Source organism: Loxodonta africana, unplaced genomic scaffold (genome assembly GCF_030014295.1).
Source record: "Loxodonta africana isolate mLoxAfr1 unplaced genomic scaffold, mLoxAfr1.hap2 scaffold_77, whole genome shotgun sequence".
Lineage (NCBI taxonomy): Eukaryota > Metazoa > Chordata > Mammalia > Proboscidea > Elephantidae > Loxodonta > Loxodonta africana.
The window spans coordinates 795,188-867,276 of NW_026975506.1; the positions used below are offsets into that span (position 1 = coordinate 795,188).

Sequence of the window (72,089 nt, forward strand, 5' to 3'; positions counted from 1 at the left end):
TACAGTATGGCCATATATTTTTCCTGTTTGTTTTCCATGCCTTTGGAAAATGACCTGGAAGCTGCTTTCATCAAAAGCAGAAGTCTGTTAACCTCTTGAATTGCGACTGAACTTATGACAGCTTTGGCCATTGGCCAATACCAAACCTGATAGAAGTAGAGAACTGAAAGGACTTGGGCTTTGGGGCTTGCCCTATAGCTGCTCTTCAAACCCTGGAAACTCATGGGTTTGAGCCAAGGCCAGTGTGCTGCATGATTTATGTCTTTCATCAAATTTGGATAGTGTCCGGCTGTTATTTTTGCTTCTGCACCTTTCTCTCTATCCTCTACTTTTGGGATGACCATGATGTGTTGCCGGGAGAAAAATATGGCAGTCTGCTCCCATAAAGATTTACAGCCTTGGAAACCCTATGAGGCTGGTTCTGCTTTGTCCTACAAGGTTGCTATGAGTTGGGATCGACTCAACAGCAATGGGTTTGGTTTTGGTGTGATATGTTTACTGGCGTGTTTGATGTCCCACGGGAAACGCAGGTTCTGTTCGTTTTTCTTATTCTTTTTTCCCCCTTCAGACTGGATAATTCCAAATATCTTGTCTTCAAATTTGCTGACTCTGTGTTCTGCCTGTTCAAATCTGTCATTGAGCCACTCTAGTGAATTTTTATTTCAGCTGTTGTGTTTTCAGCTTCATAATTTCCATTTGGTTCATTTTTATAGTTTCAATTCCTTTATTATAGAAACTCTGTCATCATGAGTGAGACTATATCATAGAAACTATAAAAATGAACCAAATGGAAATCATGAAGATGAAAAGCACAACAGCTGAAAAAAAAAAAGTTTCTGTATCTTTATTAGAGCTCTGCTGGTGCAGTGGTTAAGAGTTTGGCAGCTAGAATCCACCAGCTTCTCCTTGGACACCATATGGGGCAGTTCTCCTCTGTCCTATAGGGTCACAATGAGTCAGGTTCAACTGAATAGCAACCGGTTTGATTTATACCACTGTGGACATTTTCTATTTGTTCATACATTGTTCTTGTGATTTACCTCTTTATTCATGGCTTTCTTTATTTCATTGAGCATATTTAAGATATTTGATTTAATGTCTTTGACTACTACTTCCAATGTCTAGGCTCCCTCAGAGATTGTTTCTGTCAGATATTTTTCTTTACTTTATATGAGCCATATTTTTCTGGTTTTTTGTATGCTCTGGAATTTTTTGTTGAGAAATGGAAATTTTGACTATTAAAATGTGGCAGTTCTGGAAATTATATTCTCTCCCTCATCATGGTTACTGCTGTTGTTTTTTGAGGGCTTCAGCCATCCATTTGCAAAGTGGATTTTTAAATTATGTATGTAATGTCTTTATTTCACCTGTGAGTGGTCAGTCAAGCATCTGTTCCATTATCTCTGTGGTCAGTTTGTGACCTTACAGATATTTCCTTAAATATGGAGATTTTTTTAAAGGTGTGTATATCTCTTTAGAAACCCTGTTAGCACCGTGGTTAAGAGCTCGGCTGCTAATCAAAAGGTTGGCAGTTCAAATCCAACAGCTGCTCCTTGGGAATCCTATGAGGCAGTTTTATTCTGTCCTATAGGGTTGCTGTTGGTTGGAAATGACTCTATGGCAACAAGTTTTTTTTTGTTTGTTTGTATCTCTTTCAGCCACTGGATCCTGAAGGGGCTAAAACAGGGCAAAAATATCCTCAGTGTTCCCTCAAGTAACCACCTGACCCACCAAAATGTACAACTCCAAATATTTGGAGGACAAGGTTCTTATAGTCCATGCTGGCATCAGTTAGCCACTCTAAGAATAAAAGCCACTGCCCGTATGTCTGTGGTCATGCTGAGGAATGGGTGCTGGTAGCTCGTTCCCCCATGTTGCTCTCTTACTAAAGCTCAGCAGCCACTCTCTTCATCAAGTAGTTCTCTGGTTGCCCTAAGTATCTGATTAGGTTGCAGAGCACTGCAATAGATGATTCTGACTTTTTTTTTTCAAGCTTAGTGCTGTTTTGCTGGAGAGACCAATACTTGGTGCTTTCTACTCTGCCATTTTCCATTACATTAAGTTTTTTCAACTATATTGTTTTTCGCATCACATTCACTGTCACTTCAAAAGTAGGATGAGGTGTCATTATTTGCTGAGCCTTTTCGGGTATTTACACTACAAATCAGGTCTCATGCCCTACTGACAGCTCAGGAATCAATGTTCTTGGTTGCCTCTCCCAGTCTGATACTTGCATATTAATTCCTTTAAAAATGATTTTTCTATGGCTATTTTTTATTTTAGTGGACTTTAAGGAATTAAAGGAGGTAAGTATGCGTATTCAATCTTCTGTCTTAAAGTGGAATCATTGACCTTGCCCATTTATTAATTGGGGATTTTATAGTAACCCCTATTGATGTATTGCTTCTGTTTATTTAAGTTTGCCTTTATGAGTGATACATTTTTATTTTGCTTTAGGTGAAAGTTTACAGCACAAATTATTTTCTCATTCAAAAATTTATACACAAATTGTTTTGTTGCCGTTGGTTGCAATCCCCACTATCTATTAGCATGCTCCCACTTTCCCTTTACACCTCAGGTTTCCTGTGTCCATTCCTCCAGTTGTCCTGAACAGATGATGCCCATTTGGTGTCATACACTTCATTGAATTAAGAAGCATGTTCTTCACGTGTGTTATTGTTTGTTTTATAAGCCTGTCTAATCTTTGGCTGAAAGGTAGACTTTGGGAGTGTCTTCAGTTCTGGGTTAGCAGGTGTCTGTGGGCCATAATCTCTAATCTCTGGCTGAAGGGCACACCTCAGGAGTGACTTCATTACTGAGCTAAAAGGATGCCTGGGGACCATACTCTTGCAGTTTCTCCAGTCTCTGTCAGGCCAGTAAGTCTGGTCTTTTTTTGTGAGTTAGAATTTTTTCCTACATTTTTCTCCAGCTCTGTCTGGGGCCCTCTATTGTGATCCTTGTCAGAGCAGTCAGTGGTGGTAGCCTGGCACCATCTAGTTGTGCTGGACTCAGTCTGGTGGAGGCCATGGTAGTTGTGATCCATTAGTCCCTTGGACCAATCTTCCCCTCGTGTTTTTGGTTTTCTTCATTCCCCCTTGCTCCTGAGGGGTGAGACCAGTGGAGTATCTTAGATGGCTGTTCACAGGCTTTTAAGACCCCAGACGATACTCGCCAAAGTAGAATGTAGAATATTTTCTTTATAAACTATGTTATGCCAGTTGAGCTGGATGTTCCCTGAGACCATGGTCCCCAGGTCCCTCAGCCCAGTAATTTGGTCCCTCAGCCCAGTAATTTGGTCCCTCAGGGAGTTTGGATGTGTTTATGGAGCTACCATGACCCTGAGTTATACAGTTCTGCTGGTTTCCCCAGTATTGTGTACTCTTTTATCCTTTGCCAAAGTTACTACTTCTCTATTTGGTTATATTTTCTTACACCTAACTTATCACCTTTCTATTTTATGCCTTTGAGTATTTTAGAATGCACTTCCTCCTTATCAGTTAAAAAATTAAGCAAAAATGCCATAGTTTCTTAAAAATTTTTTATTTTTTGTATTTTAAATTTAAATATGTGATCTAACTGGAAATAAGCAGGTGTAAGCAGCAAGTCAATGGATCAAAATATTTATTTTTAGAGGTTATTGTTTAGGTAGTTACCAAATTGCCCAGAAAACTACTTCTTGAATAAACCGTCTCGTTCCTCTGCTCCCCACCATCAAACAAATTGAAAAGCATTTTCAGAAAAAGGAAGCCCACCATTCTCACCATTTCATTTTAAATATATTGCTTTGGTGCAAAATATACCCTTTCTCTTTTTTTTTTTATTTATCCATCTGTGATCTTTTCTCTATTAAACTCACAAAAATTTTGAGGTGTGCGGGATTTTTGCAAAACTAACAAGCAAGGGTGATTTCATAACTGGGTCTATGTGTTCCAGCCTCAAAGCAGGAGAGGTGTAAATAGAAACCACAAGGATGTCTTAAGCCATGAGAACATGATTCTCTGGGATTTGCTATTTTGTTCTACAAAGGGCTCTAGATTTTTTCCATATGAAGATGAATCTGTATATCAACTTTACTATCCACAGGGAATAACACCCTAAGCCATAGGCATTTATAAGGAATATATTCATGCCTTGGAGGATATTTACAAGTATATGTATTCTGGTGAACATATATTTTCATTTTTGATGGGTATTTGTCTAGAAGTAAATTTGCTGAATTATAAATTATAGATAGGTTCAAATAATTGTTTAAAATGGTTATACCAGTTTACACTCTCCCTTGCAGTAGATTAGAGTTCCAGTTCCTCCATTCTACTCAAAATTTGGTATTTAGTATCTTTTTTATTTTACCCATCCTGGTTGGTATGGGGTAGTATAATATTGTTGCTTTATATTTGCATTTGCATGATGACCAAAGATGTCTAGCCCCTTTTCTTGTGTTTATTGCTCACTAGGCAGGCCAAAGTGGGAGGTGAGAGTGAGGGCTGGGGTAAAAAAAGGGGTCAGAAATAATGTGCCATTTTTCCTTGTAGATCATATACTTCTGTCTGCTTTCCTAACTGGTAGCAGCTAAGCCCTGTATTAGAAATACTCCCACCACCATTCTGCTTGACTCTTTTAATGATGTTCTATTTTCTTTTTCCATACATATCTCCTGAGCCCTGGTGGTGCAAAGGTTAAGAGCTCCCTGCTAACTGAAAGGTTGGCAGTTCAAACCTACAAGGCACCTCCATGGGAGAAAGACCTGGCAATCTGCTTCCATAAAGATTACAGCCTAGAAAAACCTATGGAGCAGTTCTGTTCGGTCATATCAGGTCACTATGAGTCAAAAATGACTGGATGGCACCTAACAACAACAACTTCCTCAGTTTCTGACTAAATAATAGAAGTCAATTGATGAGATTTCCCCTTTAAGTATACTTTTCTCTAGTTTCTCGTTTGTTTCAATAAACACTCATTACTGTTAAGTCAGAGAAAATAAAACTTTTGCAATGTTAAAAGTGATAATAATACCTATCTCACACACTGTATCAATCTAAGGGTTAAATGAGGAATGACATGTGAACATAGCAGAGGGCCAAGCCTCCTACGTCACTCAGGGAATGTGTTCTTCTCTCCTCTGGCTCTCTCTCTTTTCCTTATTGCTCTGCTAAGACCTTGAGGGCTACATATGGCTACAGGGTTCATGACTTCGCAATTCTGTTTTCCATACCAGTGCACCGTAATCTTGGGCTCATGGGCAGCCTCTCCACAGATGTAGTGCTTCCATTTCTATTCACTTATTTATTAAGTCAAGGTTCCACCTCCAGCCATTTCAACTCCTCCTGGGTCCAGACTTATACCCAAATGTCAGCATAAATCTCTGTATCGACCTCTTCATGTATAAAATGTGCATTATAATGATACATTCCTCATACAGCTATCATGCAGAACAAATATCGTAAGAAAGAAGAAGCCCTCACAAGGGTCCTGGCACCACCAGTGCATGTACTCAATACGTGTTAGCTGTTAGTATCATTACCTGACATCTCCAGGTGGACGTCTAACAGTTATCACATGTTATCAAGGCCATGAAATAATTCTTGGTCCCAAGCCCTATTCTACTTTTATTAATGCATTTCTCCAGACTTCCATAATGGTAGTATGTGTTTTCTTCCACACAATGGATATGTTTAGGAAAGTTTGGCCGGGTCTTACCTAATGAATTGCTCAGACATTTGAATGGGCAAACTTTGCTATGAGCTTTAGCCAACTAATGTAGCAAACAATTAGAATCATCCTCAGCTGCTCCTGCTAGGACTCTCAATCCAGAATATCTGGTAAGACTATTGTTATGGACTGAATTGTGTCCCACATAAATGTGTGTTGAAATTCTAACTCCCGCAATTGTAAATATGACCCAGCTTGAAAATAGGGGGCTCCCTTTGTTATGTTAATGAGGCCATAACAGTGTATGGTGGGTCCTAAACCTATTCACTTCTGAGCTATGAAAATGTGTGGAATAGACACAGAAATACACACGGGGCAGAGGAAGGCAGATGGTGGAGGGTGGAGACAAATGCCTCTACAGTGCAGGAACTCTAAGGATTGCTGGCAGTTTCTAGAAGCTGAAATAGAGGAGGAAGGACCCTCCCCTGGAGCTATGCTCTGAATTCAGACTTCTGGCCTCCTGAACTGTGAGAAAATGTATTTCTCTTTTAAAGCCACCCAATAGTCACTTTGTTTTTGTTGTTGTTATTGTAACTCCTACAGGTACCAAGATGATAAATTTAGCCCAAAGTAAAGTAATGTTCTTTCCTCCTTGGTATTCGTTGTTGGTGTTCGCTGCTCTTTACTCAGCCCCTGACTAATGGTGATGCTATGCAAAGCGAGATGGGACTGTTTTGATTCGTAGTGTGTTCACTGGCTGATTTTCAAAAATAGATTGCCACCTCTTTCTTCTTCATTCCTCTTAGTCTGGAAGCTCTGCTGAAACCTGTTCAGCCTCACAGCAACAAGCAAGCTTCCTCTGACAGATGGTGGTAACCGTGCGTGCGGTGCACGGGCCGGGAATTGATTGGGGTCCCCTGCATGGAAGGCAAGGATTCAACCACTGAACCACCCTGCCCCCTTCCTCCTCGGTGCGGCCCACCAGAATCCTGCTCTTTCCCTCTCAGTGTCCTCTGCTCTCACCCGAGAGCCTTGGCAGGGTCAGCTTCGTGCTGATGGATAGAAATTTGATTGATTGATTTTTAATTGTGGTGAAAATACATATTCTTATTTTATATTTATGATTACCTACTGCTTTCCAGTCAATTCCAACTCGTAGTCACCCTGTAGGACAGAGTAGAAGTGCTCCATATGGTTTCCAAGGCTGTACATTTTTACGGAAGCCGACTGCCACATCTTCCTCCTGAAGAGCGGCTGGTGGGTTGGAACCGCCCATCCTTCACTGAGCAGCCGAACACAGAACTACTGTGCCACGAGGGTTCCTCATATGTATGATTAATTTTTATTAATTACAATACTTTCTATAGTTTTGAATTTTTTTCTATGGAGACTGCTCTGTAATCTACATATGATAAAAGTTATGCCTTTTCTTTCTTTTTTGTTTTGTGTCTTATTGTATGAGTTTGATCTCCATTTTAAATGTTTAATAAAAATAATACAAAGCATTCTTATTTTACTGCTAATTTTAAAGGAAATGTCCAACATTTCCAGTTAATACCATATTAATTATAGTTTTCCAGGTCAGGCAACTCCTTTCCTGTTTCATGTTTGCTCAGAGTTCTTATCTCTCACAGTGACTGGATTTTATCAACTGCTTTATCCCATCTCTTCAGGTGACCCTGTCTTTTCTTCTTTCACCTATACATGTGGTGAATTAAATTATTAAATCTTTAATGTTCTCTCAAACCTGCGTGCCTACAATAAACCATCTTGATCATGGCATATTATATGTTTTATTCTGTGCCAGATTTCCTTTGCCAGCACTTCACATAGGTTTTTGCATCTCAGTTATTTAGTGTGCTTGTCCTGTAACTCTTCTTCTACCATCCTTCTGTAATTGGTTATCCTTATTAAACTAGCCTTAAGATCCAGTTGGAGGAGTGTCTCATGGTTTTCTATTCTTTGTTGCCTATGTACAAGTTTAAAATTATCTGTTTCTTGCATGTTTGATGGTAACCTGACTGAAAATTATCTAGGCCCATTATTTTCTTTGTACAGAGATCTTGAACTATTGATCCATGTTGTTTAGTGATTAAAGGCCTCTTCTGGTAGTAATTAGAAAAATTTCTGCTGCCTGTTCTAGGCTACTAGAATTCTATCTTAAATATTACCTTGATTTTCATGGTTTTCAGCCTCATTCAGACCAACTAATCAATGCCAAATTTTCCCCCTTTTCCCAAAGTCAGCCTCTGCAACTATTCCTGGCACCAATCCCCATATCTAAGTCTTATTTCCAAAGAAAGATATCACAGTATGCTATCCAAGCAGTTTTGTGTGCACAGGCTCCGTGAATCCATAATGTGAGCATATAATCTTCTAATACTTATTTTTCTAATTGTTCTTTTGCTAAAACTTTTTTTCTTTACTTTCTTTTTTCATCCCTTCCCTCCTCCTCCATCTGGTAGTATTAAAGTTGTGGGTTTTATGTTCAAGTCTTCAACTCAGGTGGGATTGACTCTGTGTGCAGTGCAGTGCCCAGTTGCATCTATGCAGCAAGAGAACACACTTCTAGAACCAGAAGGCGGGGAGGGCGCCGGTTGGGCAGTTGGGGGGGCGGGGCTGCGCGGAGAGGGGCGCGAGGGTGGCGCGAGGCCCGGGGCAGCCCCATCGCAAACCCGTGGGGCTGCTGGACAGAGCCCGGCCTCCTGTGCCTTCTGGGACAGGCCCAGCCAGTCCAGCACCTCAAGGCCCCAGACCCCCGCCAGGCTACAGGTCCCACCAAAACTCGGGGAAGCCTAAGGCCACGGAGGGCAAGGCCCAGGGTCTGGCCCTGAGGACTTTTTCTGCCCCGCTTGATCACAATGCTTATACTGGGAAGGAGGGAAGAAGGCCTATCAGGACATGGGTCCAGAGGAGGACAGGAGGCAGGGCAGTGAGTTGTGGTCACCCATGGAGCCAGGGTCCTGCCATGGGAAGCCCACAGGGTGCCCTTCCAGGAGGAGAAATCAAAGCCACAGAGGCCACACAGCCTGGCCGCAGCCCCAGGCTGGACTCACTGCCTGCCCTGCTGCCCTGGGAAAGGCTCCCCAGGGGCGTCACCTCTAGTACAGGAAACAGCAGAGCCTGCTCTGGCTAAGGAATTTGTTTCCTCCCCTCTCATCACTGGCTGTGAGCAGTCTCTTCTCTGTGCAGACAGAAGAGGAATTATCAAAATGAGCTACATACTCCAGATTTAAGTTAAGGATCATAAGTTAACACAGAGAAATATGATTTTAGCAACAAATGCCTGCTTGGAGTCTGAGATGCATTAAAAAAAAAAAGAAGAGGGAAGAAGCGGGGAGAAAGGGAGGGATGGAGGGAAGGAAGGGACAGAGGGAGGGAGGGAGGAAGGGAAGGGAGGAAAAGCAAGAGAAAGGAAGGAAGGGGGAGGGTGTGAGGAAGGAAGGGAGGAAGGAAGAAAGGACTACTCAAGACCGCAGAGGGAGTGATAGGAGTCTCCTTCTTTTGCCACCCTCCCATGGTCCCAAGCTTTCTCATCTCCCACCTCTTAAGACTATATCAGCTGCTTTGAGAACTTTAGAATAAAGATCCTCAGGAATATCACTGCTCTCCCCCCTTAGGGTTTGCCCAGTGCTGGGTGAAACTAGGACTGAGAATCTTCCACAGGCTTCCGCCACCTGTGTATTGGGCAGTCAACACACTGAAGTTTGGAGCCACTTAAAGGAAGCTGAGACTTCTGGACAATGACCCCCCGCCCAAAGTTCTGCCCATCTGGGTCTAAGGATCAGTCAGGCCATCGTGTACCCTCAGCAATGTTCCTACTGAAGGACACTTAAGGGCACTGTGGGTTTGCTCCCTCAGCGGAGAGCAAGGAGCTACTGAAAGGACACCATTGAAACCCGCAGAAGCCACAGCCCAGGGTGCTGGGGGAATTTGGGAGGGAGAGATGAGGATGAGTTCAAAAGGCAGGTTGTGAAGGTGGCCAGGGGCCAGTGACCTGAAGCCACAAAGCTGACTTAAAGAGAAAAGCCTCACACCTGCCCCTCCTGGGCCCTTTGCTCCTTCAAAGGAGAAAGTCTTTTTCCGCAGTTATGCAACTGGGCAGTAATAGTCCTTGAGTTATGACATGAACGAGTCTCTAAAACCTCTTGAGGAGAATGATGGTCAAGGAGGTTCTGACAACCCCACCCTGTCCTTCTCTCAGGTCAGAGGACCAGAGCTCCTCCACTGGTCTAGTGATTTGAAACAGGATTTCACTGGAAGGCAAACCTGTCACAGACTGGAAATACTCCTTGGGTTCATCTTCTTATAGCTCATTGTCTGGTGCTATTACACAACTTAGATACGGGACCAGGAGAGGAGTTTGGAGCTTGACCCCTGACATCTTAGCACCAGTTCCTGTTTCTTGAGGAGGGAAGAGGTGAAAGAAGACAGAGTTTACTCTGTTCTTTTTTCTGAGCCGCTGGAAATCCTTACAAAGACCCTCTCAGGTAAAGACTGATGGGAAGTGCCTTGGTTTACTATAACTTTGTCTTTGAGGCACTTGTTTATGTCATTTGTATAAAATGCTTTCCTCTCAAGGAGGCATTGTAATTCTTAGCTAGACTGTCTACAGAATGACTATATGTTAACCACTAAGCTTGGTACTTAAGCAAGTGGTTACCCTTCAGAGAAGGCCAGAGGAGAGGTATATAGCCTTCATTCCCTGATGCTGCCATTGCTCCAGATGTATTTGAAATGCCTCCCTGGGGAAGGCCTTCAGAGCCGGCTCATGGGCACATGGGAATTCAGACTCATTTTGTTTGTTTGTTTGCTACCATCTTTCATTTGGTGTCCAAAATGTTATTATCCAGTTTTTCACCAGATGTGGCTACAGACATCTCTCATATTTTCAAAGTAAATTTCATTCTCTAGTACTGATACGCCACCAAGAGTGTATTCCAAAGTGTTTGCACCAAGCTGTAAAGACTTTCCAAAGAGGGCAGTCCTGCGCCATGTTGTGTAGTCACAGCAAGGTTGGCATAGAGTGTTCACCCAGATACTTAGCACTGTGCTGCTTTCTATAATTCCTGAAATTCCGAGTCTGCCACCTGAAGAACTTCCTTTAGTGCTTAAACTAAGTCTGGTGGTTATGAATTCTCTTTAGAGTTCCTTCAGCTGAGAATGTCATTATTTTCCTTTATTCCTGATGGATATTTTCACTGGATATAGAATTCTGAGTTAACGATTCTTTTCTTTCAGCACTGAAAAAATGTTGTTGCAGTCTTTTGACCTCCATGGTTTTGGATGAGAACTGTAGAGTAATTGAAAATTTTCTTCCCCTTTGTGAAATGTGTTGTTTTCTCTCTAACTTCTTCCAAGGCATTTCATTGTCTTTGCTATTCTACAGTTGATTATAACTTATTTGGGCATAAAGTTCTTTGAATTTAATTTGTTGGCATGTCCTGAGCTTCTTAAATTCGTAAGTTTGTCTTTCACCAAAATTGGGAACTGTTCAGCCCAGATTTTTTCAAATACTTTAACACCTACACAGAATACCATCTACATTCTGCTATTGAGCCCATCAAGTGAATTTTTAATTTCTAAAAAAAAATTTTTTTATTAGTGTATTCATACCTAAATTTTTCTCACATCAAAAATTGTCATTTGTAAATACCTTCTTTTTCTTTAGTGATAATATTTACATTGCCATTTGTTAAAAAAAAAAAACAAAACTCTTCCTGTTACTTCTTAGAGCACGGTTACAATACCTTTTTACAGTTTTTCTGTTATGCCAGTGCTGTGAGTCCTGCTTTAACCTTATGGAAATTGTCATTTTTTTGTTTGCTTGTTTTAGCAAGAAATAGACCCAGTTATGTTCAGGCTGCAAGTTCTGTCTCATCTCCTGTATGCTGTGGCTCAAATGTCTTTTGAGTTTTCAAAGCTTAAGAGGACGAAAATATTTTGAGGACTTATCTATGTGAGTGCCACTCAGTCTGGGACCTAGATGGTGTTCTAACCCATAATACAGTGCTCAAAGGTTTACAATGCTTCTTAGGATCAGATCTATGCATGTGCAACTTACCCATTGCCATCGAGTCAACTTAGAGGTGACTTTATGTGCGACTTTATGAAATCCCTGTCTTGAGCTGCTTCCTCTCTATCTCTCTGAGGCTCTCTGCCTTCTGAGGGGCTACCTCCCCGGTCCACTGGCAAGAATGTTGGGGCTTTAATCTCTTCATTCTGCCACGCGGTTAAGTGACTGGGTCTGTCTATGGGGCCAAATAATGGTATGAAAGAGACAGAAAACGTAACAGAGGTTCCTCTACACTCTTTGGACTTAGAGTATTAGGTGTTTGCCCCTCTGCCTGCCTGCCCATCTCTCTCCTTTACAGACCGTCTTCCCCCCGCATGAGAGAAAGAAGGATTGTCTTGGGCCTATTTCTATCCACAACCTGAGTGTAGTTATGAGATTTGGGCTCATTTAATTTCAGCCTCTGGAATATTCATACTTTATGTTCTGGTTTCCTCCCCCAGCCACCTTCAACCACTTCCTTTGCAGAGTCCTGAGATAGCATCCCATGCATTTGTCCAGATACTTAGTTGTCAGATACCAGCATAGCCACCGGGGAAGTGTTGGTTGTGGTTGCGGGGAGGGACTGTACACTGAAGGAGCTGCAAGACCTGGCTGCCTTGTGTGAGCAGGACCGGGGTGTGCTGAGGGACGAGTGCTGAAGGTGCTGAGTCAAGGGGAGTTTAATGTAAAGTTGGGTCAAGAAGAGTTTGTTGATATGGGGGGAACTCTCTCCTAAAAAGGATTTATTGCCATTGTGGGGGTTCTGGAAATGGGTTTAATATGCTACAGGGATTGCGCTTGGAAGCTTGGAAAAGGCAATGGTCCACATTCTATGAAATCAAAATGCCGTTACTGCTGTGTCAGATGTTGAAAAATGGGGGGAAAGTCTCCAATACATGGACATCCAGAGTGAGTTTTCTTAAGACCATTTTTGAGAAGTCCTGAAGGACACTCCTCTCATCAGAACAATAAGGAATGCACGGTGGAGGGGAGCGGCAGCAAAGTGAAACTTAGCGATGTCTGTCCTCTGGAGGCTTAGGTTGTCGGTAGGAGACAGCTGCCTAGTAGCAATGGGAATAATGGGGTCCCAGAGCAGCAGAAGCCAGGTGGAAGCACTTAACTATCAGAAACAAGGTGTATGTCATTACTGTAACGGTCAGCAGGTCAATATATTATCTACTGGGGCATAAAAAATTATCATAAAACATACTAGATATTAGATAAATGGAAAAATACTCCATTCATGCTAATAAAATTTGGAAGTAGACAAATATACTGTTATTACTTTTATGACCCAACATACTTTTCTAGGTGAATTAATGAGCTAGAAAAGTTAAGGAATGAATTAAATATTAAAACAGATTTTCTTCTTTTTATGATGATAATATAATTGCATACCTAGAAAATGAGGATAAAAATTTTGGTAAACTGACAAGCCAAATATACCAAAATCAATGACTTCTCTCCAATCTAGACACAGTGCCCAAAATTGGAAGTTTCAGGGTGGGAGGAATAAAGACAATTTTCTTTACTACATGATTGCATCAAATTGTGTCCAAAACCATAAACTACTTAGGAAAACGTTGTTTTGACTGGAACAGAAAAGAGCCTATTTGAAGTAGAGGAGGAAATAAAATTAAACCTTAATAATGCAAAAAATATGTTTTATCAAATGGGAAGTCTTGTTTAATCAATGACAGTCCCCCAAAATCAACATACAAATGTATTGCAATTCCCATTAGAATATTTACCTAGTTATTTGTTGAATTGTATACAGTAATCTTAAAATGCAAATAGTATAACAGATACGAAAGAACAGACAACAAAAACATGAAAAAGAAGGAGGCTGCTTCATCAACTAACGGAACAAATATTACATAGCATAGGAACTGAAAGCTAGACCAAGGAAACGAAGTAGCGAATCCACAAAGATTATCATAATAACCGTTAATACAGAGGTGGTATTTCAACTCACGAAAATTATGGTTTATCTTATAAATGCTGCTGACTCAACTGATCATTCTGGGCAAAAAAAAAAAAAAAAAAAACTTCTAAGAATGTGATACATCAGCGATGGATTTGGGAAATTATGGGAAATGTCGGTGATAAGGATTAACAACTATTTCCATTTTATACAAGGAAGACAAAAATTGAGGACTTGCAAAATGAGCAATGAATTCAAAAGACCGTTCAGAGCAAATACGAATGGCCAATAAGCATAATCAAAGTTGTTCAAAAACACTGGTAGTGAAGAAAATATCAAAGTCCCAGTGAAACTGGCACAATTTAAAAATCTACACCACCTATGGCTGGGGCCGGGGGGTGCTGTGGGGAGAAGGGTGCCTCAGACATGGCTGGAAAGGGGCGTTATGACAGCCTTTAGGGGAAAGACACGGACATGGCTCTGTAATTTTGAAACATTCTTTGACCTAGAAATCTCACCCTTTGGAATCTATCCCATGGAAGCAAATCCTCTAGTATACAAAGGACGGTTATTGTTAATAACGGCAAAATCGACTGCCATGGATGGTGGAAAGATAGATCATTTATGGTAGAGCTAAATCAATAAAGTTTGAGTCATTAGAATGAAAAAGAACTCTGGTAGTTAAACAGGAGAAATCTCTGTGAAGTATTATTGAAGGAGAAAATGAAGGTGCAGAGAAGTCTGTATAAAATGAGCACATTAGGGTAAAGCAATAGCAATTGTTTGAGTATGCTTGAATACCTGTTTGTGTTTATGTGAGTGTGTAAAGGAGCAGACGAAGATACATTTGTGTCTGTGTGTGCTCGTATAAGCAAGGGCAAGAGAGAGTACTTACCACATTGTTAACCTGAATTACCTGGGATTCACTTCTGGAAAAGGACTGGTGGGGGCGGGGGAGTTAGAACATGCAGGAAGAGCGGACTTAGAAAGCACTGGTGATATGTGTTTCCACTGTAGTAGTGCTATGTATGAGTCTAGATAGTGTATACAGTAATTGTTCTCATCTATTTAAATGCTTTATGTGTAAATATGAGTTCAATCTTAGAAGACCCAAAAAGGCAGTGTTAGTGCCATACCTAATGACCTTCAGGGAATCAGCAATTTACAGAGCACCGTGGGTAGAGTATGACCCAATTTCCATTAGAGCAAACAAACCAGGGGATCTACTTGTGAACCTGTGACTGTGTGTATGGGTCCCAGCTGAGAAACATAGGGAAAGATACACGTGTCTATTAACATTGGACGCCTTGGGGGTGCAGGACCAAATTACATATGAGGGTGGGACCATGACTGTAACTTTTTCATTATACAAATCTGTACCCTTAGAGGTGTTATACAAAAGACTTTCAGAGCTTTGAAAGTTGATAAACATCATCATAGATACATTATTTTAAAAACATTTTGTTGGATTTTTTTTTTTGAACGGGGAAAATATCTTTAACAACAGATACAAAGATTTTAATCACTGGAAGAAGAGCACACCACAGACTGCTCAACAGTCAGACCCAGCAGATTTCATGCTTGTTCTTGGAGACAATGAGCTCTTCTGGTCTCTACACCTGGAAATGACCAGCGAGAATTTTGTAAGGGTCCATGAAGTTACTCCTCAAACATCTCCTGCAAGTACATGTCTACAGATAAAGGAGGAAGGCTGGACACCACATGCAGTTCACTAGGTAACTCATGTGCCTCTAGAAGATTCTCTTTCCCTGATATGCCACTACCACTTCCTTCCACTTGTTGCTCTGCTGGAAAACGTACCCTTTGCATGCTACACCTTTTCCTGGACTGAACATAGAGGAAGTTAACTGGAAAGATGCAGCTTTTAAGGAAAAATATTTTGACCAATAGCTCCAGGGACAGTAGGACCCCCTCAGCCAGCCTATGGCCACTGTGGGAATGCCAGCCCCCTCACTCTCTTGTACCTCTGATCATCCAGGGCTTTCTGTTTGATCATCAGGAGACTTCAGAATTCACCTCGCCTGAAAGCCCTCGCTTCCTCCGTCTCTGACCCTGTCCCTCGCAGGAGAGTCTGTCACTCTGAGAAGTACAAACAGGGCAGCCTGTGGTTGGAAATGCCTGTCCTGGAGGCTCTGCCCTTCCTTCCTTGCCCCTGAGGGCTTCCCTGTGCCACTTGGGGTCTCATCACCGAGGGAAGGACATACCCCTGGCACCTCCAGGGTTTCCCAGTTCCTAATACTTGCTGTTGTGGCTGAAACTTGGCCTTTTCTGCTCATTATCGAGTCTGGGCCTTGGGAAGACTGATCTCTGGGTCTTGGGAAGACTCATCTATGAGCCCAAGGATTTGGTCTTAGGGATCCCTGGGGCCTGTCCATCACCACCATCCTCTCATCAATTCTCCCTCTGTCCTGGGACCCCTCACTCCCCTTGGGGGCGCTGCTGTGGGAGACAGAATCCCCTGGGCACAATGACACTAATGATAGTAGTACCTTATAACAAAAATGTTTACTCTAAAAACACTATAACATGTCTTGGGATTTTATATTTGTAAATAGAAGATCATCCAATGTGCTCCCTCCCCCCTTTATTTGCTGAATGTTCAGTGAATTTGCTCCTTTGGAACATGAGAATGACCTCATTTTCTTGAACTTTTATAATATTTTGTGACTTCTCCAAAAGGAGTTTCCTATGAAAGTGATTTTCTTAGTAAATTTAAACACGCAAATGGGAGAAATTTTCACCTCTTTTTAAGGGAAGTCTTTCATAGAAGGAATTATACTTAAAAGTTAGAGAATAATTTGTATATTTAGTTAAGACCCTGACAGGTATACCTCTTCCTTGTACCCTTCTTAACCAAGCCACAGTAATAGGTTAAAATTGTTTCCTCTTGAAAACAATTGAACAGTAGCCCCTTAAATGTCCTTATTAGATGAGTGACTTCAGAGTGATGCAGAAAACATATGTTTGGCCGAAAGCCTTGACGCCACAAACCTGAGAGGCTAAGACACAACCACCTCACCTGTGTTTGTCTAGGAGGGTTGTACGTGTCAACATAAGGTCTATCTATGTACATTTCTGAACATGAGGGAAGGATTCGAGACCTCAGGATGAAGAGAGAAAACAGACGGAGCCAGGTTGGGTGTGTGAGTGTGGTGTGGGGTGGAAAGTAGTGAAAGCTCTCAGAAGCAAGTTAGCGGCCAGGCAGAGGACCAAGGAGGAAACAGGAAACAGGGCTGGGGCGGTCCAGGGCAGCATGGGCAAGCAGCTGAAAAGATGGAGGAGGGCAGACACTGGCTGATGAAAGGGTGTACAATTAGGAACCACAGAAGGTCAGGTTCAGTTTGTTGTTGTCAGTTGCCATGAAGTCGATTCTGACTTGTGGCGACCCCATGTGTTTCAGAGTAGAACTGCTCCATTGGGTTTTCTTGACTGTAATCTTAAGAGAAGCAGATCGCCAGGACTTTTCCTCCCAGTACTCCTACTTTTAGGTGAGCTGTCGAGCACAAACTGCATCACCTAGGCACCTTTACCTCCTTGACCTATACTTTAAATTAAGTAGAGTAGGAATTTAAAATGCTATCTTGAAGTGAGGCTTTGCTGTGACTGGGTGTTAAGCCTTGGAAGAGGAGAAGGGGATTCCCTGGATCTAGGGGGATGGGGTCTTCCGCCCAAGCCCAGGCTGGGACAGCATAGTTCACAGTGGTACAGACACAGTGCTTCCTCACGCCACCCACTTTCATAAGCTCCTGAGAAATTTTACTTCTTTCGTTATTCCTGACATGACATATTAATTCAATCTTATTTGAAAATATGATACAAATGAATAACTGATCTCCCTAAACACCCTTCACCCCCGTCCCAGTTGCCCAGTGGCTTCCTCAACATAGGAGGTTCCCAAGCCTGAACAATTGAGTAGCTAGTCTGTGCCTGCTCAGAAAGGCCCTTAGAGTTACAGTAGTGTTCTTTGGTTCACTCACTCATTCCTTTATTCATATCACTGTTTTGTTGTCTACTAAATGACAGCAAGTACTTTCTCTGGGAGAGCCACTTCATCTCCTCACTCAAAATCCATATCTTGTCTCCAAATCTTGTCTGGTGAAATCAGACTCTTTGCCACACACCTCCTGTCAATCAGGAAGAATTTTTCTCCCACCCCTACCTCGAGTCTTAGAGGTTTCTCCTTCCCATATTGCCATTTCATCCTGACTGGGTGAAGGTAAACCAAAAAAAAAAAAAAAAGGTCCCCCAAAGGATGTTCACCCCTCTGTTCCAAGCTCTCACGAGTTGGGAACTCCAACTGAGGAATCACTCTCTGTGAACTGGTAGCTTAAGTTGCTCTCCCACAGGAGACCTCAGATCGACAACCTCTCCAAAGAGCAGTTGGATCTGAGTGAGCACCAAGGCTTCCATAACACTTGTGTGACATCATTGCTGACATTGTTCAGTTTCGAGGGCCCAGTTTGAACCTAAACAAGACAAACATGGCAGCTTTTGGAGGTGTTGGGAGGATTGGGGGAAACTTAATAATAAGTATGTAATAAAAATGAATTGAAAGTTTTCCCTGCCTTCAAAGAGGTTACCATTCTATTGGAAAGAGAAATGTGAGTTCAGGGAATGATAACGGAGTGTGATGGGCTGTGGTTTCTCCCAAACCTCTTATCTCTGAATTTTAGATGGCTGTTTACTAGCTTGGATGCCATTCACCAAAACTGGATGCAGAACATTTTCTTAATAAACTTCCTTATGCCAATTACCTACACGTCCCCCGAATCCATGGTCCCCAGACCACCGCCCCTGCTCTCCTGTCCCTCAAAGTATTTGGTTGTGATCAGGAAACTTCTTAGCTTTTAGTTTAGTCCAGTTGTGCTGACTTCCTCTGTATTGTGCGTTGTCCTTCCCTTCACCTAAGATGATATTTGTCTACAGTTACTGTTAAAAAAACTGTCTTTGGAATTGAAATTGGGATTGCATTGTATCTGTAGATGGTTTTGGGTAGAACTGACATTTTCACAATGTTAGTGAATTTTCTTCTCCCTCACTCCCCACACTCTTAACCATCAAAGAATGTTTTCTTCTGCGTTTAAACTTTTTCATGAGTTCTTACAATAGTGGTCTCATACAGTATTTGTCGTTTTGCGACAGACTAATTTCACTCAGCATAATGCCTTCCAGATTCCACCCTCAGTCCCCTGTAGGCCCGAATGCTGCCGCCAGGTGGGCAGACGCTGCCTGATGGCCGCCAAGAAGAGGGAGGTGAGGGAGAGTGTGGTCTGCAGGCACCTGGAGGAGCAGCTGGAGAAGCAGAGAGAGGAGCTAAAGAGGCTGAGGGACCAGCTGGAGAGGCTGCAGAGGCAGAAGTTCAGGCTACAGAGGGTGCAGGTGCAGCACCAAGGCCAGAGCGGGAAGCACCAGAAGACCCTCTAGCACCCCCGGACTAGGAGGAGCAGGGCCTTTGGGCTGGAAGTGTGGGCCCTTCAGGAGAGACCTCCATTCAGTTTTGTTTAACCCAGCTCCCCTGGAAGATCCCCACCCTCCCACCCCGAGTACACAGAGAGCTCCAACCCTAGGAGGATCTGGATGGAGGAAGCCCCAGATGGCTGACCGCAGACACCAGGTCCCCTCAGAGGCTCCCCTGGCCCAGAAGAGGAGAGGACAGGCCTCACCTGGATGATGAGGTCTCAGAACTCTGAGGATGAGCATAGCATAATTAGGGAAAGGGAAATGGGATTTCAGTGGGACTTGGGAGGCTGAGGGGTCCCTGCAAGGACAGCTCTAAGGGAGGTGTGACGGTCATGGGGTGTCACTGAGTTCTTTGCAGGAGAAGGAATCAGAGAAGCCGCAGACTGTGCGGAACCTGCCCGCAGGTGAGCAGTGAACATAAAGCCCTAAACCAAGGCCTCTGGGTCCCTTCCCAGCAGCCTGCAGGCAGAGAAAGAAGCAGGGCTTGGGAGGAGGACAGGAGGGCGGGGTGGAGGAAAAGGAGCTCACCCCAGTCATGTCTTCTGTCCTCACAGGGTGAATTTGGGTTTACGATTAGGATTAGGGGAGTGGAAGGGGGAGCTGGTGTAGCAAAATCCTCCTGGGTGTTTTCCATTTCTGGATAAGAGTTGATCCAGTGCTTGCAGGATATTTTCTGTATTTAGCATGTCCTAAAGTAAGGAGTAGAGCTTTGGAACTTTTTCCTCTCCAATAAATCAAGCTATTCTTTCAGGTTTTCCACATGTTAATGAAACTTGCTAATATTTTTTCTTCTTTCTGTGGTCTAACCTGACATGTCCTGAGGTCAAAGAACTGAAGAAAAAGGTTGACTCAGATGAAAGAAGCAGAGGGCAGGCTTGTAAACCCAGAGAGAACAGCAAGAACACAGGTGATCAGAGGTGAGGGTGGGAAGGGGCAGATTCAGGCCCAGACTAAGTAGTGGACAGAAAAGCCCAAATCTCAGCTGTAGCATCAGGTCCCAGGTCTGAACATGACAGGGGCGTAGCCATCTCCCTGGAAGATGAGACCTCTACTGTCACAGGGAAGCCTTCGGGGACACAGGCAGGGAGGGCAGGACCTCCAGAATGAGCACCTCCGACCGCAGGCTGTCCTGTGTGGATTTCTCAGAGTGACAGAGACAGCTCCTGCTGGAACAGCGTCAGAGGTAGAGGGCAGTGAAGGCTTTCAGGACAGGTGAATTCAGCAGTCTCCTAAGGATCCAAAAGGAAAATCAGAGATTCTCAGAGGTATCAGAGTGGGAGAGGTTGGCATTCCCAGGGTGGGGAGAGGCTGGTTGGGGAGGTACTGTTTTCTGAAATCTTTTCATCAAACTCTCTTCTATTCATCAACTATCTTCTCAGTTGATGTCATCTAAGCTCAGTCCTGAAAAGGGCCTAGAATGCACAAGGGTGGGTTATTCGGTGTGGCAAGGTGGGGAGGAAGTAGTGGCAGCATATCCGGGAAAGAGAATCTTCTAGAGGCACATGAGTTACCTAGTGAATTGCACATGGTGTCCATTCTCCTTCATTTAGCTGTGGACGTGTGTTTGCAAGAGGTGATTGACTTCCCCAAATTATTTTTGGTCATTTCTAGTTACCGACACCAGAAGAGCACATTGGCTCCAAGAACATGCAAGAAATCCACTGATTGTGATTATTACTGTCTGTGGTATGCTCTCCTTTCAGTGATTAAAACCTTTGTCTGTCATAGAGAATTTTCACCTATTTAAAAATATATGTCTATGTCATTTACTAATTTCCAAAGCTATGAAATTCTTTTTTATTACATGTCTAAGAATACAAATTTGTATAATGAAAAAGTTAACATGCAGAGTCCCACCCTCATATTTTGCTCCTGCTCCCCCAAGGTATCCAAAGTTAATAGACACGTGTATCCTTCCCTAGGTTTCTCTGCTGTGACATGTATACACAGTCACAGGTACACAAGTAGATCTGATGGGGTGTTTGCTTTTATGGAAACTTGGTCACACTCTACCCACATTGCTCTTGCCCCTTCTTTCCCTTGACATTCTATCTTGACTCTCTGTAAGTCATTAGATATAGCATTAACTATATTTTTATGTCTTCTAAGTTACACACATAAATTAAATGGATAATAACAATTTTAGTACACTTTATCTAGACTTAGACATGTTGTTAGGTGCTATCGAGTTGGCTCTGACTCACAGCGACCCTATGCACAACACAACAAAACACTGCCTGGTCCTGGGCAACCCTCATAATGGTTGCTATATTTGAACCCACTGTTGTAGCCACTGTGTCAGTCAATCTCACTGAGGGTCTTCCTCTTATTCGCTGGACCTCTGCTTTACCAAGCATGGTGTCCTTCTCCAGGGACTGGTCCCTTCTGATAACATGTCTAAAGCCATCCTTGCTTCTAAGGAACATTCCAGCTTCTTTCAAGACAGATTTGTTTGTCTCATACATAACACTAGTGAAATGGAAACACATTATCACCCATGCTTTTTCAGTCCACTCTTCCTGCATGTTCTAGCTTTCCACCCCCTGTTCTTTCCCACAAGTGAATCCAAGGTAATTCACTTCGACCATATGGTAAGTAGTCTATCTTATCCTTGCTTAAACAAGCACACGCACACATACATGTACCATCATCTGTTCATTTATACACACACATACATGTAAACAGGTATTCAAATATGTTCAATTGTTATTGTTCTACCCAAATGTGCTCATTTTATATATACTTTTCTGCACCTTGATTTTTTCAGTAAACTTCCATAATACTTCACAGAGATTTCTCCTACTTAACTACTACAACTCTTTTTCATTCTAATGACTTCCTATGTTATTGATGATGTAGCTCTACCATATATTCTCTATCATTTCACCACCAATGGACAGTCAATGTTTTGTCAGCATCAATAATAAACATCCTTTGTATAGTACAGGATTCGCTTATGTGGAGTAGACTCCACAGAGTGAGATTTCCAGTTCAAAGAATGTTAAAAGTACAGAGCCATGGCCATGTCTTTCCCCTAGAGGCTGTCCTAATGCACCTCTCCAGCCATGTCTCAGGGTTTCCTTCTCCCCACAGCCCAGCCAGCTATAGATGGTGTTGATTTTTAAATTGTGCCAGTTTCACTGGGACTTTGATATTTTCTTATCTACCAGTGTTTTTGAGCAACTTGGACTATGTTTATTGGGCATGTGGATTTGCTGTGAACGATCTGTTTGAATTCACTGCTCATTTTTCAAGTGCTTAACTTTTATCCTTCTGTGTAAAATATAAACTGTTATTAATCCTGGTCATCTACATTTCACATAATTTTCCAAATCTATGACTTGTGTATCACATTTTTGCAAGCTTTGTCCTCCAGAACAATCAGTTGAGTCAGCACCATTTATTAAATAAATATGATTTTCACACCACCTTTTTTTTTTTTTTATGAATAGTTACTGTGATTTCCTAGTAGGTTTTCTATTTCAGTTGTCTACCTGTCAGTTTGTATGCTATGTAATATTGATTTGTTCTGTTACTTGATGAGGTAGACACCTGTTACTATCCTGTTATTTCAGGTTTTTCTTGTCTATTCTTTGGTAATGCAGCCCTGGTGTTGCAATGGTTAAGTGCTTGACTGCTAATTGAAAGAAAGGCTGCCAGGTCGCACCCACCCAGTGGCTCTGAGGGAGAAAGGCCTGGCGGTCCGCTCCCATAAAGATTACGGCCTATAAAGGCCTACTGGGCAGTCAGACGGGACGGCTGTGAGTCAAACATCTTGTCCAAGGCTCCAGCAACAACATTCTTTGTTATCTATTGTACTACTTGTAGCTTATGATTAATGTATACAATTAAAAAACAACTACCCGAATATTCTAATTGGAAATGCAATCCATTTATGTGTTAGTTTTGGGAACCTCCATTTGATTAACAAGGCTTCCCACTTGGAAATATGGCATATTTTTTTGCACATATTCAGGTTTTGTTTTATTTACGTTAATACATTAGTTTTCTTTATATATGTCCTTCGCTGCTCCGGTCAAAACAATGTTCCCCTAAATATTTTATAGTTTTGGACACAGTTTGCTACAGTCAAGTAATAGGCGAAAGAGAACGACCAGCCTTTCCCACCCTTGCTAATTTTAGTCTCTTATGTCCACATGGGACAGAAACCCTTAATTTTGATGTATTTGTCTTTTATTCGGGTATGCAATTATATCATTATTTTGAAAATCTGTTTTTATACTTATACCAGTTATTTAAATTTTCTAGTTTAACCCTTCACCTTAAAAGTATGTTGAGTCTTACCAAAATCTTTGTCTAGTTCCAAATTTATCAGCATGAATTGAATATTTTTCCATTTATCTCTCATCTGCTAAGTTTGGGGATAATCTATTATGCCCCAATAGGTAACTAATACTCTGACCTGCTGACCGTTGTTGTAATCACACACAACTTGTTTCTGACAGTTAAGTACTTCTACCTGGCCTCTGTTGGGCTGGGATCCCATTACTTATATTGGTATGAGGTAGCCCAGCTCCCATGAACAATCTCAGCCAATAGAGAATTGTTGTCGTTTGTTGTTGTCGTTTGTTGCTGTCAAGTCATTTCCAACTGATGACAACCCCATGTGTGCAGCGTACAACTGCTTAATAGGGTTTCCAAGGCTGTGACCCTTTAGAAGGAGATCACCAGGCCTGTCTTCTGAGGCACCCCTTGGTGGGTTCAAACTGCCAACCTTTCAGCTGGTAGTTGAGCACTGAACTGTTTGTGGCACCCAGGGACCCCCTGGAGAAGACAGATATCAGTAAGTTCAGTGTTGTTGCTGCTCCCCTCATCTCTGCATTCCTTATTATTTTGATGAAATGGGTGTCCTTCAGGACCGCCAAGAAATGGTCTTATAGAAACTAACTCTGCCACGGCCACATATTGGAGACTTTTGCCTCATCTTCCCACATCTGACACAGCAGGTCTGGCATTTCTATTTCGTAGATAGTGGGCCATTGCCTTTTCCAAGCATCGAAGAACAATGCCACAGCTTACGAGACCCATTTCTAGAGCCCTTGCTATGGCGATAAATCCTTGTTAGGAGAGAGTTCCCCCATATCAACAAACTGTCCTTGACCCAACTTTATATTAAACTCCCCTTGACTCAGCACCTTCAGCACCCATCCTCAGCACACCCCCGTCCTGCTCACACAAGGCAGCCAGATCTTGCAGCTCCTTCAGTGTACAGTCCCTCCCCCCCTTACCACAACCAACACTTCCCCCAGCGGCTATACTGGTATGTGACAACTAAGTATCTGGACAAATGCATGGGCCGCTATCTCAGGACTCTGCAAAGGAAGTGGTTGGCAGTGGTAGGAAACCAGAACATAAAGTATAAACATTCCAGAGGCTGAAATTAAATGAGTCCAAATCATGTAACTGCATACCAGCTGTGCACAGAAACAGCTCCAAGAGAAGCCCTCTCTCATATCAAATGGGATAGAGGGTCCATAAAGGAGAGAGGTGGGCAAGTCGGCAGGTGGGAAGAAACTTAAAACTCTGGAAGAACAGATTCCTTCTCTCTGACCAGAGTATGTAAGGGCCCAAGAGTGTGGAGGAAGCTCCATTACGTTTTCTCTCTCCCTGTCTGCTGTTGGCATTTAGTCAGTTCTGCCTCAAAGGGTGTGACTTTTCGAAAGCAGATCACCAGGCTAGTCTTCTGAGACGCTTCTTGACAGACTCATGCTGCCAGCCTTTGGGCCGGTTGTGGAGTATTTTGGCCCCATAGGCAGAATCAGTCGCTTATGTGCACGACAGAATGAGGAGATTAAAGCCACAGGATTCCTACCAGTGGGCCAAGAAAGCACTCCTTCAGAGCTCAGAGAGCATCAGAGAAATAGAGAGGAAGCGGCACAAGAAAGAGATTCTTCAAACTTGCTATGAACTCCTGGTTCACCACCCATCCCCCCAGATGCATATGCCTTGCCCTGACCCTAAGAAGCACTATCAAATCCTTTAAGAGCCTCACTAGGGGTTACAACGCCATCAAGATTCCAGTCTGGGTGGCACTCATGTAGATTAGACCCGAGTATCACCGCAAAGGCTTCAAAAATTGAACGAAGATGTGAGCCACAGAATACAAAAACAGGACAGAACTTGCAGCATGAACATATCTGGGTCAATTGAATGCTAAAAAAAACAAAATTAACATTTTGTTTTTCCATAACATTTAAGCAAGACTTACAGTTTTGAAATCTTAAGACACGTATTTTAAAATGCTATTCTAATCATGCTCCAAGAAATAACAGGGACATTTTTTAAATACGTGGAAAGATAGTGGCTATTTGCAAAGGAAAATTTTACATGCTAAAAATGCAATGCTAGAAATGAAAAATTCATTTGATAGTTTCAAAAGCAGAATGGTGATGACAGAGAAAAAAACTGAGTTGGAAGTAGATCAATAGAAAATATTTATTCTGAAAACAGAGAAAAAATACAGAAAAAGATGAGCAGAGCCTCAAAAACTAGACCAAAACCCTATTTCTTTATTGGAACTCCAGAAGACATGGAGAAAATGTGTGATGCAGAAAAAAGTATTAGGAGAAATACTAACACTTTCCAAATTTCGTGAAAGACATGAACTTACAGATTCAAGAAGCTCAGCAAACCCCAACGAGTTAAATTTAAGGAATTATATACCGCAATAACATATTATTATGAAAATATTTTAAGCACACTATATGAATTCTTTTACAGTGACATGTAAAAAAGAAAACGGCGTACTGTGCTTATGACAATACCTGGGAGGGGGAAATGCAGTTGACAAAAAAAGAAAAAATATACATAAAACATGCATTATTTGCATAAAAATACGATATATCATAATCAATGGCAGAATAACAAAGACCAAGAAAATACTCAGGAAGAAGTTAGACAGAAAACAACACATTTCAAATGGGAAAAATAATTCAAATAACTCTATAGTCATTATCAGAAGCCATGGAAGCCAAAAGATTGTGAAACAACATTTTTTCAACACAAAGAGGGAAATATTAATCTACATAGATATATAATTCTATACCCAGTCATACCTTCGGGAGTAAAGCAAAAGTAATGCCATTCTTAGGGGACGGAAAACTGAGAGAATTCATCACCACCAGACTTCTGCTAAATGAAACACTGAGAAAAGTGGTTCAGGTGGTAGACTTGGAATTTCATTCATATTTCAGGAAAGCAGAAAACGTGGGAACTATGTGGATAAATATACTATGTCAACACTGTAGTCACTGCACAACATGGCGCTGGACGTGCCTCTTTGGAAAGGTTTTCCAGTCTCTTGACTGGAATACACTCTTGGTGGCAAATCATTATTAGAGAAAGGAATTAATTTTGACAATATCTGAGAGCTGGCTGTATTCAAGTCTGGTGAATAAACTGGAAAATAAATTTTTGGACCCAAAATAAGTCGTGGAAACAAAAAAATGAGTCTCAATTCCCATGTGGCCATGAGCCAGCTCTGAAGGCCTTCCCCAGAGAGGCATTTCAAGCACATCGGGAGCAATGTCTTCCTGTTGTTTTTGCTAGGTGCCATCGAGGGGATTTCTGAGTCACCGTGGCCCGGTGTGAAAGGAGAATTGTCCCCATAGGGTTTACTGGTGTGTAATCTTAACGGGAGCAGGCTGCCAGATCTTTATTCCTTAGAGCCTCTGGGTAGGTTCAAACAATTAACATTTCGGTTAGCAGCCGAGCACTTAACTTTTGTACCACCAGGGCTCCTTGGAGCAATATCAGTACCACAGAAGTTGGTATGAACCTTCCCATGGACCTTCTCTGAGAGATAATCCCTTGCTTAAGAACCAACTTTAGTTTTCATATATACTCATTCTGCATCAAGTCTAGGTAAGAATTAGAGTGCATCCTTGAGAGGACAATATTTTATATGTGGTCATCAACAAAATATGCCTCAAGGGCAAAGTTTAAGAATAAACCAAGGGATTTCCCATCAGTCCTTGGGACCTGAGAGGGTCTTCAGGAGGATTTTCTGAGACTCATGGAAAAGGAAGTAGTAGATGCTGCCTTCTTTTTACCACTTCCCTCCCAAACAAACAGGAACCACTGCTAAGATGTCAGGTGTCAAACCCAAACTCCTCTTCGCATCCTCTATGAAACTTGTATAGTAAGACCAGGAACCAGGTGTTCAGCTGTGTGAAGAGAAAAAAAAAATTTTTTTTTTTTTTTAGTATTTCGCATCTTCCAAAGTTTCGAGTTCCAGTGGAATCCTGTTATAAGTCACTAGATCAGCCCAGGACCTGGAAGACTGAAATTCCTGGTGCTCTGACAAGTGGGAGGGGTGGGGGGGCGGGCACTGGGCAGAGCCTCCTTGACATCACTTGCCCCAAGAGGCTCTGGAGGCTGCTTCATGTTAAAAGTCAAAGGCCCTTCCGGCCCAGCAGAGTAAGAGCAGGGAAAGACTTTCTCCATTGAAAGAAGAGATGGGCTCAGGAGCTGCAGGTGTGAGACCATTCAGCTTTTTGGCTTCAGGGCATCCCGGCCCCAGTTCACCTTTACAACTGGGCCTTTATAGCCTCTCCACTTCTCTCTCCCTCCCAGCTTTCTCCCAGCACCATGGGCTGTGGCTTCTGCTAGTTTCAATGTTTCAGTAGCACCTCACCCCACTCAGAGGAGGCAGGTTTGCAGGGTGGGGGGCACAAACCCATAGTGCCGCTTAGGTGTCCTTCAACAGAAACTCTCTGGAGGGGACAAGTTGGCCTGACTGATCCTGAGACCCAGACAGAGGGAAACCCAGGGGGAGGGTCATTGGTTGAGGAAGTGTCAGCACCCTCAGGGTCATGTCCCTGGGGTCATGCCCAATTGCAGGAAAAAGGAATTAGCTCTGCAGCTTGGTGTGTTGACCGTCCAGTATGAAGGCCCCGGAAGCCTCTGGAGAATTCTCAGAATTTAGTCTAATCCAGCACTGGGGAAATCCTTACTGAATGAGAGCAGCCATATTCCTGGGGATCTTTATTCTAAAACTCTCAAAGCAGTTGATACAGTCTTAGGAGGTGGGAGATAAGAAAGCTTGGGGCCACAGAGGGACTGTGGCAAAAGAGGGAGGTTCCTATCACTCCCTCTGGGGTCTTGTTCAGGATTTTTTTTTTTTTTAATGCAACTTGGGCTCCAAACAGGCATTTATCGCTGAAGTTGTATTTATGATCCTTAACTCAAATCTGGAGTTTTGAGCTTATTTTGATGATTTCTTCTTTAGTCTATGGAGAAAGGAGTCTACTATAAGCCAGTGGTGAAAGTGCAGAAAATAAAGTCCCTAGTCCTGACCGGGGTCGGCTCTGCTGCACCCCAAACTAGGGGTGACCTCCCTGGGGAGCCCTTCTGAGGGAGAAAGGGGGTGCAGTGTGTGTACCTACAGTGTGGCCTCTGGGGCTTTGCCTTCTCCTCCCAGAAGTGCAACCTCGGGCCTCCACGTGCGGACCCAGAGTTAGAGGGTGACCTCAACTCTCCCACCTTCCCTGGGTCATCCTCTGGACCCAAGTCCCCATATGCCTCCTCTGCCCTCCTATCCCAGCATAAGCGCTGTGATCAGGCTCAGGTGCGTGCACTGGGTCTCGCTCTCTGTGGCCTCAGGCTTCCCCTATTCTGGTGCGACCTGTGAGCCTGGTGGGTCTGAGTTCAGGGCAGGGCTGGGTGGGCTGGGACTGTCGCAAAAGGCTCCTGAAGCGAGCTTCATCCTGCTGCCCGCGAGCTTGCGGTGGGGCAGCCCTGGGCATCGCGCATCCCCCAGGGCGCCCCTCTCTGTGCAGCCCTGCCCCGCCCCCACCCCCCAACCACCCACCCTCCGCCTCAGGCCTCCTAGTTCTAGAGGCGCCTTTTCTTGATGCCCAGATGCAACTGGGCACTGCACCGCCCCGCAGAGTCAATCCAGCTAATGACCTCAACCTGAAATGCACAACTTTAAAACTGCTAGATAGGTGGGAAATGAAAAAAAAAAAAGTAAATGTGAAACACTTAAAAAGAACAATTACAAAGATGTCACATTATGTGGGACTGACTGTATTCTCACATCATAGACTCAAAGGAGGCTTGGTTGTATGTTTCTTTGCAAATAAGTCTTAGATAAGGGAACTGGTACCAGGAGTAGATACGCAGCGTGACTTCCGGAAAATGGAAAATCTGGGATTGATTAATTGGCCTGGATGAGGCTGAAAACAGTGATAACCGCGTAATATTTAATGATGACATCCTAGCAGTCTACAACATGCAGTGAAAATTTTTCTAAGTAAATTGGCACCAGAAATGGCCTTTAATCACTATACAAAATGGGTCAGTAGTTCAAGATCTCCCTAAGAAGAAGGAATCAACTCGATGGCCAAATGGTTTCAGGTTTGGGAGACCACTTTCAGGCAGGTTCCAGCAAACATGCAAAAAACAGATCATCTTAATCTTGTACATAGTCACCAAAGAAGAGAAAAATATGAGATGCTCTCCAACTTGATCCTTAAGGCTACTTTAATATTGATACCGAATTAGAAAAGAAAGGTATAAGTAATTGAGATGCAAAACCCTACATAAAATGCTGGCAAGGAACTCCAGACAAGTGTAAACCATGTAATACGCCACGATCAAGGGGGTTTATTGTCAGCATGCAATCGAGTGAACATTAAACATTTAATAACTTAATTCACCACATGTGTAGGTTAAGGAAGAAAAGACAAGGCTCACGTAAAGAGATGGCGAAAAGTAGTGATAAAATCCAATCACACTGAGACATAAGAACTCTGAGCAAACTAGGAACAAAAAAAGGAGTTCCCAAACTTGGAAAACTACAACTAGCATGATAGTTCATGGCGAAATGTGGGACATTCTCTTTAAAATTAATTAGCAATAAAACAAGGATGCTTTCTCTTATTATTTCTATGAAATATTTAACAATGGAGGTCGAAGCTAGAACGAAATGACAAGAAAAAGTATAACTGTTATTATTCATAGATTATACGAATGTCTTCACAGGAAATTTTAAAAGCCATAGAAAACATTAGAATTAATACTAATCATAAATACAAAGTAAAAAATAGAGTGAATTTCTATGCATCAGCATCAAGCCGGCTCTTTTGTAGCTTAGTGAAAGCAGAGGACACTGATAGGGAAACAGCAGGATCCAGGTGGGCTAGACAAGGAGGGGAGAGCACTATTTTACCCTAGGCTGGATTTATAAGCACAGGTATGTGTGTTAGTTACCTAGTGCCGCCATAAGAAAAAAATAACACAACTGAGTGGCTTTAAAGAACAGAAATTTATTTTCTTACAGTTCAGGAGAGGCTCGAAGTCTGAATTCAGGGCATGGCTCATGTCTACTTCAGCTTCTGGCAGCTTCCAGCCACCCTTTGTCTTCCTGGCCTTGTAGATGCATCTGCTCCTGTCTGTGTCTATTCTGCTGTTTTTATAACTCAGAAGGGACTAGGTCTAGGACCCACCCTACACTGGTATGGCCTTATTAACATAATTTTAAAAATCCCCTATTTCTAAATTAGGTCACATTTACAGGTACAGTGGTTAGGATTTCAACATACCTTTTGGGGTTATACAATTCAGTCCATAATAGTGCCCTCACCAGATATTCTGGACTGAGAGTCCAAGCATGAGCTGCTGAGAGTGGTTCTGTTTTTTTTTCTATATTAGTTGACTGTAACTTGTATCAATGGTCACCCATATGAACTTTGGAGCAACTTATTATGAAGGACCTGGTCAACCTTTTTAACCATGTCCATTATGTGGAAAAACACACAGACTCCCATCACTGTAGCCTTGAGAAATTGATACGGGTGGAATGGGTTTGGGACCAAGACTTGCTTCATGGCCTTGATAACATGGCATAGCTGTCAGACGTCCACGTGGAGATGTCAGGTAATAATACTAACAGCTAACACTTACTGAGCACATGCACTGGTGTCAGGGGCTCTTGTAAAAGCTTCTCCTTAAGAGTTTTGCTCTGCATGATAGTCCTATGAGGAATGTGCCATTATAATGCCCATTTTACAAAAGAGGTCGATACAGAGAGTTAGGCTGACATTTGAATATACGAGTCTGCACCCAGGAGGAATTTGACTAGAGCTACAAAGCTGGCATCTGTAGCTACAGATAGACAGCAGTGGACTCACTGAGTCATCCTAGACAGAGGGTGTCAATAGAGAGAACTAAGCACCGAGCCCTAGGGCACCCTGACGCCTACAAGCTGGCCAGGTGAACCACAGCCAACAAAGCTCTCTGAAGGCCAGTGTGGTTCCTGGAAGGTGGCCTGTCCTTTCTCTAGGCCGAATTTCCCCACTGCCCCTCCCACCCGCACTGGCTTGTCCCCTTCCTAATGGCAGGGACAGTGTGTAACTTTCACCACTGCCCAAGATCCCAAGGTTACAATAACATTGGTATGGAAAGCAGAATGATGGAGTCAGGAAGCCTGGTGGTCACATGCAGCCAGCTGGAAAGAGAAAAGAGCAAATAAACAAGGGGAGAAGACCGTGAGCCAGAGGAGAGGGAGAAACGAAATATTTCCCGAGTGCCAAGTAAGGCTGGGCGACTGCTAGTGGCATGTAGTTCCTCATTTAAGCTTCAGAGGGACACAATGGGTGGGATAGACATTGTTACCACTTTCATCATGCAAACGCTTTATTATCTTTGATTTTAACAGTCACATGTTAACAAACCAGAAAACGGAGAAAAGTATAATAAAAGAATACATCTCCTCAACTGCAGACTATAGTGTTGCCTCAGAAGCTGCTCGTTTTTGTTGCTGCTGTAAATATTGCACAACCTTTGCCAAGTGAACAAGTGGTACAGGTGTACAAGCTATTGACAGCAATTACATTAATCAGCTGTGCAAACTTACCCTTATCAATGGGATTTTTCCATCACCATAAACTGAAACTCTGTGCTCTGTATGCAATAACTGCTTTATTTCCTCCCTCCTGCCCGTTAACCCCTAATAAACTTTCGTTACTATACATTTGCCTGTTCTTATAAAAGGCAGGTTTCTGAATCTGAAAGCTCTTGACAAGCCACAAGGGTGAATTCGTATGGTAGCAGAAGTTATTTGCAATACCTATGTCCTACTATGGACTTGGTTCTAGAATATATAAAGAACCGTTTATAAAGCAAAAACAAAAGTCCAATAGATGAGGAAATACTTGAAAAGATTTCTATATGGCCAACATACATTCATTAGTTATCAGAGAAACTCTTAACAAAATGTCACAATGTGATACTATCCCCCACACACCAGAATGGCTAAAATGAAAAAGATGGAAAATACCAACTACTAGGTAGAGCATGGAGCAAAGGGATCTCTAATTTACTGCTAGTGAAAGTGTAATTTGGTACAACCACTTTAAAAATGCTTTGGCCATATCTACTAAAGCTGTGAGCACACATGTATCCTACGACCCAGCAATTCTACTTCTAGATACATACCCAATAGAAATGGGTAGATATGTTCAGCAAAGCACATAATTCTAAGGAATGAACACTCTCATTCTGAAAGCCTAACTTTTTAAATTTTTCTTTAGATGAAGGTTTACAGAACAAACTAGCTTCTTACTAAACAGCTAGTACATATATTGTTTTATAACAACGGTTACCAACCCCATGACATGTCGACACTCTCTCTTCTTCAACTTAGGTTCCCTATTACCAGCTTTCCTGTCCTCTTCTACCTTCTAGTCCTTGTTCCTGGGCTAGTATGCTGCTGGAGCCTCATTTCGTTTTATGGGCCTGTCTAACCTTTGGCTGAAGGGTGAACCTCATGAGCGACTTCATTATTGACCTCAAAGGATATCTGGGGTCCATACACTCAGGGTTTCTCCAATCCCTGTCAAGTCAGTAAGTCTGGTGTTTTTTTTTGTGAGTTAGAAGATTGTTCTACATTTTTCTCCAGTTCTGTCCTGAATGCTTCACATTCAAAGCATTATTCTCTGTCTGTTCTAAGGTGATGGCCATATATAATATGTTTATATAGAAAAGTCTAGAGCTTTCTCTGAAATTCAAGAGCAAATCTCTAGAGGCTCATGTGCTTATAGCTTCTGTTCCCTCTGGAGCTACTGCTTCTGTCTGTCCTTCTGCTGGGCTGCACCACATGGAACCAGTTATAAAATTCAACCTCATCTTATAAATTCACAGGAGTCCTACTCACACAAAATTTTTATTGGCTATGAGAACAGGTGTATAGATAAGGTATAGAAGGGATTTCTATTGCAGCAAAGCAAAACCTTAAAATGAAATGGCTGGGAATGGCGGGCCTCCTTCTGTAAAAATGCTTTTCTATATGGAATATGGGAAAATGCAGTTAAGATATGGCTTATGCAAAAAGGCAAAAAGGAATGTTTGCAGCAATTTGGTAATCATTTAGATCACCTGTAAAAATATTTTCATCCTTTTTCTCATAGCTTGCAGGAAAAAAAATTCCAAAAGGATCATATATTTAAAAGTAAAATATGCCACCATAAAAATTTCAGAAGAAACTATGAGAGATTTTGTTTTGCTTTTTATTGGTAAAAGAGAAAGATTTTCTAAAAATCCCAAAGCTGTGAAGGCTAAAACTGGTAAGATATAGATACAGATCTTTGGCATAGCAAAAACTATATGAAGAAAGCAAAAATATAGGCAAAAAGCTGAAAAAAAAAATTGCAGGCTAAGGATTTGACTAGACATTTCTCCAAAGAAGATATAGAAATGGTCAATAATCACATGAAAAGAAGCTCAACCTCATTAGTCATTAGGGAAATGCGAATCAAAACCAAAACGCACTATTATTTCAAAACCACTAAGATGGCTCAAATCAATAGGATGGACAACATATGTGGTGAGGATGTGGAGAAACTGGAACCCTCATACATTGCTGGTGGACATGTGACACGATCCAATCAGTTTGGAAAACAGTTAAGTACTTGCTCAGAAAGTTAAACATAGAGTTACCATGCATAGCAATTCCACTCCTAGGTATGTACCCAGGAGAGCTGAAGCATGTTCACATAACAACTTACAAAAGAATTTTCATAGCAGCATTATTCATAAATACCCAAAATATGGAGAGAATCCAAATGTCATGAACTGATAGACAAGCTGTGGTATATTCGTAGACTGGAATATTAGTCATTAAAATACATGCAACAATATGGACAAACTTTGAGAACGTTACGCTAAGTGAAAGAAGCCAAACAGAAATGACCACATGGTGCGTGACTCCATTTATATGAGATGTCCAGAACAGACAAACCAACACAGACAGAAAGTAGATTAGTGGTTGCTACGTCTTGGACGAAAGGAATAATGAGGATGACTACTAATATGTAGGGCATTTATTTACAGGGCACTGAAAATATCCTGAAGCTAGACAGTGGTGATTGTTGCACAACTCTGTCCATATACTAACAACCACAGAATTGTGCACATTTCAAAGGGCAATGTTATGGCGGGTGAATTATCTCTCAATAGAAATATTTCTGACTCCTAAAAGACTAACTTTTCAATTCAATATATAGAACTTATAAATCAGTAGGGGAAAAACAACCCAACTTTACCATGTCTCTTTCCAACCAAAGTGAAGGGGGTACATTCAGTTAGTACACTTTATTTTTGTCTCTCTCTTCATTATAGAAGTTCTGTTCTCATTTTATATAACTTTAAGTTATACAAGTACTAGTCTCCATTTCCTTATCCCTGTTTTCACTATTGTAACTACATAAAGAGAGCAGTACCATGGTTTTTATAAAAACCCACCCACTCATTCGTTCACTCAAATCAGTTTTGAGTGCTTCTTAGGTGCTAGGAACCAGGATACTCTTGCAACACAGCAGAGAAGCTCCTGCCTGCACGGGCCTTCTATTTGTGTGGAGCAGTCAGATGATAAACCAGCCAAATAGCATGGAATGTTACCTAACATCAGGGAGGAGGCGTGTGATTTTGGAGGTGTCCCGAGCTGTGTCTCTCTCATGAAGAGTTCTCTCTTCCCTCTAAACCCAGTGAAAAGTACACACTTCGAAGGAACTGTGGGGTCGATAAGTGTGAAAAAGAGATTTCATTTCAGTTTCATTGTGTTGGTTTCACCTGCTACGCTGTCAGCATTTTTTTAAACATTATTCTGCAGCTAATATCAACCCCTCTCCAAAAAAAACACTCTTGCCATGCAGTTGATTCCGACTCACAGCGACCCTATAGGACAGGGTAGGGCTTCCAAGGAGTGGTTCATCTTAGGACACAAATAACTCCTGCTTATGAGAATCCGAAAGCTGTTCAGTGTGGATGTGTGAGGGACTCAGCAACACTTACGGTGATTTCCCAGTAGGTGGGGTGCAATAGTGTGAGCATCAAGAGTAACGAACCCCATGTGCACTTTGCATCCTTCCACAGATTATGACACAACAAACATTCCCTCCTCATCGTCCTGCATCTTGTAAGAGAACAGAGGGAATTGTCAGGCAGGACCCTTTGAAAACGCATGGCAAGAAATTTTATTGAAACATTAAATTCAACATAAAATCTTTCTGCATTTTCCTTCCTTCCCTACCTCATTTCAGAGAGGTAATTGGACTCACAGAGTTGAATCCCTGAAGCCTGGAGACTCTGAAGAGTCTGTGGTAAAAGCCTCAGCTCACTGGGTTAATCACACTGAGTGAACTGGAACCCAAGGGAAGAGTGGGAGTCAGACAGCAGAGTCCTAGACATTAGGAAGGGGTGAGGTCTGCTTCTTGATAAAGCCCTGGGGTAAGTGGCAGCACCTCAAAGGGTGATGCAGGCACGTAAGTAGACAGACTCCCTTATGGTGTTCTCAGCCCTGCCAACGTTCTCATGCTCCAGCTGGGAAAGGAAGCTGCAGAGGCAATGCTTCTAGAGAGATCACCCACATAGACTGGGGCAATGACTGTGTTAAAGCTCTTCTCCAAACCTTGGTCCTTCATTAGACTCCAGGAATTACTGCATATCTGGGTGAGGGGCACCTTAAAAATAAACCAACACGGAAAAAAAAACAAAGCCCTAAAAATAAGTAAGGTTAAAATTTCACCCCAATTTTGTAAGCCAAGAGCTCTGAGTTGGAATTCAGTTGATTGAAAGAAATATCATGTTTTCTTGCACACATGAATTTGTGCAGATTCACAGTTACGGTTCATATTATTCATTCATCCATGAAGCCACCAAAGATTTACTATACAATAGCTACATGTGAGACCCTATGGCAGTTGCTCTTGATGATGAAATGACTCAGAGAATTTCCCTCAATGCCTGGTGAGAGAAACAGCCAAGTTAACAGGTCTATCAGTCATGTATTGCTGTGTAACAAATGACCCCAAATTGTAGTGTCTTAAAACAACAACAATTTACCAGCTCACAATTTTTCAAGTTGTCAGTTTGGAGCTCTTCTGATCTGGGTCAGCCTCAGTGGCTCACAACACGGCTTCCTCATGTGTCTACAATTTGCTTCCAGGTAGCTGGGAGCCAGTTCATAACATCAAGTCAGTGAAACCGCTAGATCCTCCCTCCATTGGTCTTCCATCATCTAGCAGGCTGGCCTGAGGATGTTCCCATGAGTTCTCAGGGTTTAAGAGCAACAAAAGGGAAGTCTCAATGTAAAGTCTTCCAACTCTCTCATTTTATCAGGTTTTCTACCATCCCAATGTCCAAAACAATAATGTCAGCCCCAACTGAGGGATGGAGAAAGACTCCTACTGCTAATGAAAGGCGCTCCAGAGTCTCATAGAAGGCATGGGCACAGAGAGAGGATCAATGTGTAGACATTTCTTACATCAACCACAACAGGTAAATGCAATTGTGTTTTATGCTGTGGTAAAGGGTTTTGCAGGTACAATGGAGTAGGGAGCAAGAAGTGAACAAATCTACCAGGAGGATATTTAGGGAAGAGCACAACCAGGAACTGATGCCTCAACCAAGTTGGGAATATGATTGGATAGTTAAGGGGTGAAAAAAGGCCCGGGTCCAGGAAGCCCCATGTCTTCTCCAGAGAGAAGTCTGAGGAGACAGGCTGAAGCCACTGAGGTATTTGGTACATTTGTGACCAGATGCAGATCATCTTTTGTTCTACTGTTTTCCAACCACTCGTCCCTATTTATAGTTTGGAGTCATACAAGAGTAGACCCTAGCATTTCCCTGTTGAAACTTTTATTTTCCTCTGAGAAGTCATCACCACCCCAACGTTCTTAATTCCTTCCTCAAATGCTGTCTCCATTTACCAGCTCCTTTTCTATATGGGCTCCGGAGTGAAAGCAGAGCCTGGAAGATGCAGAGGTCATGGACTTTCCCCAAGTCAACTCCTAAACCTCCCATTCTGGCTGACCACAAATTCCTGAGTCTTAGCATTTTATGGTGAGCTCATAAGCCCAATCTGTTCCAATGGGGTCAGTTCTCTTAACCACCATGCTTCACCAGAGAGTAGGCCATCAGATGGGATGGGAGAGAAAATCTTCTAGTCACGGGGAAGAGCCTGTGTGAAGCCTCAGAGGCTAAGGAGATCTGAGAGGTGTTCAGAGTGGACATTGTATGACCAGAGCTGGAGAGACATGATTCCAAGAGAGTCAAATGAGAAGTTTTGGGCAAATCAACTCCTGATCACACTGTAACGATTCCCTGTACTCTCTCTCTCCCCACCAAGGGATAGTAACGACATGGAGTGCAGAGAAAAGTTGCAATTCCTTTTTTATATCTAAGCCCCCTTTTCCCAGTCTGGGACTGGCAGTATTCAAGCTCCTACTTGAACTGTTTCATATTTTTCTTTTTGCTGTGTTTCTATTTAAAGTGGGCCCATGGAACTGAGCAATGTCAGGAATGATGTCACACAGGGTTATGGAAGTTCACGCTGATCTCACCTACTCTTTTGGAGAGGGTGTCGAACTGAGATCCTGTGCGAGAGCACCTGGAACTACTCTATCACGGAAATTCCGGACTAAACCGGGGTCCCCAAGTCACCAAACGGTCATGCATCGTGAAGAACTGGGAAAAGGGATAAAGATCCTTCAGAACATCATTATGATTGAACTTCTTCACCCAGAGAGGAGGAAACAGTGATACACAAGGAAGAGGCCTTTCTCTAAGACTCTAGATAAGGGTGAGAGGAAAAATTGTCCCAGACTGATGTGTGTTACGGAACAAAGGGTCTGGTTTCCACCAGAAAAGAGAGCCATGATAGGACAAGATGAAGGAATTGGGAATGGATAAGGTCATAAGAAGGAGCGTCCTGAGAAAGCATTTCCTGTCATTTGGTGGGCAATTAACCAAATTCTTATATCAATAAGAAATGTAGGAATAAGTGAGGGATCAAGCTACAGAATTCATTGGGAGTTCGAGAGCTTTCCAGGCACTCTGTTGTTTAGGATCTGTACCTGGTGGAAAGGAAGGAAGCCAGTGCATAACTAGGGCAGAGAGTATAGGATGGGGGAAAGGGTGGTTAGAGAGAAGCGTACTTATTATATTTTCTAATGACATGATATTAATGTACTATGTGAAGAATTAAGAAAATATTTCAGGAGGTTCTGGGAGTGAGAAGTTGAAGGAGCCCAGAGCCCACATCACTGAGGGCAGAAGATGGCTTGCAGACTCCTCCCCTAGATTCAGGAACTCCCCTTCTCCTCCTATGTCTTCTCCCCACATCTCCCGAAGGGCCTAAAAAACTCTCACAGCAAAGAGAGCTATAGGATAGAATTTTTTTACATTCCTACTTTTCTTAACCTGAATTTTGTCTAGGATCTTTAATTTGCCACTCCTTTCAGGGCAGTTTTGTTGCCCTCTCCACTACCATTATTTTTGCTACCCCCCACCACTACTGTAGTGCTGCCCTCCACTGGCCCTATTTCCTTTTGCTTCCTAGGTTTCTAACCGGCCTCTAAAACCCTCTTGAGAGATCCCCTGCTGCAACTTCTGTCACGGAGTTTGCACTCCACTCCCAAGATGCTTCCATCTCTTTCTTCCTTAACTCGCCAATCCTACCTTCATACTCAGGAAAATACAGACCCTTATGTTGACATATACAACCCACCCACACACACAGTTGATGTGGTTGTGTCTTGGCTACTGAGATTTGTACCATCGGACTCTCAAATATGGACATCTCTTTCTGCCTCACACTGAAAGAGTATTTCTCATAATGACATGGTGAGAGCTTTCTGTTCAGGGAAAGGCAATCTTAAAGGAGAAGCTTTAAATTATACATAAATATACAAATTTTGCTCTAAGTATAATTCCTTGAATAACAGGTCTTCCCTTAATGGCCACATAAACCAGGGACTCCATCAGCCTGAAACCAGAAGAACTAGGTGGTGTGCAGCTACAGTCAATAACTGCCCTGACAGAGGATACTTGCAAGTTATAAAAATGATGGTACCCTCTAATACAGCCCTTATACTGAAAGAAAAGACCAATATGAATGTCAGAGATACTCTGAAACTTGCTCTTGAACGTAAAGTAGCTAAAGGAAATGAAAGAAATGAGGAAGTAGAAGAGCTGAAGAGAAGATTTCAAAGGGCGGCTTGAGAAGACAAAGTATGATAATGACATGTGCAAAGACTTGGCGTTAGAAAAACAAAAGGGAAGAACATGCTTGGCATCTCTCAAGCTAAAGGAACTGAAGAAAAAATCCAAGCCTCGAGATACAATAGTGAAGGATTATACAGGCAAAATATTGAACAACACAGGAAGCATCAAAATAAGATGGAAAGAATACACAGGGTCACTGCACAGACACAGACACAGACACACACACACACACAAAAGCATGGGTCGATGTTCAACCATTTCAGGAGGCAGCATGTCATCAAGAACTGATGGTATTGAAGGAAGAAGTCCACACTTCACTGAAGGCATTGGCAAAAAACAAGACTCCAAGAACTGACAGGTACCAATTGAGATGTTTCAACAAACAGATGCAGCACTGGCTGAATAATCTAGCCATCCGATTGGAAGAGATCCATGTTTGTGCACATTCCAAAGAAAGTGATTCAACAAAATTCAGAAACTATCAAACAATATCATTAATATCAAAACCCAGTACAATTTTGCTGAAGATCATTAAAAAGAAGTTGCAACAGAAATTCAAGTCAGATTCAGAAGAGGATATGGAATGAGGAATATCATTACTGATGTCTGATGGATCTGGGCTGAAAGCAGAGAATACCAGAATACCAGAAAGATGTTTCCATCCGTTTTATTGACTATGAAATGGCATTATACTGTGTGAATCATAACAAATTATGGATAACACTTCAAAGAACGGAAATTCTAGAACACTTAATATTGCTCATTTGAAACCTGTACATAGACCACGAGGCAGTTTTTCAGAGAGAACAAAGGGCACTATGTGGTTTAAAATCAGGAATAGTTTGTGTCAGGGTTCTATCCTTTCATCACATTTATTCAATCTGTATGCTGAGCAAATAATCCAAAAAGCTGCACTCTATGAAGAAGAATGTGGCATTAGGTTTAGAGGAAGATTCATTAACAACCTACGATATGCAGATAACACAAACTTGGTGAAAGTGAAGAGGACCTGAAGCACTTAGTGGTGAATATCAAAGACTACAACCTTCAGTATGCACCTCAACATAAAGAAAACAAAAATCTTCACAACTGGACCAATAAGCAACATCATGATAAACAGAGAAAAGATTGAAGTTATCAAGCATCTCATTTTATTCAGTTCCCCAGTCCACGCTCATGGAAGCAGCAATCAAGGAATCAAATGACGTATTGCAAATCTGCTGCAGAAGAACTCTTTAAGCTGGTGACAAGCACAGATGTCACTCTGAAGGCTAAGGTGTGCCTGACACAAGCCATGACATTTTCAAACGCCTCATACGCATGTGAAAGCTGGACAATGAATAAGGGAAACTGATGAAGAAAGGCTGCCTTTGAATTATGGTGTTGGTGAACAATATTGAATATACCACAGACTGCCAGAAGAACAAACAAATCTGTCTTGGAAGAAGTACAGCCAGAATATTCCTTACAAGCACAGATGGTGAGTGTTTGTCTCACATACTTTGGACATGTTATCAGGGGAGACCAGGCCCTGGAGAAGGACATTATGCTTGGTAAAGTAGAAAGTGAAAAAGAGGAAGACGCGCAGTGAGATGGATTGACACAGTGGCTGCAACAATGGGCTCTAGCATAATAACAAGTGTGAGGATGGCACAAGACTGGCCAGTGTTTTGTTCTGCTGTATATAGGGTCACGATAAATTAGAACTGACCTGATGACACCTAACAACAACAATACCCTGTTTGGCTCACTGCCTGTCTCTTAGTTTGCTGTACTGTGGTGGTTTGGATGTTGCTATGATGCTGGAAGCTAGGCCACCAGTATTTTAAATACCAACAGGGTTATCCATGGTGGACAGGTTTCAGTGGAGCTTCAAGACTAAGACACACTAGGAAGAAAGACCTGGAGATTTACTTCTGAAAATTAGACAATTAAACCCTTACAGATCACAAGAGAATACTGTCCAATTCACTTGCTTTGGACATGTCATCAGGAGAGATTAATCAGTCCTAGAGGAGAATATCATGGTTGGTGAAGAAGAAGGCCAACAAGGCTGTAGGAGACCCTTGGTGACATGGACTGGCACATTAGCCATAATGATGGAATCTAAATTGCTGGCACTTGTGAGGATGACACAGGACCTGGCAACCTTTAGTTCTGTGGTACCTAAGTTCACCATTAGTCGGAGTCACCTCAATGGCAGCTAGCAAAAAATTACTGTTTGAGAGGAGAACTGAGATATGAACTTGATACAATATACCAAATATTAAAATGTTCAAAGATCTCATGTTTGCCATGAATGAATAGGAATTGAAAAAAACGACTTTCAAATAGCTAGAAGGAAAAAGAAAGTAAGAGAAATTTCATCATTCCAATAAAAAAAGAAACAGGAAAGGCAGAATAAAAAAAAAAAAAAAAAGAACAGTGAATATGAAGTATAATATTGGAATTATGTCTAAATGTATGAGTAATAGCAAGAAAAAGGGATTAATACCTAAGGAAAAAACATGTACACTCAGCTTAGACTTGCAAATCCAGCCATATCTTATTTATAAAAGAAAGTTAAAACATAATGATAGAAACTTTTAAATTATGGAAATGAAGAAATTTCTACTGTCTAATGACTACATGAACAACCCTCTGCCAGATAGTTGATACAGAAATGATTAAGATTCCTTGCAGTCTGATGAGAGAAACAGCCCAGTTAATGAATCAGTTATCAATTGCTATATAACAAATGACCCAAAAATGAAGTGCCTTAAAAGAACAAGCAGTTACTTCGCTCACAGGTTTCCGGGTTGGCAGTTTGGGGTTCTTCTGGTCTGGGGCAGACTCAGCCGCTCTCGGCTGGGCTCCCTCATGTATCTGGAATCAGCCACCATGTCAGCTGGCGGGCAGAGGGCCTGAAATCTTCTCAGCTGGATTCTCTCTCTAATGGTCTCTTGTCATTTATTAGGGTGGCCTGGGCTGTTCCCATGGGTTCTCAGTGTTTGAAGAGCAGCAAGAAGGCAAGGAGGTGCCCTGGTGGTGCAGTGGTTAAGGGCTCAGTTGCTAAAGGAAAGGTAATCAGTTTGTACCCACCAGCTGCTCTGTGGAAGAAAGACATGGCACTCTCCTTCTGTAAAGATGACAGCCTTGGAAATCCTATGGGGCAGTTCTACTCTGTCCTTCAGGGTCACTATGAGTTAGAATATACTTGAGAGTGATGGGTTTCGTTTTTGGTAAGAGAGCAAGTCACGATGTGTCTAATTATATTCGGTCTCTGCTTCTATTGGTCTTTGTACTGTCCCAAAGGCCAAAGCAATCATAGATCAGTCCAAATTCAAGGAGTGGAGGAAGAATCTTGCTCTTGAGAAAGGGAGCTGTAAGTCATATAATATGTATGGATACATACATATTAGAACATGTGGCCATTTTTGCTATCCATCACAACATGTAAATACAACCAAGTTTGTCCCTAGTTGTGGCAGAAGCGTTTCTTAAATACAATAGAGTGTGGAGCAGGGTGGGAAATTCTACCAGGTGCAGGGTCGGAAAGGCTTCCACCAGGAAGTGATGCTTGACCTAAATTTTGAAATACAAGTGGATGGTTAGGAGATTTTCTTTTTTTATATATTTCCAACCACTTGCCCACATTCTACCATCTGTCGTCACACAAAGCGAGCCCTCTGCTCCCATGTTGACATCTTTATTTTTTTCCTTCAAATCCTCAGGCTCTCCTCTACCTACCAAGCACAACTTCCCAAACCCTGCCTTAAAATGTTTCAACAATTTGCTTGTTCCTTTTCTAATTGCCCCCTGGACAAACAAGGAGATCAAGCAGAGGACAGTGGACCTTTCCCCGAGGGCTCTCCTAAGCCTCCCAGGCAGGTTAACCATAGACGTCCGGAGTCTCAGTGCTTTTCTGTGTTGATGTAATCCTACCCTTTTTAGTGGCTCCATGGGAGAAGCGTGTGGACAGGCCAAGAGGCTTCACAGGGTTTAGAGTCAGGAGGTCAAGAGGGAGTGGCCTAGACACCACCACTGAGTGATGGTACCTCCAGGCAACAGACCAAAAACTCCATTCTGCACGGATAGCTACGAAGGGTGAGTCTTTTGGAAGAGTTTTCTTTTATTTAATCAATAGATATATATTGGGTATCTCCTATGGGTGGGGTTCTGTCTCACTTTCTGGGACTACCAAATATGAGGCAGACCTCGTCTTTGTCCCCAAGTTATTTACAACACATTTGGAAGACACAAATTGGAAATTGAGCATCTCCTATGACTCAGTGCTATGATGGAGGATTACTAAAAGATTACTAGGTCCTCTGAATACATAAAGCAGGAGCACAGACTGGGTACCTTGGAGGAGGAACCAGTCAACAGGAAGGGAGAGAATGTCTACTAGTCAGAGGGAACAGCCTGTGTGAAGCCTAAGTGGCAAAGGAGGCCTGAGAGGTGTTCAGAGTGGACATTGTGTTTCTAGGGCTGGAGAGATTTGATTCAGGGCCAGAGAAGAGGTTTGGGAGAAATAGCGACTCATTATACTCTTCTATTTCCTCAACTCACAGTTTCCTTCCTCTTAGATGTTGACTTCTTTAAGTGAACATTTCAATTCATTTTTAAGATATAATTTCCCTCCTCCCAGCCTCCTAGCCTCTCCCACAACAGTTGCCATATTTTTTCCTAGTGCGCTGTTTAGATTCAAACTGGGCCCTTGGAACTGAGCGATGTCAGCGATGATGTCACACAAGAGTTACTGGAAACCTTGGTGCTCACTCAGATCCCAACTGCTCTTTGGAGAGGTTGTGGCTCTGAGGTCTCCTGTGGGAGAGCGACTTTGGATACCAAATTACAAACGGTTCTGCCTAAATCAAGGTCCCCAACTTGTGAGAGTTTGGGACATCATCTCTACGTGGGAGGAGGAGAAACATCTTGCTGGTGACCATCCTTCGTGGTTCATCTTCACCCAGCCAGGATGGAGCGGCAATACGTGAGGAAGAGGCCTTTCTCTAAGGCCCGAGGTAAGGGTGGGAGGAAAATTCAGTCTGTGCGATGGGTGCTGGGCAGCAAGGGGTTTGATTCACCCTGGAAACAAGGAACACAAGGGATCACCGAGGCTTTCACCTGAAAAAACTTCCTGTCAATTAGTAAACAGTAAGAAATTATAGTGTGAATAAATAAACGAAGGAATAAATATGTAAGTGAAGTATAGAATTCTACTGTCATCTGAGGGGCTTTCCATAACAGTAGCAGACAAGTCAGATTGGTGAACTCTCCTGCTTTGTTAGTGGAAAGAACGCAGGTGGGCAACTGGGGCAGTGGGTATAGAACCAGGGAGAAGGGTGGTTACAGAGACTTGTACTTAATTTTTTCATGAGAATGAATTAATATATCATGCGAATTAAAAAAATATATCAAATTTATCAGGAGGTTTTGGGAGTGGGTGGTGTGATGGAGCACAGTACGACACATTCATTCAGAGTTCCCAGTCAATGTAAGCTGCCACAGTCCTCAGCCTGGACTCAAGCAGAAGAAGGTCCAGGAAGGCCCTGCCCCTCTAGCTCTAGGGATTTCCCTTCTCCTCCAAGGTCTCCTGACCATCTTTACCTAAGGGTTTAACATTTCTTCTAGGTAAAGACAGCTATAGTATAGATCGTTTTTTTTTCTTTTGTAATTGCAAAGTTTTATTTTTTTTAATTGTGTTCAAAATATACATAAAACATAACTGAATAATTGCTAATGTATGAGTCAGTGATACTCATTACATTCTTCAAGTCATATAACCATTCTCAATATCCTTCTCCAAACTTTTCTACAACCATTAACATAACCTCAATGCCCCAGTGGAAAAACTTCCCCTTCCCCCTGCCCACAACTGGCAACCACCAATAATCCTTGCTTTCTATATATTTGCTTATTTCATATAAGTCAGATCGTACAGTATTTGCCCTATACTTAGGGCAAATACTAACTTATTCCATTTAGCATGATGTTTTCAAAGTCTAGCAGGAAAGAATTTTAAAATTCCAACTATAGCTAACCTCAGCTTCTGCTATCATTCTTAGTTATCCATTCTTTTCCGACTAGTCTGCCCCCCCTTTGTCTTCTTTGTTGCTGTCCCATTCTGCCCTTCAGTGGCTGAGCCCTGCTTTCTGCTCCCTCCTTGATCTCTGTATCCTTCTAACCAACTGCTGGCATGTTCCATCTCTGAATCTTGTCTCTCTCTCAAGCTTTCCCTCCATCCAACGCACCTGACCTAGCTCCATCTCTTTCTGCATCCTGAACTCTGCAGTCGTTCCCAAAGATTCAGAAACATACAGAGGCCTTTAGGTTGACATAGACAACCCACTGAGACATACACAGGAGAGGAGGCTGTGTGTTCTCCATCTGAAGTTCTCGCATCAAGGTTCTCAGATACGGCCATCTCTTTCTGCCTCACTTCATCTACTAAGGACTGGGCTTCTATTCCAAGAAAAACAATTTTCATCTTCTACTGTGGCTGGGTTAAGAAGGGTGCAAGGAAGAGGTATACATGTAAGAATCATAACTAAATATACACATTCTTCTCTTTACGTATAACTCCTCTATAAAAAGCCTTTCAGTAAAAAGAGGATGAAAAGAGGTGACCATTGCTCTGGAGTGTTTACCCTCCAAATTTACTAAAAATATCACCCGCATACAAAACATCAAGTCACACATTTATTATGAAGCTTCATGGGAATGAGGTCATTTCTAAGTTCCAAAGGAACAAATTCATTGGAATTCAATAAATGTGGAATTAAAGAAAAATAACTTCTTAAAAAATGAACTACCATAAACAGTGCCACTTTACAATGGAGACTTTGTCTTCCACAGCAGTGCCCCCAAAGGGTGGTGGGTCTCTGGGGAAGAAGAAAGAAACCATGGGGTCTACAGAGGTGGAGGATGTGGTGATGGAGAGGCCTCCAGGGGTCCCTATGACCAAAGCTTTGGGGTCACAGGTGAGAATAAGGACCCTGAAAGCTCAACTAAATTAACTCTCTATTCTCAGAGGTCTCTATCCAAGAGGAAAATGTGCAACAGTCAACAACGTCCCATGAAAAAAGTCGAAGCTCCAGGCCCAGGAAGATTCCAAAACAATCCGAGAACCCTTCTCCTTCATCTTCCACCGAGCAGACCTCTCACTCCTCCAGTTACCGGGCTGCCCCAGGAAAGCAATGGGTCAGGTGCGCATATTTCACCAAGGTGCGCACTGTCAGGGGGGTGGCGGTCTCCTGGCAGACCAAAACCTCCTTTGCCCCCGTGGGCAAGATGCCACAGGTCTTTGAAGCCGAGCTCTCTGAGGAGAGCACCATCGGCTCTGCCCCCAGTCTGGCCAACACTGAGTCCCTGGTCAGCACCCTGGAGCCCTGGCAGGAGGGGCCCCAGACCTGTACCCAGGAGCCCACTGACCAATGGGAGGAGCATGCTGAGAGACCCCGCGCAACCACCCCGGAGTGGCTGGTGACCCGTGAGCGCGGCTTCCGCTGCGTGGCCTGCTGCCGCGTGTTCGAGTCCCGGGAGGCCCTCGTGGCCCATGCGGAGCATGGTGTGAGCCAGGGCTTCAGCTGCCGGCTCTTCTTTGAAGAGCTGCTGGAGAGGCGGCTGCCACGCTCAGTCCAGCGAAGGCCCAGACGCTGCCACCAGCTGGCCAGGCGTTGCCTGAATGCCGCCAAGAAGAGGGAGGTGAGGGAGAAGAGAGCGGTCTGCAGACGCCTGGAGCAGCAGCTGGAGAAGCAGAGAGAAGAACTGAAGAGGCTGAGGCACCAGCTGGACAGGCTGAAGAGGCAGGAGACCAGGCTGCAGAAGGAGCAGGCACACCACCGAGGCCAGAGGGGGAAGCGCCTGAAGACGTGCTAGAACCCCGGGACTAGGAGGAGCAGGGCCTTTGGGCTGGAAACGTGGGCCCTTCAGGAGAGACCTCCATTCAGGTTCGTTTCACCCAGCTCCCCTGGAAGATCCTACCCTCCTTCCCCTGTGACCCCAACCCTCCCAACCCAAGTGCACAGAGAACTCCAGCCCTAAGGGGATCTGGATGGAAGAAGCCCCAGATAGCTGACCGCAGACACCAGGTCCCCTCAGAGGCTCCCCTGGCCCAGGAGAGGACAGGACAGGCCTCATCTGGATGGTGAGATCTTGGGACCCTAAGGATGAGTGCAGCATAAATAGGGAAAGGGAAATGGGATTTCAGTGGGACTTGGGAGGATTGGGGGGGGGCCCTGCTGAGGTGTGATGGTGAAGGGGGTGTCACTGAGTTCTTTGGAGGAAAAGGAATCAGAGAGATGGCAGGCTGTTGGGAAACATGTCTGCAGGTGAGCAGTGGACATAAAGCCCTAAACAAACAACTCTGGGTCCCTTCCCAGCAGTATAGAGGCAGAGAAAGAGGCAGGGCTTGGTAGGAGGAGAGGAGGGCAGGTTGAAGGAAAATGAACTCACCCAAGCCATGTCTTCTGGGCTCCTAGGGTGAATTTGGGATGATTGGGATGCATCCTTTTTGCCACATTAGGGGAATGTAAGTGGGAGATGGTATAGAAAAATCCCCCTGGGTGTTAACCATTTGTGGATAAGAGTTGATCCAGGGCTTGCAGGATATTTCCTGTAGAGCATGTCCTAGGGTAAGGGGTAGAGCTTTGGAACTTTTTCTTCTCCTTAAAATCAAGCTGTACATTTCGGTTCTTGACATGTCAAACAAACTTGCTAATTTTTTTTTGTTTTCCTGTGGTCAAATCTGACCTGTTGCGAGGTCAAAGAACTGGAAGAAAAAGGCCCTCTGAGGTGAAAAAACCAAAAGAGAGGAAAGGCTTCAAACCCAGGGAGAACAGCGAGAACACAGGTGATCAGAGGTAATGGTGGGAAGGGGCAGATTCAGGCCCAGACTCAACAGTGGACAACAAAGCCCCAGTCTCAGTCGTGACATCAAATCCCAAGTCTGGGGAAGCCCTGGACATGACAGGGGTGTATCCATCTCTCTAGGAAATGAGACCACAAGTATCACAGGGAACCCCCCAGGGGCAGAGAAATGGAGGGCAGGGCCTCTAGGATGGGAACCTCCGTCCACAGTCTGTCCTGTGTGTATTCCTCAGAGTGACAGGGACGGCTCCTGCGAGGCAGAGGGTCACAGGCAGAAAAGAACCAAGGTGTTCAGACCAGGTAAATTCTGCAGTCTCCTAAGGATCCAAACCGAAAACTCAGAGATTCTCAGAGGTATCAGGGTGGGAGGGGTTGGCATTCCCAGGCTGGGGAGAGGCTGGCTGGGGAGGTGCTGGTTTCTGAAATCTTTTCATCAACATCTTTCTTCTTAAAAGCTACCTTCCCAGTTGATGTCCTCTATGATCTATGCTCAGACCTGAATGGGGCCTACAACGCACAAAGGTGGGTTATCCAGTGGGGCTAGGCAGGGAGGAGGTGGAAGCAGCATATTCAGGAAAGAGAATCTTCTAGAGGCGCATGAGTTACCTAGTGGATTGCACGTGGTGTCCAGCCTTCTACATTTAGCTGTAGACGTGTACTTGCAGGACGTATTTGAGGGGTAACTCTACTGACTTCCCAAAGTTATTTTTGGTCATTTCCAGTTATAGAGACCAGAAGAACTCACTGGCTCCAAGAACAAGAAGAAATCCACTGGATCTGATTATTACTTTCTGCGGTGTGCTCTCCTGCCAGTGATTCAAATCTTTTGTCTGTCATTCTGGAGAATTTTCACCTATTTTAAATATCTAACAAAACACGTTAAAATATACATATATCTATGATGTTTATGAATTTCCAAAGCTCTGAAATTGTTTTTTATCACATTTGCAAGGTCACAGATTTGTATGACAAAAAAATTTATGTCAGGGTCCCACCCTCATATGTAATTTGGTCCTGCTCCCCCAAGGTATCCAATGTTAATAGACACACGTGTATCCTTCCCTACACCTCTCTGCAGGGACACATATACACAGTCACAGGTACACAAGTACATCTGCTGGGGTGTTTACTTTTATGAAAGCCTGGTCACACTCCACCCACATTGCTCTCGCCCCTTATTTCACTTGATATTCTACCTTGAATCTCTGTAAGTCATTAGATATGGCACTGCCACTATATTTTTTGATCTTTTAACTTACATGAATAATTTAAATAGATGATATCAATTCAGTACACTTTATCTGGACTTCTACATGTTCTTGTCAGAAGCTATCAAGTCAGTTCTGACTCACAGTGGCCCTTTGCACCACAGAACAAAACACCACCCGGTCACGTGCAATCCTAATAATCTTTGCTCTATTTGAGCACACTGTTGCAGCCACTGTATCAATCTCATTGAGGGTCTTCCTCTTTTTCACTGGACCTCTGCTTTACCAAGCATGATGTCCTTTTCCAGGGACTGGTCCCTCCCTCTTGATAACATGGCCAAAGCCATCCTTGCTTCTAAGGAATATTCTGGCTTTCTCCCTTTAAGACAGATTTCTTCGTCCATACGTAACACTACTAAAATGGAAACATTATCATCCATGCTTTTTAAGTCCACTCTTCCTGCGTGTTCTAGCTCTCCTCTCCCTGTTCTTTCCTGCAAGTGAATCCAAGATAATTCAGGTTAACAATGTGGTAAGTAGTCTCTCTTATCCTTGCTTAAACAAGCACACAGACTTATACACACTCATAAACATAAACAGGTACCCAAGCATATTCAAACAATTGATATTGTTTAACCCAGATGTGCTCATTTTATATACACTTCTCTGCACCTAGATTTTTTCAGTAATACTTCAATAATACTTCACAGATATTTTTCCCACTTAACTACTACAACTCATTTATTGATGATGTAGCTTTACCGTAAGTTATCTATCATTCAACTATCAATGTACAGTCAATGTTTGGTCAACACTAATAATAACTATCCGTTGTGTACTACAGGATCTGTTTCTCTGGAATAGACTCCATAGAGTGAGATTTCCAGCTCAAAGTATGTTTTAAAAGTACAGAGCCATGGCCATGTCTTTCCCCTAGAGGCTGTCCTAAAGCACCTTTCCAGCCATGTCTCAAGGTATCCTTCTCCCCACAGCCCAGCCAGCCATAGATGGTGTTGATTTTTAAATTGTGCCAGTTTCACTGGGACTTTGATATTTTCTTAACTACCAGTGTTTTTGAGCAACTTGGACTATGTTTACTGGGCATGTGGATTTCCTGTGAACGATCTGTTTGAATTCACTGCTCATTTTTCAAGTGCTTAACTTTTATCCTTCTGTGTAAAATGGAAATTGTTATTAAGTCTTGTCATCTCCATTTCACATGATTTTCCAAATCTATCATTTGTGTATCACATTTTTGCAAGCTTTGTCCCCCAGAACGATCACTTGAGTCAGCACCGTTTATTAAATAAATATAATTTTCTCAAAATAGCGCCTTTGTATCAATGGTTATCGTGACTTCTTAGCAGATTTTTTTTCATTGGTCGACTTGTCAGTTTCTATGCTATGTAATATCAATTTGTTCGGTTACCTGAAGAGGTAGACACCTGTCAGTATCCTGCTTTTTCATGTTTTTCTTCTCTATACCTTTTAAAGCAGCCGTAGTGTTGCAGTGATTAAGTGCTCATCTGCTAATCCAAAGAAGGTTTGGCAGGTCGAACCCACCAGGGGGCACTGAGGGGAAAGACCTGTTGTTCTGCTCCCATAATGATCACAGCCTAGAAAACCCTATGGGGCAGTGAAATGGGATCGCTATGAGTCAGAAATGGACTCCAAGTCTCCTAACACCAGCAACATCCTGTGTTATCTACTGTACTATTTGTAGCATACGATTACTGTATACAATTCAAAAACAACTATCTTAATATTCCGACTGGAAATACATTCCACTTATATATTAGTTTTAGGGACCTCCATTTGATTGACAAGACTTCTCATTTGAAAATATGGCATATTTCTTGCATATATTCGGGTTTCATTTTATGTATTTCAGTACATTAGTTTTTGTCACAGAAGTCCTTTGCTGCTCTGGTCAGAACAATGTTTTCCTAAATATTTTACAGTTTTGAATACAGTTTGATCCAGTCAAGTCGTAGGGGAAAGAGAACGGTCTGCCCTTCTCACCCTTGCCAATTTGAGACCCTCATGTCTATACTGGAGACAAACCATTGATTTTGATGTATTTGTCTTTTATTCAGGTATGCAATTATATCATCATTATTTGAAAAATCTCTTATTATACTTATACTAGTTATTTAAATTTTCTAGTTTATTCTTTCACCTTAAAACTATGTTGAGTGATACCAAAATTTTTGTCTAGTTCCAAATTTATCAGAATGAGTTGAATATTAATTTTCCATTTGTCTCACACCTGCTAAGTTTGGGGAGAATCTATTATGCCCCAATAGATAACTACTACTCTGACCTGCTGACCATTATTGGAATCACACACAACTTGTTTCTGACAGTTAAGTACTTCCACCTGGCCTCTGTGGAGCTGGGATCCCATGATTTGCATTGCTACTAGGCAGCCCAGCTCCCACTAACAACCTGAGCCTATAGACAATTGTTGCTGTTAGTTGTCATCAAGTCATTTCTGACTCATGACCACCCCATGTGGGCATAGTAGAACTAACTGTTCAACAGTGTTTTTAAGGCTTTCATCCTTTAGTAGTTGATGGCCAGGACTGTCTTCCAAGGACCCTCTGAGTACGTTCAAACTGCCAAACTGCCAGACTTTCGGATAATAGTCAAGCACTTAACTGTTTGTGGCGCCCAGGGACTCCCTACAAAGTATACATATTGGTAAGCTCTGTGTTGCTGGTGCTCCCCTCATCTCTGCATTCCTTATTCTTCTGATGAAATGGGTATCCTTCAGGACCTCCAAGAAATGGTCTTATAGAAGACTAACTCAGACATGCCCACATATTGGAGGCTTTTAATCCCTCTTCCAACATCTGACCTAGCAGGTCTGGCATTTCCATTTCAGAGAATGTTGGCCATTGCCTTTTCTAAGCTTCCAAAAGCAATCCCACAGCATATTAAACCCATTTCCAGAATCCTTGCTACGGCAATAAATCCTTGTCAACAAACTATCCTTGACCCAACTTTATATTAAACTCCCCTTGACTCAGCACCTTCAGCACCCACTCCTCAGCACACCCCCGTCCTGCTCACACAAGGCAGCCAGGTCTTGCAGCTCCTTCAGTGTACAGTCCCTCCCCCCTCAACCACAACAGCACTTCCCGGTGGCTATGCTGGTATCTGACAACTAAGTATCTGGACAAATGCATGGGACACTATCTCAGGACTCTGCAAAGGAAAGTGTTGAAGGTGGGTGGGGGCAGGGCGGAGCCAGAACATAAAGTATGAACATTCTAGAGGCTGAAATTTAATGACCCCAAATCTCACAGCTGCACACCCGTTGTGGACAGAAACAGCCCAGAGAGAAGCCCTCTCTCATATAAATGGGATAGAAGGTCCACAAAGGAGAGAGACAGGCAGCTGGGCAGGTGGGCAGACACCTGAAACTCTGGCAGAGGAGAATCCTTCTCTCTGACCAGAGTATGGAAGAACCAAATATTGTAGAGAAAGCTCCATTACATTTTCTCTCTCTCTGCTGTTAACTGACACCTAGTCAATTCTACCTCAAAGGGTGAGACTTTTCAAAAGCTGATCGCCAGGCTTGTCTTCTGAGGCGCTTCTTGACAGGTTCAAACTGCCAGCCTTTTGGCTGGTTGTCCAGTGCTTTGGCCCCATAGGCAGAACCAGTCACTGATGTGCACAACAGAATGAGGAGATTAAAGCCCCAGCATTCCCACCAGTGGGCCAGGAAAGCACTCCTTCTGAACTCAGAGAGCAGAAGAGAAAGAGAAAGAGGAGGCTGTGCAAGAAAGAGATTCTGCAGACTTGCTATGAACTCCTGGTTCACCCCTCAGGTGCGTATCCATTGCCCTGACCCAAAGAAGCATTATCAAATCCTTTAAGACCCGCACTATGGGTTAGAATGCCATCAAGGTTCCATACTGAGTGGCGCTCACATAGATTAGACTTTAATACAGCTGCAAAGCCTTCAAAAATTGAACTCACATTTGAACCATAGAATACAGAAGATGGGACAGAACTTGGAGCCTGAACATAACTGGGTCAATCAACTGCTAAAAACAAAAAAATTCTCCATAAAATTTAAGCAGGACTTGTACTCTCAAAATCATAAGAAACAGATTTTAAAATGCTATTCTAATCCAAGAAATAACAGGGACACTTTTTAAATAAATGGAAAGATAATAGGTGCTATTTGCAAATGAAAATTTTACATGTTAAAAGTACAATCGTAGAAATCAAAAATTCAGTTGATAATTTCACAACAGCAGAATGGTGATGACAGAGAAAAAAACTAAATACTTGAAATAGATCAGTAGAAAATATCCATTCTGCAAACTGAGAGGAAAATATGGAAAAAAATGGACAGTGCCTCAAGAACTAGACAAAAAGCTTATTTATTGGAACTCCAGAAGAAGTGGACAAAATGTGTGGTGAAGAAAATAGTATTTGAAAAAATACTGGCTGAACACTTTCCAAATGTGGTGAAAGACATAAACTTACAGATTCAAGAAGTTCAGCAAACCACAGCAAGTTAAAGAATTCCATGCCCCAATACCGAATTTGCACAAAAATATTCTGCGGGTTATGGGTTTTTTGCCAACCCAGTGGGCCTTACGCCACATCCCAAGTATATTTGTAAGTACATTACTAATATATATATATATATTTTTTAACAGCAGCATGTAAAAAGAAAAAAACAGTGTACTGAACTTACAGACATACCCGGGAGGGGAAAAACAGTTGACACACACATATATATATAAATCAACTGCAGAATAACAAAGGTCAAGAAAATACTCAGGAAGGAGGTAGAGAGAAAACAACACATTTCACCTGAGAAAAATAATTTGAATGACTCTGTATTCACTATCAGAAGCCATGGAAGCCAAAAAAAAAAAAGATTGTGAAACAACAGTTTTTCAACCCTGAAAGATGGAAATATTAACCCAGAATTCTATGTATCATGTATCTATGTATCATTACCTTCAGGAGTAAAGCTCAAATAATGCCATTCTTAGGGGAAGGAAAACTGAGAGAATTCATCACCACCAGACTTCTAAGTGAAACACTACGGGAAGTACTTCAGGTGGTAGACTTGGAATTTCAGTTGTTATTTAAGGAAAGCAGAAAACGTGGAAACTATGTGGTTAATATACTACGTCAACACTGTAGTTACTGCACAACATGGCGCTGGACAAGCCTCTTTGGAAAGTTTTTCCAGTCTCTTGGAAATGCTTGGAAATACATCCTGGCAAATCATTAGTAGAGAATGGAATTAATTTTGACAATACCTGAGAGATGTCTGTAGTCAAGTCTCGTCAATAAACTGGAAAATAAATTTACTGACTGAAACTAAGGTGTGGTAACAAAACATGAGCCTCAGTTCCCGTGTGGCCATGAGCTGGCTCTGAAGGCCAGCCTTCCCCAGAGAGGCACTTCAAGCACATTGGGGGCAACGGCTTCCTGTTGTTATTGCTAGGTGCCATCGAGTGGGTTTCTGAGTCATTGTGGCCCAGTGTAAAAGGAGAACTGCCCCGATAGGGTTTCCTGGTTTGTAATCTTAATGGAAGCAGTTCGCCAGGTCTTTACTCCTTAGAGCCTTTTGGTGGGTTCAAAAAACTAACCTTCAGTTAACAGCCGAGTGCTCAAACTTGGCACCACCTGGGCTCCTTGGAGCAATGGCAGCACCACAGAATTTGGCAGAAACCTTCCCATAGGCCTTCTCTGAGAGGTAACCCCTTGCTTAAGGACCAAGTTTAGGTTTTATATATACTCATTCTACATAAAGTCTAGATAAGAATTACAGTGCTTCCTTGAGCGGACAATATTGTATATGCCCTCCATAAACAAAATGTGTCAAGGGCAAAGTTTAATATTAAATCAAGGCATTTCCCGTCAGTCCTTACCTGAGAGGGTCTTCGTGAGAATTTCCTGAGACTCTTGGAAAAGGACTTAGTAGACACTGCTTTCTTTTTACCTCTTCGCTCCTGAACAGAAACCGCTGCTAAGAGGTCATGCGTAAAGCTCCAAACGCCTCTTCTTATCCTGAATGTAAGCCGTGTAATAAGACCAGGAACTAGGCATTCAGCTGGGTGAAGAAACCCAGGAGTACTTCCTGTCTTCAACACCTTCCAGTTCCAGTGAAATCCTGTTACGAGTCACTAGATCAGTCCAGGAGCTGGAAGACTGAAATTCCTGGTCCTCTGACAAGTGGGAAGGGCAGGGTGGGGTTAGGCAGAGCCTCCTTGACCATCACTTGCCCCAAGAGGCTCTGGAGGCTGCTTCATGTTCTAAGTCAAAGGCCCTTCCAGCCCAGGCACATAAGAGCAGGGGAAGACTTTGTCCATTGAAAGAAAAGATGGGCACAAGAGTGGCAGCTTTTAGGGCACTCAGCATTGGTCAGCTTTGCGACTTCAGGACATCCTGGCCCATGGTCGCCTTCACACCTGGGCCTTTATAGCCTCTTCACCTCTCCGTCCTTCCCAGTTTTCTCCCAGCACCATGGGCTGTGGCTTCTGCTAGTTTTAATGATTTCAATGTTTCAGTATTCCAGTAGCTCCTCACCCTACTCAGGGGAGGCAGTTTTGCAGACTGCAGAACACAAATCCACAGTGCTGTTTACGTGTCCTTCAGCAGAAACACTTCCGAGGGTACAAGTTGGCCTCAGAGATTCTGAGACCCAGGCAGAGAGAAGCCCAGGGGGAGGGTCACTGGCTTCAGGAAGTGTCAGCACTCTCAGGGTCATGTCCCTGGGGTCATGCCCAACTGCAGGAAAAATGAAGTGGGCTCTGAGGCTCTGTGTGTTGACCGTCCAGTACACTGGCCCTGGAAGCCTTGGAAGGATTCTGTCTTAGTCTAACCCAGCACTGGGGAAATCCTCACAGGGTAACAGCAGTGATATGCCTGGGGATCTTTATTCTAAAAGTCTCAAAGCAGTTGATACAGTCTTGTGAGGTGGGAGATGAGAAAGCTTGGGACCACCAAGAGAGGATGGCAAAAGAAGGAAGCCTTTATCACTCCCTCTGTTCAAGTTTTTTTTTTTAATTCCAACTGGGGCTCCAAACAGGTCTTTGTTGTTAAAGTTGTATTTCTCTGTGTTAATTTATGATCCTTAACTCAAATCTAGAGTTTCGAGCTCATTTTGATAATTCCTCTTTAGTCTGTGGAGACAGGAGTCTGCCTTCAGCCAGTGGTGAGAGTGGAAGAAATAAAGTCCCTAGTCCAGACTGGGGCAGGCTCTGCTGCTCCACAAACTAGGGGTGCGGTCCCTGAAGAGCCCTTCTGAGGACAGCACAGGAGGGGCGTCCCGCCTGGAGAAAGGGCAGAGGGGGGTGGGGGATTGTTTGTGTGAGCAGTGTGGCCTCTGTGGCTTTGCCTTCTCCTGGAAGTGCAACCTGGGGCCCTTCACGTGCGGAGCCAGAGTCCTAGGGTGACCACAACTCTCCCACCCTTTCTGGGTCACCCTCTGGACCCAAGTCCCCATACGCCTCCTCTGCCCTCCTATCCCAGCATAAGCACTGTGACTGGGCTCAGGGGTGTACCCTGGGACTTGACCTCGGTAGACTCAGGCTTCCCCTAGTTCTGGTGGGACCTGTGAGCCTAGCGGGTCTGAGTTCAGGGAAAGCCTGGCGAAAGGTCCTGCAGCCAGCTCCTTCCCGATGCACGTGAGATTGTGGTGGGGCAGCCTCCGACCTGGCACCTCCCCTGGGCGCCCCTCTCCACACAGCCCTGCCCAGTTCTCTCCCCCGCCCCCGCAACCACCCAACCACATCCTCCTGCCTCTTAGTTCTAGAGGAGTGCTCTTTGGATGCCCATTTGCAACTGGCACCCCATGGCCCTGCACGGAGTCAATCCAGCTAATGACCTCAACCTGAAGTGCACAACTTTGAAACTGCTAGATAGGTGGGAAATGAACAAAAAAAAAAAAAAAAGAGGAGAAACACTTAACAAGAAAAACAGTTACAAAAAAAGTTATATGGGACTGTATTCTCACATCATGGACTCAAAGAGGCTGGGTTGTATTTTTGTTTGCAAACAAGTCTTAGATAAGGGAATTGGTACCAGGAATAGATGTAGAGTTTGACTTTGGAAAAATGAGGGAAAATCTGGGATTGATTAATTGACGTGGATGAGACTGAAAATAGTGATAACAACATAACATTTAAAGAGGAAATCCTAGCAGCCTAGAACATGCAGTGGAAATTTTTCTAAGTAGCACCAGAAAAGACCTTTAATCACTACACAAAATGGGTCAGTAGTTCAAGATCTCCCTAAGAAAACAGGAGGCCGAGACCACTTTCATTCAGGTTGCAGCAAACAGGCAAGAAACAGAGCATTTTAATCTTGTGCAAAGTCAGAGAAGAAGAGAAAAAGATGAGATGCTCCTCTACTTCATCCCTAAGGCTAGTTTAATATTGACACCAAATTAGACAGGGATCGTAGAAGAAGAGTTATCGGGCAAGCACACTAAGTAACTGAGATGCAAAAACCTACATAAAATACTGGCAAAGGAAATCCAGCAAAGTATAAACCAGGTAATACGCCATCATCAAGGGGGTTTATCGTCAGCATGCAAGCTTGAGTGAACATTAAAGATTTAATAATTTAATTCACCATAAGCATAGATGGAAGAAGAAAAGACATGCTCACCTCAAGAGATGGGGACAAAGCAGTTGATAAAATCCAATCACACTGAGAGATAAGGACGCTGAGCAATCATGGACCAGAAAAGGAGTTCCTTAAGTTGGAAAAACACAACTGGCATGATAGTTCATGGTGAAATGTGGGACATTCTCTTTAAAATTAATTAGCATTAAAATAAGGATGCTTTCCCAATTTGAAGACTGGCGTCTGGCGTCTTAAACATTAGAAAGCAGCCATCTAAGGTTCATCCATTGGTCTCAACCCACCTGGATCAAAGGAGAATGAAGAACACCAAGGACACGAGGTGATTACGAGCCCAAGAGACAGAAAGGGCCATGTGAATCAGTTACTACATCATCCTGAGACCAGAAGAACTAGATGGTGCCCGGCTACAACCAATGACTGCCCTGACAGGGAACACAACAGAGAAACCCTGAGGGAGCAGGAGAACAGTGGGATGCAGACCCCAAATTCTCATAAGATCATACTTAATGGTCTTACTGAGACTGGAAGGATCCCAGTGGTCATGACCCCCAGACCTTCCGTTGCCCCAGGACAGGAACCATTCTCGAAGCCAACTCTTCAGACATGGATTGGACTGGACAATGGGTTGGAGAGGGATGCTGGTGAGGAGTGAGCTTCTTGAATCAGGTGGACACTTGAGACTATGTTGGCATCTCCTGCCTGGAAGGGAGATGAGAGGGTGGAGGGGGTTTAGAAGCTGGCGAAAAGGACACGAAAAGAGAGAGTGGAGGGAGAGAGCAGGCTGTCTCATTAGGGGGAGAGTAATTGGGAGTGTGTAGCAAGGTGCATACGCGTTTTTGTGTGAGAGACTGACTTTATTTGAAAACTTTCACTTAAAGCACACAAAAAAATTCTTTAAAAAAATAAGGATGCTTTCTATCATTATTTATATTAAATATTTAACACTGGAGGCCCAAGCTAGAACAAAGCGACAACAAAAAGAAGGAAAAGCTGCAACTGCTATTACTCATAGATTACAGAAATGCCTCCACAGAAAAATTAACAAACCATTGAAATTAATGCTAGTCACTCATAAATATAAACTAAATAATAAACTGAATTTCTATGCATCAGCATCAAGCCAACTCTGTTGTAGGTCTTAGTGAAAGCAGAGGACACTGATAAGGAAATAGCAGGATTCAGGTGGGCTAGACAAGGAGGGGAGAACACTATTTTACACCAGGCTTCATGGATAACCATGGGTATGTGTTAGTCATCTAGGGCTGCCATAAGAAAAAAATAACACAATTGGGTGGCTTTAAAGAACAGATATTTATTTTCTCACAGTTCGGGAGGCTAGAAGTAGGAATTCAGGGCATGGCTCATGTCTACTTCAGCTTCTAGCAGCTTCCAGCCACCCTTTGCGTTCCTGGCCTTGTAGATTATCTTCCCCTTTGTCTGTCTCCCTCTTCCCCTGTTTGTGTCTGTGTCTATTCTGTTCTTTTTGTAACTCAGAAGGGATTAGGTTTAGGACCCACCCTACACTGGTATGGCCTCATTAAAATAATTTTAAAAATCCCCTATTTCCAAATCAGGTCACATTTATAGGTACAGTAGTTAGGATTTCAACGTACCTTTGGGGTTACACAATTCAGTCCATATAGTACCCTCACCAGATATTCTAGGCTGAGAGTACAAATATGAGCAGCTGAGAGTTCTATTTTTTGTCTATATTAGTTGGCTATCACTTGTCTGAGTCCACCCATATAAACTTTGGAGCAACTTATTATGAAGGACCAGGCCAACCTTTATTAGCCATGTCCATTATGTGGGAAAACGCACACATTCCCATCACTGAAGCCCTGAGAAATTCATCGATAAGGGTGGAATGGGGTTGGGACCAAGAATTGTTTCATGGCGTTGATAACATGGCATAGCTGTTAGACATCTACGTGGAGATGTCAGGTAATAATACTGACAGCTAACACTTACTGGTGCCAGGACTCTTGTGAGGGTTTCTCCTTTCTTAAGATACTTGCTCTGCATGATACCCATGTGAGGAATGTATCATTATAAGGCACATTTTACAGATGAAGAACTCGGTACAGAGAGCTACGCTGACATTTGAATAAAAGTCATGAACCAGGAGGAGTTGAAATGGATGGAGGTGTAAACATCACATCCTCAGCTACAGACAGCCACCGACTCCCTGAGACATCCTAGAGAGAGGGTGTCTATATAGAGAGAGAGGACTAAGCACTGAGCCTGAGGGCACTGTGACATCTAGAAGCCGGACAGATGAACGGCAGCCAACAAAGCTCTCTGAAGTCCAGTGTGGTTCCTGGAGCATGGTCTGTCCTTTCTCTGGACTGCATTTTACCAGTCCCCCTCCCACCCGCACTGGGTGTCCCCTTCACAATGGCAGGGACAATGTGTACCTTTCACCACTGCGTCCACATGATGTAGACTATTCCTGGCACATGGAATCTTTCTAAATATTGATTGAATGAAAAAATGAAAATGATGAATGAAATCATAGTTTGCTACCCCCACGTGTCTGACAGTTTGTCATATTGTGGGGGCTTGTGTGTTGCTGTGATGCTGGAAGCTATGCCACTGGTATTCAGATACCAGCAGGGTAACCCATGGAGGACAGGTTTCAGCTGAGCTTCCAGACAAGAGAGCCTAGGAAGAAGGACCCGGAAATCTACTTCTGGAAAGCATTAGCCAGTGAAAACCTTATGAACAGCAACGGAACACTGTCTGATATATGGCCGGAAGATGACCCCCCCAGGTTGGAAGGCACTCAAAACATGACTGGGGAAGAGCTGCCTCTTCAAAGTAGAGTCAACCTTAATGACATGGATGGAGTAAAGCTTTCAGGACCTTCATCTGCTGATATGGCACTTCTCAAAATGAGAAGAAACAGCTGCAAACATCCATTAATAATTGGAACCTGGAATGTACGAATTATGAATCTTGGAAAATTGGAAATCATCAAAAATGAAATGGAATGCACAAACATCAATATCCTAGGCATTCGTGAGCTGAAATGGGCTGGTACTGGCCATTTTGAATCAGACAATCATATAGTCTTCTACGCTGGGAATGACAACTCGAGGAGGAATGATGTTGCATTCATCGTCAAAAAGAACATTTCAAGATCTATCGTGAAATACAACGCTGTCAATGATAGGATAATATCCACACTCCTACAAGAAAGACCAGTTAACACAACTATTATTCAAATTTACACACCAACCACCAGGGCCAAAGATGAAGAAATAGGAGATTTTTTTCAGCTGCTGCAGTCCGAAATTGATCGAACATGCTATCAAGATGCATTGATAATTACTGGCTATTGGAATGCAAAAGCTGGAAATAAAGAAGGATCAGTAGTTGGAAAATACGGCCTTGGTGATAGAAACAATGCCGGAGATCAAATGATAGAATTTTGCAAGACCAACGACTTCTTCATTGCAAATACCTTCTTTCACCAGCATAAACGGTGACTATACACATGGACCTCGCCAGATGGAACACACAGAAATCAAATTGACTACATCTGTGGAAAGAGACGGTGGAAAAGCTCAATATCATCAGTCACAAAACGGCCAGGGGCTGACTGTGGAACAGACCATCAATTGCTCATATTCAAGTTCAAGCTGAAATTGAGGAAAATCAGAGCAAGTCCATGAGAGCAAAAATATCCCACCTGAATTTAGAGACCATCTCAAGAATAAATTTGACACATTGAACACTAGTGACCGAAGACAAGACAAGTTTTTGAATGACATCAAGGACATCATCCATGAAGAAAGCAAGAGGTCACTGAAAAGATAGGAAAGAAAGAAAAGACCAAGATGGGTGTCAGAGGAGACTCTGAAACTTGCTCTCGAACCTCGAGCAGCTAAAGCAAAAGGAAGAATTGATGAAATAAAAGAACTGAAGATTTCAAAGAGCCTCTCAAGAAGACAAAGTAAAGTATTATAATGACATGTGCAAAGAGCTGGAGATGGAAAACCAAAGGGGAAGAACATGCTCGGTGTTTCTCAAGCTAAAAGAACTGAAGAAAAAATTCAAGCCTCGAGTTGCGAAAGTGAAGGATTCCATGGGGAAAATATTAAACGACGCAGGAAGCATCAAAAGAAGATGGAAGGAATACACAGAATTATTATACCAAAAAGAATTGGTCACTATTCAACCATTTCAAGAGGTGGCCTATGATCAGGACACAAGGCTCCAGGAATTGATGGAATATCAATAGAGATGTTTCAGCAAACAGATGTAGCACTGGAGATGCTCACTCGTCTATGCCAGGAAATATGGAAGACAGCGTCCTGGCCAACTGACTGGAAAAAAAAAAAAAAGAAATATATATATATATATATATTTTTTGGAAGAGATCCATATTTATGCCTATTCCCAAGAAAGGTGACCCAAACGAATGTGGAAATTACAGAACCATATGATTAATATCACACACAAGCAAAATTTTGCTGTAGATCTTTCAAAAACGGCTGCAGCAGTATATCGACAGGGTACTGCCAGAAATTCAGGCCAGTTTCAGAAGAGGACGTGGAACCAGGGATATCCTTGCTGATGTTGGATGGATCCTGGCTGAAAGCAGAGACTACCAGAAGGATGTTTACCTGTGTTTTATTGACTATGCAAAGGCATTCAACTGTGTGGATCATAACAAACTATGGATAACACTGGGAAGAATGGGAATTCCAGAATACTTAATTGTGCTCATGAGGAACCTTTACATAGATTAAGAGGCAGTTGTTCAGACAGAACAAGGGGATACTGATTGGTTTAAAGTCAGGAAAGGTGTGTGTCAGGGTTGTATTCTTTCACCGTACCTACTTAATCTGTATGCTGAACAAATAATACGAGAATCTGGACTATATGAAGAAGAACGGGGCATCAGGATTGAAGGAAGACTCATTAACAACCTTCATTATGCAGATGACACAACCCTGCTTGCTGAAAGTGAAGAGGACTTGAAGCACTTTTAATGAAGATCAAAGACCACAGCCTCCAGTATGGATTACACCTCAACATAAAGAAAACAAAAATCCTCACAACTGGACCAATGTGCAACAAAAGGAGAAATGGAGAAAAGATTGAAGTTGTCAAGGATTTCATTTTACTTGGATCCACAATCAACAGCCATGGAAGCAGCAGTCAAGAAATCAAAAGACACATTGCATTGGGCAAATCTGCTGCAAAGGACCTCTTCAAAGTGTTGAAGAGCAAAGATGTCACCCTGAAGACTAAGGTGTGCCTGACGCAAGCCATGCTATTTTCAATCACATCATATACATGTGAAAGCTGGAAAATGAATAAGGAAGACCGAAGAAGAGTTGACGCCTTTGAATTGTGGTGTTGGTGAAGAATATTGAATATACCATGGACTGCCAAAAGAACGAACAAATCTGTTTGGGAAAAAGTGCAGCCAGAATGCTCCTTAGAGGCAAGGATGGCGAGACTGCGTCTTATATACTTTGGATATGTTGTCAGGAGGGATCAGTCCCTGGAGAAGGACGTCATGCTTGGCAGAGTACAGGGTCAGCGGAAAAGAGGGTGACCCTCAATGAGGGGGATTGACACAGTGGCTGCAACAATGAGCTCAAGCATAACAATGATTGTAAGGATGGCGCAGGACCAGGCAGTGTTCCGTTCTGTTGTGCATAGGGTCCCTATGAGTCAGAACCGACCCGACGGCACCTAACAACAACAACGACAATCTTTGAATACTTTAAGGGCCTTCGTGTGTAAGAGGGAGAAAATATGATCTGAGTTGATCCTGAGACTATCTCCTAGTGTTAAAGAATGCTGAATAACAAATAAAAAAAAAGGTTCAATAGCAAAGATTTTTGTTAAAAGATTTAAGTATAGGTTGAAGATTACTAGAAACATGCACATTTAATATTTCAACTATACTCAAATTGCTAAAATTATATACTCCTTGCACACAGCAGAATATAATAAAACAATTTGATGTTGTCTGTAAAATAAACAAAACTTTATCATGGAAATATAATATTGAGTGAAAGGAGCAGGATATAATATTTAAGCGAATATACATAAATGTGTGCGACACACATATAAAACCCATCGCCGTGGAGTCTATTCTTACTCATGGTGTTCCCATGTGTGTTGGGGTAGTCTCCAAATTTTCAATGACTAGAATATACTTCTACAAGCAGGACAAAATTAAACGAATATATTTAAACAATAAATGAACAGAAGTGAAAGAATTAAACCTGCGGAGAGGCTGCCCAGGAACCCAAGACTACAATAACATTGGTATGGAAAGCAGAATGATAGTGTCGGGAAATCTGGTGGTCACATGCTTCCAGCTCAAAAGAGAAGAGCAAATAAACCAGGGGAGAAGACAGTGAGCCAGAAGAGTGGGAGAAATCAAGTATTTATCGAGTGCCAACCAAGGCTGAGCCTCTGCTGACGGCATGTAGTCCCTCATTTAAACCTTAGAAGGATGTAATGGGTGGGATAGACCTTGTTATCCACTTTCATCATGCAAACATTTTATAAATTTGAACAGTAGCATGTTATAAAAACAAATTAGAAAATAGAGAAAAGTATAATAAAAGAATACGCCTCATCCGTTGAGTACTATTATGTTGCCCCAGCAGCTGCTCATCGTTGTTGTTGTAAACATACCACACAACCTTTGGTGACTGAACAACTGACAGTAATTACCATTAATTGGCTGTGCAACCCTGCCCTTAATCAATGTGACTTTCCTACCACTGTTAACCAGAACTCAGTCTCCATATGCAGGAACACCACTTTGTTTCCTCCCTCCTGCCCCTGGTAACCCCTAATAAACTTTTATGTCTACACCATTTGCTTGTTTTTGTAAAAGACGGGTGTTTGCATCTGAAAGTTCACGACAAGCCACAAGGGTGAATTCATGTGGTAGCAGAAGTTATTTGCAATACATATATCCTAATACTGACTTGGTTCTGGAATACATAAAGAACAATCCAAAAAGGAAAAAGGAAGCGGACAGTTCAATAGAAAAATGAGCGAATACTTGTACACTGTATAAAAGATTTCTATATGGCCAAGAAACATATGAAAAGTGACAAAACTTCACTGGTTATCAGAGAAATTCTAATAAAAAGCCATAATGTGATACTATCCCCTACACGCCAGAATGGCTAAAATGGAAAGGATGGAAAATACCAACTATTGGGTATAACGTGGAGTAACTGGAGCTCTAATCTACCGCTACTGGAAGTGTAATTTGATACAACCAGTTTAAAAATGTTTTGTCTGTATTTACAAGAGCTGTGAACATACATATATCCTAGGACCCAGCAATGCTACTTCTAGATACATACCCAGTAGAAATGGGTACATATCTTCACCAAAACACATACACTTCTCAGCATCTGCTAAGGAATGAACACCTTCCTTAGGAATGTCTAACTTTTAAAGCATTATTCTCTGTCTGTTCTAAGGTGATGTCCATATATGATGATAAGTTTACACAGAAAAGTCTAGAGCTTTATGTGAAATTCCACAGCAAATCTCTAGAGGCTCCTGTTCTCATAGCTTCTGTCGCCTCTGCAGCCCCTGCTTCTGTCTGTCCGTCTGCTGGGCTGCACCACACGGAACCAGTTACGAAATTCAAGCCCATCTTACACTCGACAAGGTCCTACTCACACAAAATTTGTATTAGCTTAAAAGAAAAGGTGTGTAGATAAGATACACAAGGGATTTAATTGCAGAAAACAAACCTTAAAATGAAATGGCTGGGAATGGTGGCCTCCCTTTGTAAAAAGGCGTCTCTGTACGGACTACGGGAAAATGCAGTTAAGATATGGGTCATGGGAAAAGGAGCGTTTGTAGCAATTTGGTAATCACTCAGACCACCTGTAAAAATGTTTTCATCCTTTTTCTCATACCTTACACAAAACAACCTTACACAAAACAAAATTCCAGATGGATCGAATATTTAAAATTAAAATATTCAACCATAAAAATTTTAGAAGTTTTTATTTTCTTTTTATTGATAAAAGAGAAAGACTTTTTAAAAATCCCAAAATATGAAGGCTAAAACTGTTAAGATCTATAGATCTTTGGCATATCAAAAAGTATATGAAGAGAGTAAAAATACAGGCAAAAAGCTGAAAAAAAGTTTGCAGGCTAAGGATTTGAATAGAGATTTCTCAAAAGCAGATACAGAAACTGTCAACAAGCACAGGAAAAGAAGCGTAACCTCATTAGTCATCAGGGAAATGCAAATCTAAACTAAAGTGCACTATTATTTCAAAACCACTAAGATGGCTAAACTCAACAGGATGGACAAGTGTCGGCGACCATGTGGAGAAGCTGGAATACCGCTGGTGGAAATGTAAAATGATCCAATTGTTTTGGAAAACGGTTTGGCAATTCTGCAGAAAGTTAAACACAGAATTACCACCATACAACACTGCAATTGCACTCCTAGGTCTGTACCCGGAGAATCAAAAGCATGTTCACATACAACTTACACAGAGGATTCCTAGTAGTGTTATTCATAACAGCCAAAATGTGGAGAGAACCCAAATGTCATGACCTGATAGACAGGATGTGGTATATTCATAGACTGGAATATTACTCAGCCACAAAAAGGCACCAAGTACTGATACATGCCACAACACGGACGAACCTTGAGAACATTACGCTAAATGAAAGAAGCCAAACACAAATGACCGCATCGTGCATGATTCCATTTACATGAAATGTCCAGAACAAACCAACACAGACAGAAGTAGATTAGTGGTTGCTACGGCGTGGAGTAAAGGAGTAATGAGGATGACTGTTAATACGCCTTTATTAACAAGGGCCTTTATTTACGGGGCACTGAAAATATTCTGAAGCTAGACAGTGGTGACTGTTGTGCCAAGTCTGCCCATATACTAAAAGCCAAGGTATTGTGCATATTTTCAAAGGCAGTGTTACGGCAGGTGAATTGTATCTCAATAGAAATATTTGTGATTCCTAAAAGACTACCTTTCAATTAACATATAGAACCTATAAATCAGTAGGGAAAAAACAATCCAATTTTAAAATGTCTCCCTCCAAAGCAAAGGGAAGGGGGTACATTCCATCCGTACAGCTTATTTTTTTATCTCTTCATTATTCAAGTTCTATTCTCATCTTATGTAACTCTAAATTATACAAATAATTGTCTCCATTTTCCTTATCCCTGTTTTCACTATTTAACTAAATAAAGACAGCAACACAGTGTTTTTTATAAAAACCCATCCACATTCACTCAAATCATTTTTTAGCACTTCTTAGGCACCAGGTACCAGGATACTCGGACAAACACAACAGACAAGTTCCTGCCTGCATGGGCCTTCTATTTTTGTGAAGCAGGCAGATGATAAACCAGCCAACCAGCTCTTAATGTAACCTAACATTAAGGAGGGAAACGTAATTTTGGAGCTATCTCAAGCTGTTGTCTCTCTCACAAACATTTCTCCGAATCTAGTGAAAAGGAAACACCTCGAAGGAACTCTGTGGGGCCAATAAATGTGAAAAAGCCATTACATTTCAGTTTTGTTTCGTTGCTTTCACCTGCTACCCTGTCATTATTTTTTAATAACATGATTATGGAGCTGACATCAAACTCTCACCACTCGGCTGAAAGAAAAAGCCAAACCTGTAGCCATCTAGTCAATTCTGACTCAGAGACCCTATAGGACAGAGTAGAACTGCCCCATTGGGTTTCCAAGGAGCAGGTGGTGTTAGGACACAATTCCCTCTTACAAGAATCTGAAAGCTGTTCACTGTGGATGTGGGAGGGACTCAGTAACACTTGCAGAGATTTCCACATGGGTGGGGTGCTCTAGTGTGAGCATCGGGGGAATGGACCCCATGTGCACTTTGCAGCCTTCTGCAGATTATGACACAACAAACATTCACTCTTCATTGTCCTACATCTTGGAAGAGAACAGAGGGAATTGTTAGGCAGGACCCTTCGAAAATGCAGGGCAAGAAATTTTATTGCAACATTAAATGGAAAATAAAGTCTTCCTACATTTTTCCTCCTTCCCTACCTCATTTCAAGGAGATAGCTGGACTCACAGTGTTGAAGCCCTGAAACTTCAAGACTCTGAAGAGTCTGTGGTAAAAGCCTCAGCTCACTGAGGTGATCAGACTGAGTGAACTGGAGCCCAGGGGAAGAGTGACAGTCAGATAGTAGGGTCCTAGACATTGGGAAGGGGTAGGACCTCCTTCTTGATAGTGCCCTGGAGTAGGTTACAGAACCTCAAAGGCTGATGCAGGCACATAAGTAGACAAAACCTGTTATGCTGTTGACAGCCCCACCAAGGCTCTCATGCTCCAGCTGAGAATGGAAACAGCAGAACGAATGCTTCTAGAGAGATCACCCACATAGGCTGAGGCAATGGGTGTGTTGAAGGTCTTCTCCAAGCACTGGTCCTTCATTAGACCCTGGGAATTATTGCATATCTGGATGAGGGAGTACCCTAAAAGTAAGTGAGGTTAAAAACTCCCCTCAATTTTGTAAGCAAGTAGTTCTGAGCCTCAATTCATTTTATTTTTTAAAAAATCATGCTTTTTTTCATAATGATTTTCTGCAGACTCGCACATACAATTTGTATTACTCATTCATGCGTTAAGTCAACAAAGATTTCCTGTATAAACAGCTACATGTCAGACCCTAGGCCAGATGCTCTTGGTGATGAAATGACTTAGAGAAGTTGCCTCACTGCCTGGTAAGAGAAACGGCCAAGTTAACAGGTGTATCAGTCACCTATTGCTGTGTAACAAATGACTCCAATAGGTAGTGTCTTAAAAAAACAACCATTTACTAAGCTCACAATTTTTCAGGTTGTCACTCTGGGGTTCTTCTGATCTGGGCCAGCCACAGTGGCTCGCAGCAGGGCTTACTCATGTGTCTACAATTTGATTCCAGGTCACCTGCGAGCCAGTTTCATAAAATCAACTCAGGGAAACCGCTGGATCCTCTTTCCAATGGTCCCTCATCATTCGGCAGGCTGGCCTGGGGTCACTCCCACAGGTTCTCAGGATTTAAGAGCAACAAAAGGGCAAGACTCAATGTAAAATCTTTTCAATTCTCTCCTTGTATCATCTCTGCGACTATCTCAAAGGCTGAAGCAACCGTAAGGTCGGCCTTCAACAGGTAGAAGAAGACTCCTCCTGCTAATGAAAGGTGCTCCGGAGTCTCATAGAAGGCATGGGCACAGAGAGAGGAAGAATGTGTAGTAAATGCAATTGTGTTTTATGCTGTGGTAAAGGGTTTCCTGGGTACAATGGAGTACAGAGCAAGAAGTGGACTCATCTACCAGGAGAAGATTCAGGGAAGACTACCACCAGGAAGTGATACCTGAACCAAGTTGGGAATATGACTGAAGAATTAAGGGGTGAAAAAAGGCCAAGCATCCAGGAAGCCCCAGGTATTTTCCAGAGGCTTCAGTAAAAGGGGAGGGATGGCTTGATAAGAAAAGTCTGAGGAAACAGGCTGAAAACACTGGGGCATTTGTTACATTTGTGAAGAGGCACGGATTATCTTTTGTTCTATTGTTTCCCTACCATTCCTGCCTCTTCTGTCCTTTGGGGTCACACAACACAAGCCCCTACCATCCCCATGTTGAAACTTTTATTTTCCTTGGAGAAGTCTGCTCCTTCCTCATCACCACCCCAACCTTCTTAATTTCTTCCTCAAATGGTCTCCCCATTTGCTGGTTTCTCTTCTAAATGGCCTCCTAAACAAAAGCAGAGTCTGTCATGGGCTTTCCCCAAGTCAACTCCCAAACTTCCCATTCTGGCTGACCACAAAACTCCTGAGTCTTAGGGCTTTTTGGTGAAGTCATAAGCCTAATCTGTTCCAGTGGGGTCAGTTTTCTTCACCTTCACGCTTCACCAGGGAGAGTAGACCAGCAGACGGGAAGGGAGAGAACATTTCCTAGTCAGAGAGCAGAGCCTGTGTGAAGACTCAGAGGCTAAGGAGACCTAAGAGGGGCACAGAGTGGACATTTTATAACCAGAGCTGGAGAGACATGATTCCAACAGAGTCAAATGAGAGGACTGGGAGAAAGCAGCTACCCGTGATACTGTTATCATTCCCTGTGCTCTCTTTACCCACCAAGGGATAGTAACCCCTTACACGGCACGGAAAAGTTTCAATTCATTTTTAGTATCTAATCTCCTTCTTCCCACATTGGCACTAGCACTTCTCAAGCGCCTACCTGACAGTTTCATGTTTTTCTGGTTGCCGTGTTTAGCTTCAAACTGGGCCCATGGAACTCAGCACTGTCAGCAATGATGTCACACAGGATTACGGAAGCCTTGGTGCTAACTCAGATCTCAGCTGCTTTTTGAAAAGGGTGCCAACCTCAGGTCTTGTGGGAGAGAAACCGTAGCTACTGAATCAAGGAAATTCAGGAGCAAGCCAGAGTCCCCAGGTTATCAAAGCTTCATGCTGGGAGAAGGGATAAAGGTCCTTCAGAAGACCATTATGTTTGGACATCTTCACCCAAGCAGGATGAAACAGTGACACACGAGGAAAAGGCCTTTCTCTAAGACTCTAGATAAAGGTGAGGAAAAGTTGTCCCCGATTGATGAGTGCTACAGAACAAAAGGTCTGACGTCCACCAGAAAAGAGAGCCATGGTAGGACAAGATGAAGGATTTGGAACGAATGGATAAGGTCATAAGGAAGATTCTTCAGAGAAAGCGCTTTCTGTCATTTAGTAGATAATTAACCAAAGTTTATTTTGTCAATAAGAAATGTAGGAATAAATGAGCGATGAAACGAAACAATTCAACTGTAAGTTTGAGAGCTTTCCAGAATAGCTGCAGACAAGGCACTCTTTTGTTCTGGATCTGAACATGGTGGAAAGGAAGGAAGTCAGTGGGCAACTGGGGCAGAGAGTATAGGATGGTGGAAAGGGTGGGCAGCAAGAAGTGTACTTAATTATTATATTTTCTAATGAGATGGAATTAATATACCATGTGAAGAACTAAGGAAATTTCTCAGGAGGTTCTGGGAGTGGTAGGTTGACGAGCCCAGAACCCACATCATTGAGGGCAGAAGAAGGGCTGTAGACTCCTCCCTAGATCCAGAAACTCCCCTTCCCCCCCTGTGTCTCCTGCCCACCTCCCTCAAGAGCCTAACAACCCCTAACCACAAAGATGGCTACAGGATAGAATTTTTTATTTTCCTACTTTTCTTAACCTGAGCTTCATCTAGGATCAGTCATCTATCACTCTTTTCAGGCCAGTTTTGTTGCCCTTCCCACTACTATTACCTCTGCTGTCCTCCTCCACCCAGTGCTGCCCTCCACTGGCCCTGCTGCTTCCTGCTGCTTCCTGCTTTTCTGACTGGCCTCTAATACCCTTTGAGAGATCCCCCACCCCATCTTCTGTCTGTCACTGGAGCTTACACTCCCCTCCCAAACTCCTTCTCTTTCTTCCTTAACTCGCCAATCTTTCCCTCAAACTCAGAAAAATACTGACCCTTATGCTGACATATACAAGCCCCGCTCGCCCACACAGGAGGCATGGTTGTGATTCAGCTACTAAGGTTTGTGCCATCAGACTCTCAAATGTGGACATCTGTTTCTGCCTCACCCTGAAGGACATGGTAATGGGCTTCTGTTCAGAGAAAGGCAATTTTAATCTCCTGGTGTAGGCTAGGTAAGGGTACGAGAAGAAGTTTTAAATTACACAGAAAAGTACAAATTACGCTGTCTCCTTAAGTATAATTCCTT

The 72,089-nt window shown here is 42.7% G+C and overlaps 1 long non-coding RNA gene across 1 annotated transcript; it reads right to left on the reverse strand.

The window, feature by feature from the left end:
- Window positions 1-15,253: 15,253 nt before the first annotated feature.
- Window positions 15,254-55,850, reverse strand: LOC135230108 (uncharacterized). The gene is made up of 3 exons (XR_010320759.1): window positions 55,606-55,850; window positions 19,638-19,798; window positions 15,254-15,728 (listed from the first exon to the last, which is right to left on the reverse strand). It is a non-coding gene; the product is annotated as an uncharacterized LOC135230108 (long non-coding RNA).
- Window positions 55,851-72,089: the final 16,239 nt, after the last annotated feature.